General features: G+C 43.9%; 4 protein-coding genes across 4 annotated transcripts; all 4 read left to right on the forward strand.

The window, feature by feature from the left end:
* Positions 1-32,533: 32,533 nt before the first annotated feature.
* LOC124694440 (expansin-A12-like) lies at positions 32,534-33,400 on the forward strand. The gene is made up of 2 exons (XM_047227424.1): positions 32,534-32,666; positions 32,772-33,400. Exons 1-2 carry the CDS (start codon positions 32,534-32,536, stop codon positions 33,398-33,400), a joined length of 762 nt encoding a protein of 253 aa, XP_047083380.1.
* Positions 33,401-35,602: 2,202 nt separating this feature from the next.
* On the forward strand, positions 35,603-36,908 carry LOC124694442 (transcription termination factor MTERF4, chloroplastic-like). Its single transcript, XM_047227427.1, has one exon. It carries the CDS (start codon positions 35,611-35,613, stop codon positions 36,763-36,765), a length of 1,155 nt encoding a protein of 384 aa, XP_047083383.1. The 5' UTR covers positions 35,603-35,610; the 3' UTR covers positions 36,766-36,908.
* Positions 36,909-38,926: 2,018 nt separating this feature from the next.
* LOC124694298 (expansin-A15-like) lies at positions 38,927-41,007 on the forward strand. Its single transcript, XM_047227297.1, has 4 exons — positions 38,927-39,080; positions 40,028-40,204; positions 40,282-40,603; positions 40,680-41,007. The coding sequence occupies exons 1-4, from the start codon at positions 38,927-38,929 to the stop codon at positions 41,005-41,007; spliced, it is 981 nt and encodes a 326-aa protein (XP_047083253.1).
* A 23,296-nt stretch (positions 41,008-64,303) lies between these two features.
* Positions 64,304-65,270, forward strand: LOC124694444 (expansin-A25-like). Its single transcript, XM_047227429.1, has 3 exons — positions 64,304-64,427; positions 64,544-64,865; positions 64,958-65,270. Exons 1-3 carry the CDS (start codon positions 64,304-64,306, stop codon positions 65,268-65,270), a joined length of 759 nt encoding a protein of 252 aa, XP_047083385.1.
* Positions 65,271-72,089: the final 6,819 nt, after the last annotated feature.

Consider the following 72,089-nt stretch of genomic DNA (forward strand, 5'->3'; position numbering starts at 1 on the left):
ACAAGGATAGAGAATCAGGTATAATTTATGATTATAAATGCATTGAAGCTTTTATGGATACTGATTTATTTCGTAATATGAGTGCTACATATGGTCTTGATTCTCAAGTCGCTGTAAATCTTTATAAAGCTTTTGCCTCTCATTATGAATTGCCAAAGAAGAATTTTGATAAGTATCATGAACCGTATAAAGATAAAATTGATTCATCTATTAATAAATGTGCTTGTAGTTGAAACCGCCGAGCATGTTATTCCTGAAGTTTATATTGAAAAAACTCCTTTCCCCTGCTAAAATGAAGGAGTACTCTGTTATAAATAGTGCGGTTCATAAAAGTGAAAAGAAACCCGTAGAACCCGAAGAACAAATAAAAGTTGAACTTCGTTGTTGCAATAGTTAAAGATCTTGTGACTGAAAATGTGGAGGATGGTCATATTATTTTCTGTGAAGATGCTTCTAATATTGTTTCACATCCTAATAAACCCAAACAAGCTAGTGTTCCTATGATGTCTGTTAAAATTGGTGATCATTGCTATTATGGAATATGTGATATTGGTGCAAGTGTTAGTGCTATTCCGTATGAGCTTTACACGGAGATTATGCATGAAATTGATTCTTGTGAACTTGAAGATATTGATGTGGTCATTCAGCTGGCTAATAGAGAAACTATTTCACCAATTGGTATTGTTCGAGATGTGGAAGTCTTATGCGGTAAGATTAAATATCCCGCCGACTTTTTGGTACTTGGTTCTGCTCGCTAGTGATTATTGTCCTATTATTTTTGGTAGACCTTTTCTAAATACTTGTGGAGCTATTATAGATTGCAAGAAAGAGAAAATTTTGACTAAATTTGCTGGTGAATCTTATGAGTTTAACTTCTCTAAATTTACTAAAACTCCTTATAAAGCTGATTTGCCTAGTAATGATTTTAAAATGGAGCAAGTGTGCATCTATTGTTCTTGTTCCTAACAATCCTTTGCAGCAACATTTAGAGGATAGCGAGAGTGAAATTTTTAGGAAAGAAAGAGATGAACTTGAGGAAATTTTTCTTCGCCAACCTATTCTCAAGCATGATTTACCGATGGAAGATTTGGGTACAACACCGCCACCAAAGGAAGATCCTGTTTTTGATTTAAAGCCTTTACCTCGATAATCTTAAATATGCTCATATTGATGATAAGAAAATATATCCTGTTATTATTAGTTCTAAGCTTTCGAGTTTGAAGAAGAAAGGTTATTGGGAATATTGAAGAAACACCGAGGAGCTATTGGCTACACTCTTGATGATTTGAAGGGGATTTCTCCATCTATTTGCCAACATGCTATTAATATGGAAGATGATGCAAAGCCTCGTTGTTGAACCTCAGCGTCGTCTAATTCCGAAGATGAAGGAAGTGGTAAGGAATGAGGTATTACGACTTCTTGAAGTCTGGTATTATATATCCTATTGCCGATAGTAGATGGGTTAGTCCCGTGCATTGCGTTCCCAAGAAAGGAGGTATGACTCGTTGTGCCTAATGATAATGATGAGCTCATTCCTCAAAGAGTAGTTGTAGGGTATAGAATGTGCATTGATTTTCGAAAAGTTAATAAAGTTACTAAGAAAGATCATTACCCTTTACCATTTATTGATCAAATGCTAGAAAGATTGTCTAAAAATACTCATTTTTGCTTTCTTGATGGTTATTCTGGGTTTTCACAAATTGCCGTTAAAGCTAAAGATCAAGAGAAAACCACCTTTACTTGCCCCTATGGAACTTATGCTTATAGGCGTATGCCTTTTGGTTTATGTAATGCTCCTGCTACTTTTCAAAGATGCATGTCTCGCTATTTTTCATGGTTTTTGTGAAAGTATTGTAGAGGTATTCATGGATGATTTTTCCGTCTATGGGAATTCTTTTGATAGTTGTTTGCGAAACCTTGATAAAGTTTTGCGAGAGATGTGAAGAAACTAACCTTGTTCTTAATTGGGAGAAATGCCACTTTATGGTTAATGAAGGAATTGTATTGGGACATAAAATTTCGAGAGAGGTATTGAAGTTGATAGAGCTAAAGTTGAAGCAATTGAGAAGATGCCCTATCCGAGGGATGTTAAAGGTATTCGTAGTGTTCTTGGTCATCGTTGGGTTTTATAGGAGATTTATTAAAGATTTCTCCAAGATTTCAAAGCCTCGTACTAATCTTCTTCAAAAAGATGTACCATTTGTTTTTGATGATGATTGTAAGGAAGCTTTTGAAACTCTTAAGAAAGCCTTAACAACTGCTCCTATAGTTGAACCTCCTGATTGGAACTTACCCTTTGAAATTATGTGTGATGCTAGTGATTTCATCTGTAGGCGCTGTTCTTGGACAACGAGTAGATAAAAAACTGAATGTTATTCATTATGCTAGTAAAACCCTTGATGCTGCTCAAAGAAATTATGCTACAACTGAAAAAGAATTATTAGCTGTAGTCTTTGCTTGTGATAAATTCAGACCTTATATTGTTGATTCAAAAGTTACTATTCATACTGATCATGCTGCAATTAGATACCTTATGACAAAGAAAGATGCTAAGCCGAGGCTTATTAGATGGGTACTTCTTTGCAAGAATTTGATTTACATATTGTAGATAGGAAAGGTGCTGATAATCCTGTTGCTGATAATTTGTCTAGATTGGAAAATATTGCTTATGATCCCGTTCCTGTTAATGATAGTTTTCCAAATGAACAATTGGCTGTAATAAAGGTGAGCTCGCGAGACGAGTCCTTGGTATGCCGATTATGCTAACTTTATTGTTTCCAAGTACTTGCCTCCAACCTTTTCAGCTCAGCAAAGGAGGAAATTCTTTTATGATTTGAGGCATTATTTCGGGATGACCCACACTTATATAAAGAAGGAGTGGATGGTATTATGCGAAGATGTGTCCCCGAATATGAACAACAAGAGATATTGAGTAAATGTCATGGTAGTGCTTATGGAGGACATCACGCCGGAGAAAGAACCGCGCAAAAGGTTTTGCAATCAGGTTTTTATTGGCCAACTCTCTTCAAGGATGCGAGAAAGTTTATTTTATCTTGTGATGAATGCCAAAGGGTTGGTAATATCTCCGGACGCAATGAAATGCCAATGAATTATACTCTTGTTATTGAACCGTTTGATTGTTGGGGATTTGACTTCATGGGACCTTTTCCGTCTTCGAAGGTAACACTCATATACTTGTTGCTGTTGATTATGTTACTAAATGGGTGGAAGCTATACCTACAAAAAGTGCTGATGGTGAGACCTCTTTAAGAATGCTTTTAGATATTATTTTTCCTAGATTTGGAGTGCCTAGATATATTATGACTGATGGAGGTTCTCATTTTATTCATGGAGGTTTTAGAAAAACTCTTGCTAGGTATGGTATTAACCATAGAATTGCTTCCGCTTATCATCCTCAAACTAGTGGTCAAGTAGAATTATCAAATAGAGAGATTAAATCTATTTTGCAAAAGACCGTTAATAAAACCAGAAAGAATTGGGCTAGTAAATTGAAGGATGCACTTTGGGCTTATAGAACTGCTTATAAAAATCCCATGGGAATGTCACCTTATAAAATGGTTTATGGGAAAGCTTGTCATTTACCTTTAGAACTAGAGCACAAAGCTTATTGGGTCGTTAGAGAATTAAATAAAGATCCTAAACTTGCCTAGGTGATAAGAGGTTGTTGCAATTGAGTTCTCTAGATGAATGGAGAAGTGAAGCTTATGAAAATGCTAAACTCTTTAAAGAGAAAGTTAAAAAATGGCATGATAGGAGGATTATCAAAAGAGAATTTAATATTGGGGATAAAGTCCTATTGTATCGGTCTCGTCTCAGATTCTTTGCAGGAAAATTACTCTCGAAATGGGAAGGACCATATGTTGTCGAGGAGGTGTATCGTTCGAGAGCAATCAAAATTAGCTCTCTCCAAGGCAATGCTACGCAAGTGGTGAATGGACAAAGACTCAAGCATTATATCTCGGGTGATTCCTATAATGTTGATGTTGATATTATTCAAGTGGAAACACCGGAAGCTTTCATCAAAGGGCAAATTGACGAGTCCGCGTGAACTCGACTTTGAATAGGTAACAGTACTGGTAATGAAAAGTACGCAATTTACTTTCCGAACAATATTTTAGCTGTTTTTGGGAAATATGAGAAATTACGAGTTCGAAACGGAGTGGAAAGGACGCACGAGGGCGTGGCACCATAGGCCGGCGCGGCCTGACCTGGGCCCACGCCGACCTATGGTCTGGCCGCCCCGTCGCCCCTTTCCGACTCTGGTTCGATCTGGTACTTTCCTTTTGTCGAGAAAATTTTTGCTATATAATCCCCCGGACCCCCGGAGGTCCGTATATCGTGTTCTCGACGTGTTTTGTTTCGAGCTGTTTCTGCCAGGATCTGTTTTCAGTTTAGAAGCACCATGGTCTCCAAGAACAAGGGCAAGGAGTTTCCAGATGAAGAAGATCGAGATCTTGGGTGGAAAGAGGAAGACAAGGACGTCAAGGAAGAGGATGAAGAAGAGGTGGAGGAAGATTCGCGCGCACACCCGCGTGCTACCATTGCAAGCATCAAGGTGGTGGACAACACTTTCAGTGCAAACAAGAGCGCAAGAATTCGCACTTGGAGGAGCGGTTCCACGTCATTATCTAGCTTCGAAAACATCTCCATCAGGCACTCATCACCCCTTCCGCAATCTAATTTTCAATAATCAAATTGAAGGGACTCCCAAGGCAGCATTGCCTAGCCAGTGGGATATAGATCGCTCTAACACTGCAGGAGAGAAGGAGCCTGAGGCTGAAGAGTGGGGAAATAACTCCAAGAGCTGGGATTCGCCATTAAACAGACTCTTTAACCGCGTCGAGCACAATTCAGAGATGATTCGCAATCTCATATACAGGATTGACGAGCTTCAGGAGCTTATTGAGAAGCTTGTCGAGGAATTCATCACCACCATCGCCGAAGGAGTAATTCATCATCGGTATTGGCATCCCCTTGGTTTGTTCCAAGCTTGGGGAGTGCCGCGGTATCACATTATCACTACCTTTTACTTTTATTGTCAAGTAGTGTCATATCATGAGTAGGGAAGTTATCATATGAGATGGGTTGCGTTTGGAAGTATCTCTCCTTTAGTTGTCTATGTATCCCTTGGTGTGAGTTATCGATATGGAATATTAATGAGAAGTCTTATCATTTACATATTGCACATCTTATTTTAGTTTGCATTCTCTACTATATGATTCGTCTTGTTGTTAGTATAGGTATCACTCTGGGAGCATTGAATAAATCTATTTGGTTTTGGCAAACTTAGCATTGGTCAATAGCAACAACACTTTGAGGTTTAAATAGAAAAGAGAAATACATGTAGATGTTTCATTGTCTTTCTTGTTAGCTCATAGCTTATTATTCTGAAGTTAAAATTGTTTGTGCTTACAAGGAAGATGCATGATTGTTTCTATCATATGTATATTGGTTTGTTTCCCTCGACTCCTATGCTTGCTAATTAACCTTGCTAGCCAAAGACCTGTATTGAGAAGGAATACTTCTCGTGCATCCAAACCTTCAACCAAACCTATGTCATTTGTGTCCACCATACCTACCTATTACATGGTATTTTCTGCCATTCCAAGTAAATATTTCATGTGCTACCTTTAAACAATTCAAAACTTAGTATCTCTTATTTGTGTCAATGTTTCATAGCTCATGAGGAAGTATGTGGTGTTTTATCTTTCAATCTTGTTGGGCAACTTCCACCAATGGACTAGTGGCTTCATCCGCTTATCCAATAATTTTGCAAAAAGAGCTGGCAATGGGATTCCCGAGTCCCAAATTAACTAAACTAAATAGACACTCCTCCATGGTATGTGATTGATGGACGGCACCCGAAGGATTCGGTTAGCCATGGCTTGTGTAAGCAAAGGTTGGGGGGAGTGTCATCATCATCATAAAGCTAAAATAAAAAGGCACTCCTTCATGGTATGAGATTGTTGGCAGGCACCCGAGGACTCGGTTAGCCATGGTTTGTGAAAGAAAGGTTGGAAGGAGTGCCACACAAAATGAAAATAATATGGGAGCCGCTCTTAGGAGGTTGTCTGGCAAGGGGGTTAGAGTACCCGCTACCAATCGTTGACAACAACAAACACCTCTCAAAATGTTACTTTTATTCTCTTTATATGATTGCAAAACTGAAAAAGCTCTAGCACATGATTTAATCCCTGCTTCCCTCTACGAAGGGCCTGTCTTTTACTTTGTGATTGAGTCAGTAAACCTATTTCCCTCCATCTCAAGCAAGCATTTGAGTAGTTGTGATCAAACCATTATATTATGATTTGCTACATCATGTCTTTTATTCTTCCTTGTTTAATACAAGTTTTATCTGAATGAATATAGCTTTGCAAGTTATCAATGATTATGAAGAGACCATTATGATTGAGTATGCAAGTTGTGCCTTATAAACTTTAGTATGAGAGCGCTGCTCAATGAGATAAATATAATCGGTTAATTGTTCTCTGACCAAGAACGAAGTTTGCCATCACCAATGATGATTTCTTATGCACCTTTACTTGTGATTACCTTATACTTGTTTCAATATGAGTTATAAGAGATTGTTTACTATAATGTCCTGTGTGAATGAATATGATGCTTCTTGTCCGTATTTTATTTATCGACTCTTCACTCCATAAACATGTGGTCATGTCTATCGAGTTCGGTTTCGCTTGGGGACAAGCGAAGTCTAAGCTTGGGGGAGTTGATACGTCCAATTTGCATCACTATTTTATATCATAATTTGCTCGTTATTCATTGATATATTTCATATTGGGACACAATACTTATGTTATTTCATCTATTTTGCATGTTTCATCATTATTGGAGGATCAAGCACGGAGCCGGGATTCTGCTTGGAAAAAGCACCGTCGAGAAAGCAATATTTCGGAAGATCACTCGTGGAAGGAAATTATACCAAAAATCCTATTTTTCAAGATGACGAAGGAAGCCGGAAGGAGGAGCCAGGAGGAGCCGGGGTGGGCCCACACCCTAGGGCGGCGCGGCCCATGCCCCGGCCGCGCCGCCATGTGGTGTGGAGGGCCCACGACCCCTTTCGCCTCCTTTTCTTCGCGAAACTCTTCGTCCCGAAGACCTAAGCCGGAAGGGGTACCTCGCGAAGAGTTACAGCCGCCTCGCGGGGCGGAGAACACCGAGAGAAAAGAGCTCTCCGGCGGGCGAGGAATCCGCCGGGGAAATTCCCTCCGGGAGGGGAAATCGACGCCATCGTCACCGTCATCGAGCTGGACATCATCGCCATCACCATCATCATCATCTCCACCATCATCACCGCCATCATCACCGCTGGACACCGTCACCGCCGTAGCAATTTGGGTTTGATCTTGATTGTTTGATAGGGGAAACTCTCCCGGTATCGATCTCTACTTGTTGTTGATGCTATTGAGTGAAACCATTGAACCAAGTTTATGTTCAGATTGTTATTCATCATCATATCACCTCTGATCATGTTCCGTATGATGTCTCGTGAGTAGTTCGTTTAGTTCTTGAGGACATGGGTGAAGTCTAAATGTTAGTAGTGAACTATGGTTGAGTAATATTCAATGGTGTGATATTTAAGTTGTGGTGTTATTCTTCTAGTGGTGTCATGTGAACGTCGACTACATGACACTTCACCATTTATGGGCCTAGGGGAATGCATCTTGTATTCGTTTGCTAATTGCGGGGTTGCCGGAGTGACAGGATGCTTGCAAGGGGTATAATCACAAGTATGTATTAGTCCTAGGAAGGGCGGTACATTAGCATAGGTTCACCCACACAACACTTATCATAACAATGAAGATTATTTAGCCGTATGTAGCGAAAGCACTAGACTAAAATCCCGTGTGTCCTCGAGAACGTTTGGTCATTATAAGTAAACAAACCGGCTTGTCCTTTGTGCTAAAAAGGATTGGGCCACTCGCTGCAATTGTCACTCTCGCACTTTACATACTCGTACTTTATTCAACTGTTACATCAAAACCCCCTGAATACTTGTCTGTGAGCATTTACAGTGAATCCTTCATCGAAACTGCTTGTCAACAGTGCTCCACGCCGGAGTCCGCCGATACCAGTACTTTCTTGTCCTTTCTCAGCAATTCATCCAGAGTCGGTTCAAAGCAGAGAGACTTCGTTGCACCGCTCGGATCTCTTTTCTCTCCGGCCTCCGCCATGTCCGATCACCCCTATCCCCTAGGTCAGGGAACGCCAAGGTTGGGCAGCTGAATAGGTCAGCCCCTTGGTCAGCCCGAGCAAACCCTTTCCCCACAGGGAGGAGGAGGATCCGGATCAAGGAGTCAAAATCCCATCCACCAGAGATTGCAGATCGTCGGTGAGGTAGGGGAACCCTAGTCGCCTCCTTTGCAGTCGGGCGCTTCATTTGATAGCATGTACCTCCTTCAATGCAAGAAAGCAATAAGGCATGAGTATGATCTTGGATCACGACGCCCCATTGCTAGAATTTAGCCTTGGGCCTTAGCCCATGTCCCAATACAAATTTTAAAATTCTCTTGGCCCATGTGGAAATGGCAAGAGGTGAAACTAAAGTTTAGTCCCACATTGCTAGTTGAGAGAGAGTTAGAGTGGTATTAAGGTGGGCTGTTCTAGTCCTTGTAAGTGAGTGAGAAGAGAGAGAGCCCTTGCGCATTCCTCCTCCTCCGTCCGTCCCGTCCTGCCCTGGGTTGCGGGCATCTAGCCGAGCCGAGCTTACCTTTTTGTTGTTCAGTAAATTAATTGTGTGATTAATTACGAGCCAACACTAAACGCTATTTCGTTCCGGTCTTTCTGGATCGTGGACTCGGACGTGGGTTGTTCCCCACGACCTTCCCTAACTGCACTATATAAGCATGGACGTGAACCCTAGCCTGTACGAGACACCAAATGCGACAACATGTTTCCACTACATTGTGTCGCGGCCTTTGTATTCCTCATGCCGTCCTTCGGTGTGCACCGAGCGGTGGGACAGTAGGCCTCCGGAACCTTGCCTCTCATACACCTGTACGGGTGAGGGGCAATAAGTTTTTTGGGGAGCTCTTACGCGCGACTACTGGCAACATGACATCGTCTGACGGTGAGTTCCCGAATGACGACTTCTTCCCGGACATCGACAACCTCTTCGGCAACCTCAACATGGGCGACAACAATCAGGATCCTGCTGCTGCCAACAACATCGCTGATGTTGCTGCCGCCAACGTTGCATGGTACATATATTTGTCCTTCTCATTTCAGATCTTGCTACAATTTCTAGTACTCTATTTGGAGTAGATGCGATATGTTTATCTTGTCTAGATACTATCTGTTCATCTACTATGTTGATCTGCATGATTAGTTCATGTGTTGTTTATGTAGTCATGATTTGTCAAGTATTAGTTCGGATTAATTCATATGATAATTTTTTATATATTCAACAATACAAAAACCTGATTATAGGCAAATGAATTCAAGTGGCATTTCCGCTGCTACTAGGCCGCCTCTCTTTGATGGTTCGCACTATAAGAGGTGGCGCATGAGCGGACGAGGGCAGTTCTCTGGTTTCAAAACATGAACTGTGATATCGCCCTTCTTGGTAAACCTGAGGGTGATTTTTCTCCTGCTGGGAGGAAGCTTACAAGAAAATCGATGCCATGTTTAAGGCGGCTCTCTTTCGTATTCTTGTGGAAAACATTGTTGACCCGTAAATGACTTCTGAGCATGGTAAGGGTGCATGGGATTCAGTCGAGGCCAAATTTGGGGTCTCAGATGCTGGCACTGAGTTGTATGTCATGGAGCAATACTATGACTACAAGATGACTGGTGAGTGCTTCGTTGTTGAGCAAGCTCATGAGATACAGTCACTTGCCAAAGTACTTGAGCAGTTTAAGAGTACCTTACCGGACAAGTTTGTGGCCGGTGGCATTATTGCCAAGCTTCCTCCTTCATGGAGGAAATTTACTACTTCTCTAAAACATAAGAGACAGGAGTTTTCCGTTTCGGATCTCATTGGGTCTCTTCATGTGGAAGAAAAGACGAGAGAAAAGGACACACGTGCTCGAGGATTTGAGGGAGATTCTAGTGCCAATGTAGTATAGAAGAAAAACTTCCAATCCCACAAGTTCAAGAACAAGAACAAATCTTTGATGGCAAGAACAAGGCCTCACACTCAACCAAGTTCAAGAACAAGACTGATAAGAAGAAAGGGGTTTGCCACGTCTGTGGTGAGCCTGACCATCGGGATCCTAATTGCCCTAATCGCTATGATAAGCGTGGGTACGACGGCAAGACTACTAATGTGGTCATTGGTGGTGATACTGAGATGAAGGATGCTGGGTACGGTATTTTTCCTATTGTACTTTCAGTATGTAACTCTCCTGATTGGTGGATTGATACGGGTGTCAATATACATGTATGTTATGATGTTTCCATGTTATCTTCTTATCATGCCGCAAGGACTTTCATGTGAAGTAAATACATCATAGTCAGCAAGGACTTGCAGCTGTCCATGTGTTGTGCTACTACTTAAGGATGTTTGTGTGCCATGAGCAGATGATTCCGAGAAGGATCCTCGTCTTCCTCGGCATGAGGCACATGCGAATAATCTGATCACATGAATTCTACAGATTTGTGTTGCCTAAGTTCGAGAATTGTCTTGAAGATAGCCATCTGGTACGCCGTTGTGAGTGTTTTGGCTTCTCCATACGGCATAATGCGACTCATCTCCAGTTGCTTAGGTAGTTGGACTGAAACTCTGCACTTGGCAACTATCTCGCCATCATAGTAGATGTACTTGAGAACATGAATCCTCGTTTCGCAACGAAGTTCCTTCAGCATCCCTCGCAGGAGATCTGCAAGACTTCCCTCATAATCGCCAAGCCAGCCTTCAACCTTCCTTAAAGTCCTCTTTGGAAAACTGTACGCCATTTTGGCTGTATACATAAGTAGAATATTAGTAATGATGATGTAGTGATGATGCATCAAAATAGTTATAATGAAGAATTATCGCACTAAAAGATATGATTTTGCTATTCTCAAGTGAATAACCACCATATTTTTATAGAATTCTTCACTATTCCTACTTGACTCCTACAGGTTTTTCCCTTTATAGGTTTTTGCAACTAAGGTCGCAACATTTTCTCTGATACCAGCTGTGGTGACCCAGCATACCACTACATGTGGTAGTATACAAGTTGTTGATATGATCTTCATGAAGGGACTTCTTCACAAATATCACATCCCTCAGAGTGGTACAACAGAAACATTGCAGGTCATAACGCTCTAGATTAAATTACAACCATGGTCTTAACAAGTTGGTATTTTCACATGTCCGATGAGAACACCCTAAGATACTACTGAAGTCTTATTACAAACCGACATAAAGATTAAACTGAGCTCAACAACTTATTTAGGTAAGCTACTACACTGCTCGGCTCTAAGATAACTAAGGTAAGATACTACTCCTCCGCCTCATTGTTGTCAGCTCCGTAGACTATTCCGTAGTCCATGCCTTCCACTCCTCCGGACAGATCAGGTTCCTCGTAAACCAGCTCGTAATATCCTTCTGGTGCTCCGTCGGTGGCCTCCACTTCATTTTCACAGTATAGCAAGGGTGTCGAAAGAAAGTGAGTACAGAGGTACTCAGCAAGTTCAAAAGAGAAAAGGTGTTTGATGCACTAGCTACGACCATTGATCAGAAAATCTCAAGTCAATGCATGTTTCGAAAACATTTCTTCAAAAGGTTTATTTTATTCTGAAAACTATGCCCGCCAGTCTTCACAGGTTGAATAGAACTTCACGGAGTTCCTTTCCCTCCGCGTTCGTAGTTCCCTTCCCGGAACAGGGAGTGACAACCACAATTTGATACACTCTGCAGAGGTGCGTTACTTTTACCATAAGAGAACTTATCCTTGATACCAACTGAGACGCGTTTCTCGTCCACACTTCCTTGGTGTGGGGCCAGGTGTAAGATCCAAGCCAATCACTGCCTTCTCCGCGACCTTGCATACCCACCCTTTTGTCCATCCGTACATCCCCGGTAGACATCTCCCGATCATACGGCTTTACCCCCGATGTACTATGGACAATCCCTCATAGACGGTAGAGCCTCTCATCCACACGGATGGGGATTTTAAAGGATTTCCCAACCTACTGCAGTGTTATCCCAACACCCAGCCGAGCTCTATCAAGTTCGTTGATATGCAAGAGGGAAAAGATACTGCTGACTTACCCAGAGCCATTATAGATCTCATGGTTAACGCGAATTGTACGGCACTAGAATCACTAGACGACATTGGTGATTAGTCCTAGATTAATAGAACCCTTGCAATGGAACCTCCACCATATCAACACATACCATGGTTGCATTGCCCACCACATAGTCATATTCATAATTGGAAAAGTAATATTTTATTTTCAACACAGGAATGATAAGTTTAGTACTTTTGCGGGTAAATTGATATAAAATAATCAAGATGACATGAGCAAGGGTGAACTTGCCTGGTGACTGCGAGATAATGCAGTTCGATGTATTGGATGGAACCTGGACCTCGGGTTCTGTAAAGAAGCATCATTTTCTGGTAAGGACAATGTTATAAAATCCAAATGATGCATGCATGGGTGTAGTATTTCAGGTTGAATCCCTTACCCCGGATTTAAGATTTAGGTTTGAGTTAAGTATTTATGCCTTTGGCAGTAATTCATAAATTCTTTAAATCCCTTAACATTGTTTTGTTTTATAAAAAGAAAAGGACTTAAGAATAATAGAATTTTCCTTTGGAAAATATATTTATTTCAAATAAAGAATTTGAAATAATAGAGTTTTCCTCATTTTTGGAAATAAAAGGAATTTTGGAATATTGAGATATTTCCTTTTTGGAAAATCTTAAATATTTAAAAGAAAAGACTTGGAATAATAGAATTTATTTTGAACATATTTGAATCACAAATATTTGAATCTGTTTGGAATTTTCCTTGATTTTTACATCCAAGGAAAATTGCAAATTTGAAATTCCAAGCTTATATTTAAATTCAAAAATTCCAAAATTTGAATTTGTGTTGTTAATTCCATTTCTTATTATATTCTGGTTAAGATTAATTTTTAATACACTAATCCAATTTTTATTGGATTTTTAGAGGTATTTATTATTATTTAGAATTTGGTAGAATTCAAAGGTTATGCCAAAAAATAATACTAAAATACCCCTCTGGCCCAATTGGGCCAGCCCACTAAGGCAACCCATTTGGCCAGCCCATCTGGCCTGAACAAAACTGTTCGGTGGAACCGAACCTGTCGGCCCACCTCACTCACTCGCCTCTCTCTCTCACGCTCGCAAACCCTAACCCTACTGGCGATTCCCGTGGCGACTGTGTTGCCACCATGGTCGCCGCCGTGCTCCGACCGCCTCCGGTCATTCTAGGGCACGCCGTTGGTCGCAATCGACGCAGCGCGCGATGGCGTATCTTCTCATCTGCATCTATATGACTCCTTCCTCGATGGCTCGTGTGTGTGCTCGGCCCTCGTAGACGCCGACGGATCCTCGGAGATCTCCGCCGATCTGCACCTCCTGGGCACGCATGGACGCTCGCCGTCTCCCACGCTGGCATTACGTGGTCTGGTACTGGCCTAGCCGCGGTTTGGCGCTGCGGTGGCTGGCCTGTGCCACCGTGCCGCCATGTCTGCCTCCACGATATTCGCCAGGTAACCTCCTCCTCTGCTTTTGCTACCTCCTCTACTCCATCCTCCTTGTCTACTCAAGTTGTGCCTACTGCTCCCTATGCGTATGCTACCGATGTTGTGCTGCTGTGCTTGCTGCCTAAGCATACTGGTGCCATGATCTAGCCTATCCCTGCTTACTGGTGCTAGGCTATTACCTGTGTAGTTCTTGCTGGTTCCCTGCACTAGGCTTATCCTATTGGTTCATGTCCATGTGTTGTTCAGTTGCTTACTGGTCCTTATTCATATGCTTACTAGCTTGTTCATCCTATTCTATCCAGTGGTGCTCCTCTGCTATGCAACTACTTGCTAATGATCTTGCTATTGACCTAGGTTAGCACAGCTGACACTTATGGTGTCAGTGATGCTCACATATGCCTTGTATATGATTCAGATGATCCAATTCTTGGATCACTGCATGCTTATGATGCTCTGCTATGCTTTGGCTTGATATAATTGGTCCATTTGCTCAACCAGATGCTAGTGGCTAGCTACTGGTTTGATCCTTGGCTAATTAATTGGATTATCTAGCTACTGCTATGACTTATGCTGCTCTAGCTGATGCACAAGTGTGGGTGTGCTGTTGTTGCCTCACAATGATGCTATTGCATTGTTCATGCATGGATTACTGTGTATGTGTGCTTGGGTGGATTATTTATGGATGAATTGCTTATGCAGTGTTGATTAATATATTGATGTGCATGATTTGATATTTCCATGATCAATTTGGAAATAAATGGAGTCTGAATCCATTTCTGGATAGTGATCACTTATAGTTTTGATTTAAATGGATGGATCTGTGGTTGATGTGACCACAATAGCCTTTCTACTGCTTGGTTGCTCACACACTTGGCTAGTTTTTGTTGGCTACTCATCTCTGCTTGCACAGTAGGGTATCATACATGATATGAATGCCACTATGCTTGCCTGTGAAGAAATATAGGGTTTAACTGATGGTTTCCTTGACTAGGATCTTGCTAGGTAGTGTTTGGTAGCTTCTAGTACCTTTAGATCCTCTACTAGTGCTATCTGTGCATCTATGCTTGTTTATTTGCACTGGAATAGTATCTAGGTGGGTTTGGGTTCTAGCTGCTCCATTTCTGCCAGTGATCCTTGGTCAACACCAAGTGATGACAACCCCATGAGCATCTGCTCATCTTATGCCTTGTGTCATGCAATAGTATGGATTGGATCCACTGGATCCTCTCCAGGTACTTGGTATACCGTGTTCCAGCTCCTAGATGGTTATGCTCAGCTGCTGTTGAGTTGTTGTTTGATGTTTCTGGTTACTTGCCCTGCTCCTCCTAGCTCCTGGTGATCTTGTTTAAGTTCCCATCTTCCTACTGGTTTTGGTTGGTGGATTTTGGATGGATAAATGGTTTCAGTGGTTGGTTTTGTTGTTCTTGAGCAAGAACAGGGATGAACTATGCACTATTCATACTGGTTGCTAGATGGATGTTTATCTGGTCGACTTGTGAATTGTTTCTAGGGTTTCTACCCTTTTATACTGGCTGCTGGTTCACCATGGCTGTGACACACAAGCCTGACATGGCTTGGTGACTAAGCCATAGCCTTGGCTTGCTGTTGGATGCACAACAGCTCTATGAGTTGCGTGTGTCTTTGGTGAAACTTGAGCCCATGAATGGCTCAGGTTTTGTCTGCTGGTGCCTATCTCGGTTCTGACCAAGTTTTGGACATGGACAAGTGTCCTGGACACTTGGTTTTAACCCCCTGTCTAGTTTCTCACTTGGTTTAACCCCCTGTCTAGTTTCTTCTTTCTATTTTGCAGGTTTCAAAGCTTGAAATGATCCAGGGACAATTCCTTCAAGACACTTAGTGTAGGATCTAGGATAGAATCAAATCCTTGTAATCTTCTTTTACTTTGTTAATTATTCATCCAATTCTTGTATGATGAATATTGTAAAGACAATGTATTATGTGTGTATAATCTATAAAGCTCAAGTTTTGTTTATGAGCTTATTTGAAAATGTATCATTTACTTATGAATTATTTGTGTATGTATAATATGATTTGAAATATAAAGTGATTTGGAATTATGAATTCATAATTTATTTCTATATTGTTTATCAATTACTTCTTTTGTTTTAATTCAATTATTAATTGTCAATTCAAATAATCCCCAAAATCAACAAGTTACAAAAGAGATCATGTCGAAATTCTTAACCTCACATTGCCTAACCCTAATTGCAATGAGAGAGAACCTCGATCCCTCTTAGGTTTTTATGAAATAAGGCGCGAAAATTTCCCTCGTTTTGCGATGAAATGCACATCCCAATTCTAAATCTACCCTTCGGTGTTCCTATGTTATGGGTTATTACAAAGAACATCCAGTAGAAGAATGTGCAGCACGTTCCCTCCATCAATAAGAATCTCGTCACAGGATCGCTTTTAGGTTTTAAGTTGGTTTTTGAGTCCAAAAAAGTTGTAATCTCTAAGTATGGACAATTTGTTGGAAAAGGTTATGAGTGCGGAGGCTTGTTATGCTTATCTTTATCAGAGTTATGTACTCAAATTATTAATCATGTTTGCAATGATAGTGGGTCCAATATTTGGCATTCACGACTTCGTCATATTAATTTTGGGTGCATGATGCGGCTAGCCAATATGAATTTAATTCCTAAATTTATGACCGTCAAGAGTTCCAAGTGTCAAGTGTGTGTGCAAGCTACGCAACCTCGCAAGTCTCACAAGACTGTTGAGGTAAGAGATTTGTCACTGCTGGAACTCATACATTCAGATCTTTGTGAGATGAATGACGAGTTGACAAAAGGTGGAAAAAAGATACTTCATGACTTTAATTGATTACCCCACTCGATATTGTTATGTGTGCCTTCTGAACTCTAAAGATGAAGCTTTTAATCACTTCAAAATCCGTAAAGTTGAAGCAGAAAACCAACTGGATCGAAAGATCAAACGGCTTAGGTCTGATCGTGGTGGAGAGTATTTTCCAATGAGTTTGATTATTTTTCTGTGGAGCATGGTATTATCCACGCCTCCCTACTCATCTCAGTCTAATGGGGTGGCCGAAAAAAAGAACCGTACACTAACTGATTTGGTTAACGCCATGTTAGATACATCGGGTCTATCCAATGTATGGTGGGGGGAGGCAATAATGACCACGTGTCATGTCCTAAATCGTGTTCCCACAAAGAACAAAACCATTACTCCATTTGAGGAATGGGAAAGGAAAAAGGTTGAAACTCTCCTACTTACTTACTTGGGGTTGTTTGGTGAAAGTGAATGTGCCAATACCCAAGAAGCGCAAGCTTGGACCAAAAACCGTGGATTGTGTTTTTCTGGGATATGCATTTCATAGCATTGGCTATAAATTTTTGATAGTGAAATATGAGATACCCGACATGCATGTTGGTACAATTATGGATTCGAAAGATGCGACTTTCTTTGAGGACATCTTTCCCATGAAAGACACGTCTACCTCATCAAATCAGGAGATGCCTAGTTCATCAAGTCAGGAGTTAGTTACAATTCCTGAACCTACCATTGCGATAGAACACTATGATAATCCTGTGGAGGACGACAATGAAGCTCCCAAAAGGATCAAGAGACAGAGGACTGTAAAGTCCTTTGGTCGTGATTTTATTGTGTACCTCGTGGATGATACTCTCACTTCTATTTGAGAAGCCTATGCATCACAAGATGTTGGAAAGAAGCTGTCCATAGTGAGATGGATTCCATCTTCGCTAATGGAACTTGGGAGGTTACTGATCATCCTTATGGGTGAAAACCTGGGAAGTGGGTGTTCAAGAAAAATCTTAGGCCCGATGGTACTATTGAAAAGTACAAGTCCCAACTTGTGGCCAAGGGTTATACTCAGAAAGAAGGTGGAGACTTCTTTGATACATAATCACCTGTAGCTCTACTGACCACTATTCGAGTACTACTTTCCCTGGCTGCCTCACATGATCTTCTCGTTCATCAAATGGACGTTAGGACAACTTTCCTAAATGGAGAGCTCGATGAGGAAATTTATATGGAGCAGCCTGATGGATTTGTAGTAGATGGCCAGGAAGGAAAGGTGTGTAAGTTGTTGAAGTCTTTGTATGGTCTTAAGAAAGCACCTAAGCAGTGGCATGAGAAGTTCCAAATGACCTTAATGATATGTCGCAAACGTATCTATAATTTTTTATGCTCCATGCTTGTTTTACACCAATTCCAATTGCAATATGTTTTACTTACACTTTGTTGCACTTTTATACATTTTCCGGCACTAACATATTAACAAGATGCCACAGTGCTAGTTCCCTATTTTTTGCTGTTTTGTATTTCAGAAAAGTTGTACAGAAAATATTCTCGGAATTGGACGAAACAAAAGCCGAAGTCAATATTTTTCCGTAACGAAGACATAGTCTAGAGGGGGGGTCGAAGAAGCGCCACAGGGCGGCCAGACCACCCTATGGCGCGGCCTGGGTGTGGCCCATGCCAAGGGGTAGTGTGGGCCCCCTAGGTGGCCACCGACCTCGCCCTTCCGCCTATTTATTCACGATCTCAGAAAAAACCTAAATACCCGAGCCTCCATCCACGAAAAGTTTCATCGCGACCGCCATCGTAGACCCTAGCTCGGGAGGGTTTTGAACCTCTTCCCGGCACCCTGTCGAAGGGGGAGATCATCACCGGAGGCCTCTACATCGCCATGCGTGCCTTCGAAGTGATGTGTGAGTAGTTCATCCCTGGACTATGGGTCCATAGCAGTAGCTAGATGGTTGTCTTCTCCAATTTGTGCCTCATGTTTAGATCTTGTGAGCTGCCTATCATGATCAAGATCATCTTTATGTAATGCTACATGTTGTATTTGCTGGGATTCGATGAATACTGAATACTATGTTGAGATCGATTATATATTTGTCATATGTTATTTGTGATCTTTCATGTTCTCCGTTGCTAGTAGATACTCTGGCCAAGTAATTGCTTGTGACTCCAAGAGGGAGTATTTATGCTCGATAGTGGGTTCATGCCTCTAGTTTTCTGAAGAGTGACAATAACTTCTAAGATTGTAGATGTGCTGTTTCTACTAGGGAGAAAACAACAATATTTTATCCAAAGGTAATTCTATTGTTTACTTTACACACATTGCTTAATGCAATAATTTGTTGCTTGCAACTTAATACTGGAAGGGGTTCGGATGATAACCGGAAGGTCGATTATTAGTCATAGACGCAGTTGGATTACGGTCTATGTATTATGTTGTAATGCCCAAACGAATCTCATAGTAATCATCTTGTCATGTATGGTCTCTATTCTATCAATTGCCCAGCTGTAATTTGTTCACCCAACATGTTATTTATCTTTATGGAGAGACACCACTAGTGAACCGTGGACCCCAGTCCTTTTTTTTACACTGATACAATCATCCTGTTTTGTTTACTTTCTGTAAGCACTGTTCTCTTTAATTCCATTGCAAATATCTCTTTCCACGTGATACGTCTAATCCTTTGTGTTCAACAAAGCCGGTGAGATTAACAACCTCACTGTAAGTTGGGCAAAGTATTTTGGTTGTGTTGTGTGCAGGTTTCACGTTGTTGTTGATGCCGGTAGTGCGCCCTGCGAATAGTCAGCTAGCAACATCTTCAGAAGTCATGTCTTTCTCCTACTGGTCGATTAAACCTTGGTTTCTTACTGAGGGAAAACTTGTTGTTGTGCTCATCATACCTTCCTCTTGGGGTTCCCCAACGGTGTGAAGTCTACGCTATGAGCACCATCACTTAACCGCTGAAGGCTTTGTTGTAAACGAAGCTAACAAGTGTGTATACTATAGCCATGGTGGAGGCGAGGGAGTTATCCTTTGTCTCCATGTTGATGAAATATTGATATTTGGGACCAGCCTTACTGTTATTAAGGAGCTCAAAGAGTTTCTATCTCGCTGCTTTGAGATGAAGGACCTAGGAGTAGCTGATGTAATCTTAAACATCAAGCTTCTCAAGGATGACAGTGGTGGGATTACATTGCTTCAATCCCACTACGTGGAAAATATATTGAGTCGCTTTGGGTATAGCGACTGCAAGTCTTCTCCAACGCCTTATGATCCTAGTGTGCTAATTCGAAAGAACAAAAGAGCTGCTAGAGATCAATTGAGATATCCTCAAATCATTGGCTCGCTTATGTATTTAGCCAGCGCCACGAGGCCGAACATCTCTTTTTCTGTAAGAAAATTGGCTCGATTTGTATCAAGACCTGGAGATGTTCATTGACATGCTCTTGAGAGAGTGTTGCGCTATTTGAAAGGCCTGACGAGTTATGGTATTCACTATACTGGGTATCCAAGGGTACTTGAGGGTTATAGTGACTCAAAATGGATTTCTGATGCCGATGAGACTAAGGCCACGAGTGGTTATTTGTTTACACTTGGTGGTGGTGCTGTTTTCCTGGAAGTCTTGCAAGCATACCATATTAACAAGGTCAACAATGGAAGCAGAACTCACAGCATTAGACACAGCCACTGTTGAAGCAGAATGGCTTTGTGAGCTCTTGATGGACTTACCTGTGGTTGAGAAACCAATACCTGCTATTCCTATGAACTATGATAATAAAGCTATGATCATTAAAGTAAATAGTTCTAAGGATAATATGAAGTTACCAAGGCATGTGAAGAGGAGATTGAAAACTGTCAGAAAAATGAGAAACTCCGGAGTTATTGTGTTGGATTATATCCAAACGTCTAGAAACTTGGTAGATCCTTTCACAAAGGGTCTATCACGAAATGTGATAGAGAATGCATCGAGGGAGATGGACTTGAGACCCACACTATGAGTTTCCCAAAGTGGTAACCCACTCTATGTGATCGGAGATCCCGTGAATTATAGCTGGAAGATAAACTGTTGGTCAGCTGGGAGGAGAGTATCCTACATTTAATTTACCCTCTCCATGAAGATGCAATACTCTCCCGATCTGCATGGCAGATTGATATTTATCTTAATATGTTCTAAGTGGCTTACTCAAGCAAAGATGTTGTCCTACAGAACATCTTCTGAAGAACACACCTATATGAGTCTGATTGTTAAACGTCACAATCTATGAGAGTTAGGTGATCTCTGATACGTCTCCGACGTATCGATAATTTCTTATGTTCCATGCCACATTATTGATGTTATCTACATGTTTTATGCACACTTTATGTCATATTCGTGCATTTTCTGGAACTAACCTATTAACAAGATGCCGAAGTGCCGGCTCCCTGTTTTCTGCTGTTTTTGGTTTCAGAAATCCTAGTAACGAAATATTCTCGGAATCGGACGAAATCAACGCCCAGGTTCCTATTTTTCCCGGAACCATCCAGAACACCCGAGAGCCGCCAGAGGGGAGCCCTGGGGGCCCCACACCACACCCTGGCGCGGCCAGAGGGGGGGCCGCGCCGCCCTATGGTGTGGGCCCCCCAGAAGCCCTCCTGCGCCGCCTCTTCGCCTATATAAAGCCTCCGTCGCGAAAACCCTGATGCGTTCGACGAAAACCACAGAAACCTTCCAGAGCCGCCGCCATCGCGAAGCCAAGATCTGGGGGACAGGAGTCTCTGTTCCGGCACCCTGCCGGAGCGGGGAAGTGCCCCCGGAAGGCTTCTCCATCGACACCGCTGCCATCTCCACCGCCATCTTCATCACCGCCGCTGCTCCCATGAGGAGGGAGTAGTTCTCCATCGAGGCTCGGGGCTGTACCGGTAGCTATGTGGTTAATCTCTCTACTATGTACTTCAATACAATGATCTCATGAGCTGCTTTACATGATTGAGATTCATATGAGTTTGTATCACAATTTATCTATGTGCTACTCTAGCAAAGTTATTAAAGTAGTTCTATTCCTCCCGCACGTGTGTAAAGGTGACAGTGTGTGCACCGTGTTAGTACTTGGTTTATGCTATGATCATGATCTCTTGTAGATTGCGAAGTTAACTATTGCTATGATAATATTGATGTGATCTATTCCTCCTACATATGCATGAAGGTGACGAGTGTGCATGCTATGTTAGTACTTGGTTTAGTCCTTTGATCTATCTTACACTATAAGGTTACTTAAACACGAGCATTATTGTGGAGCTTGTTAACTCCGGCATTGAGGGTTCGTGTAATCCTACGCAATGTGTTCATCATCCAACAAAAGTGTAGAGTATGCATTTATCTATTCCGTTATGTGATCAATGTTGAGAGTGTCCACTAGTGAAAGTGTAATCCCTAGGCCTTGTTCCTAAATATCGCTATCGCTGCTTGTTTATTGTTTTACTCGCGTTACTATCGCTGCAATACTACCACCATCAACTACACGCCGACAAGCTATTTTCACGGCACCGTTGCTACCTGCTCATACTTATTCATACCACCTGTATTTCACTATCTCTTCGCCGAACTAGTGCACCTATTTGGTGTGTTGGGGACACAAGAGACTTCTTGCTTTGTGGTTGCGGGGTTGCATGAGAGGGATATCTTTGACCTCTTCCTCCACGAGTTCGATAAACCTTGGGTGATCCACTTAAGGGAAAACTTGCTGTCTGTTCTACAAACCTCTCGCTCTTGGAGGCCCAACACCGTCTACGAGGAAAGGAGGGGAAAGTAGACATCAAGCACTTTTACGGCGCCGTTGCCGGGGAGGAAAGGTAAAAGGCACTCATACTTCGGTTCCAGGTAAAGTACTTTTCTGGCGCCATTGTGTTTGTGCTCAAAGCTATTTCCTTTAGATCCTGCAATTGCATCTTTTTGTTTCTTGTTTTACACTAGTAAGGCATAATGGAAAACATCTGTGAGCTTTTTACACTATTTCCTGAGTCAAGACATGAATGGTTTAATGCGAAAATTAAAAAACCTATGGAACCTTATTTGCATGCTAGTAGCAATGATATTAGTATGAACGCTTTGAACACCATTGTTGCTAATGATATGGAAAATTCTAAGCTTGGGGAAGCTGGCTTTGATGAGCATGATCTTTTTAGTCCCCCAAGAATTGAGGAGAAAATTTTCTTTGATGATACTTTGCCTCCTATTTATGATGATTATAATGATAGTGGTCTTTTGGTACCACCTACTATGGAGAGTAAATTTTGTTGTGATTATACTACGCCACCTACACTTGATGAGAATAATAATGATAGCTACTTTGTTGAATTTGCTCCCACTACAACTAATAAAATTGATTATGCTTATGTTGGGAGTAGTAATAATTTTATGCATGAGACTCATGATAAGAATGCTTTATGTGATGGTTATATTGTTGAGTTTGCTCATGTTGCTACTGAAAGTTATTATGAGAGAGGAAAATATGGTTGTAGAAATTTTCATGTTACTAAAACACCTCTCTATGTGCTGAAATTTTTCAAGCTACACTTGTTTTATCTTCCTATGCTTGTTACTTTGCTCTTCATGAACTTGTTTATTTACAAGATTCCTATGCATAGGAAGCATGTTAGACTTAAATGTGTTTTGAATTTGCCTCTTGATGCTCTCTTTTGCTTCAACTACTATTTCTTGCGAGTGCATCATTAAAACTGCTGAGCCCATCTTAATGGCTATAAAGAAAAGAACTTCTTGGGAGATAACCCATGTGTTATTTTGCTACAGTACTTTGTTTTATATTTGTGTCTTGGAAGTTGTTTACTACTGTAGCAACCTCTCCTTATCTTAGTTTTGTGTTTTGTTGTGCCAAGTTAAGCCGTTGATAGAAAAGTAAGTACTAGATTTGGATTACTGCACAGTTCCAGATTTCTTTGCTGTCACGAATCTGGGTCCACCTCCCTGTAGGTAACTCAGAAAATTAAGCCAATTTACGTGCATGATCCTCAGATATGTACGCAACTTTCATTCAATTTGACCATTTTCATTTGAGCAAGTCTGGTGCCATTTTAAAATTCGTCAATACGAACTGTTCTGTTTTGACAGATTCTGCCTTTTATTTCGCATTGCCTCTTTTGCTATGTTGGATGAATTTCTTTGATCCACTAATGTCCAGTAGTATTATGCAATGTCCAGAAGTGTTAAGAATGATTGTGTCACCTCTGAATATGTTAATTTTTATTGTGCACTAACCCTCTAATGAGTTGTTTCGAGTTTGGTGTGGAGGAAGTTTTCAAGGATCAAGAGAGGAGTATGATGCAACATGATCAAGGAGAGTGAAAGCTCTAAGCTTGGGGATGCCCCGGTGGTTCACCCCTGCATATATCAAGAAGACTCAAGCGTCTAAGCTTGGGGATGCCCAAGGCATCCCCTTCTTCATCGACAACATTATCGGGTTCCTCCCCTGAAACTATATTTTTATTCCATCACATCTTATGTGCTTTTTCTTGGAGCGTCGGTTTGTTTTTGTTTTTTGTTTTGTTTGAATAAAATGGATCCTAGCATTCACTTTATGGGAGAGAGACACGCTCCGCTGTAGCATATGGACAAGTATGTCCTTGGTTTCTACTCATAGTATTCATGGCGAAGTTCTCCTTCGTTAAATTGTTATATGGTTGGAATTGGAAAATGATACATGTAGTAATTGCTATAAATGTCTTGGGTAATGTGATACTTGGCAATTGTTGTGCTCATGTTTAAGCTCTTGCATCATATGCTTTGCACCCATTAATGAAGAAATACATAGAGCATGCTAAAATTTGGTTTGCATATTTGGTTTCTCTAAGGTCTAGATAATTTCTAGTATTGAGTTTGAACAACAAGGAAGACGGTGTAGAGTCTTATAATGTTTTCAATATGTCTTTTATGTGAGTTTTGCTGCACCGGTTCATCCTTGTGTTTGTTTCAAATAAGCCTTGCTAGCCTAAACCTTGTATCGAGAGGGAATACTTCTCATGCATCCAAAATACTTGAGCCAACCACTATGCCATTTGTGTCCACCATACCTACCTACTACATGGTATTTTCCGCCATTCCAAAGTAAATTGCTTGAGTGCTACCTTTAAAATTCCATCATTCACCTTTGCAATGTATAGCTCATGGGACAAATAGCTTAAAAACTATTGTGGTATTGAATATGTAATTATGCACTTTATCTCTTATCAAGTTGCTTGTTGTGCGATAACCATGTTTACTGGGGACGCCATCAACTATTCATTGTTGAATTTCATGTGAGTTGCTATGCATGTTCGTCTTGTCTGAAGTAAGGGCGATCTACACTGAGTTGAATGGTTTGAGCATGCATATTGTTAGAGAAGAACATTGGGCCGCTAACTAAAGCCATGATCCATGGTGAAAGTTTCGAGTTTTGGACAAACATCCTCAAATCTCTAATGAGAAAAGAATTAATTGTTGTTGAATGCTTAAAGCATTAAAAGAGGAGTCCATTATCCGTTGTCTATGTTGTCCCGGTATGGATGTCTAAGTTGAGAATAATCAAAAGCGAGAAATCCAAATGCGAGCTTTCTCCTTAGACCTTTGTACAGGCGGCATAGAGGTACCCCTTTGTGAAACTTGGTTAAAGCATATGTATTGCGGTGATAATCCGGGTAGTCCAAGCTAATTAGGACAAGGTGCGGGCACTATTGGTACACTATGCATGAGGCTTGCAACTTATAAGATATAATTTACATGATGCATATGCTTTATTACTACCGTTGACAAAATTGTTTCATGTTTTCAAAATCAAAGCTCTAGCACAAATATAGCAATCGATGCTTTTCCTCTATGAGGACCATTCTTTTACTTTCAATGTTGAGTCAGTTCACCTATTTCTCTCCACCTCAAGAAACAAACACTTGTGTGAACTGTGCATTAATTCTTACATACTTGCTTATTGCATTTGTTATATTGCTTTGCATTGACAACTATCCATGAGATATACATGTTACAAGTTGAAAGCAACCGCTGAAACTTCATCTTCCATTGTGTTGCTTCAATACCTTTACTTTGAATTATTGCTTTATGAGTTAACTCTTATGCAAGACTTATTGATGCTTGTCTTGAAGTGCTATTCATGAAAAGTCTTTGCTATATGATTCACTTGTTTACTTATGTCATATACATTGTTTTGATCGCTGCATTCACTACATATGCTTTACAAATAGTATGATCAAGATTATGATGGCATGTCACTCCGGAAATTATCTTTGTTATCGTTTTACACCTGCTCGGGACGAGCGAGAACTAAGCTTAGGGATGCTGATACGTCTCCGACGTATCGATAATTTCTTATGTTCCATGCCACATTATTGATGTTATCTACATGTTTTATGCACACTTTATGTCATATTTGTGCATTTTACGGAACTAACCTATTAACAAGATGCCGAAGTGCCGGTTCCTGTTTTCTGCTGTTTTTGGTTTCGAAATCCTAGTAACGAAATATTCTCGGAATCGGACGAAATCAACGCCCGGGTTCCTATTTTTCCCGGAACCATCCAGAACACCCGAGAGCCGCCAGAGGGGAGCCCTGGGGGCCCCACACCACACCCTGGCGCGGCCAGAGGGGGGGCCACGCCGCCCTATGGTGTGGGCCCCCCAGAAGCCCTCCTGCGCCGCCTCTTCGCCTATATAAAACCTCCGTCGCGAAAACCCTGATGCGTTCGACGAAAACCACAGAAACCTTCCAGAGCCGCCGCCATCGCGAAGCCAAGATCTGGGGGACAGGAGTCTCTGTTCCGGCACCCTGCCGGAGCGGGGAAGTGCCCCGGAAGGCTTCTCCATCGACACCGCTGCCATCTCCACCGCCATCTTCATCACCGCTGTCTGCTCCCATGAGGAGGGAGTAGTTCTCCATCGAGGCTCGGGGCTGTACCGGTAGCTATGTGGTTAATCTCTCTACTATGTACTTCAATACAATGATCTCATGAGCTGCTTTACATGATTGAGATTCATATGAGTTTGTATCACAATTTATCTATGTGCTACTCTAGCAAAGTTATTAAAGTAGTTCTATTCCTCCCGCACGTGTGTAAAGGTGACGAGTGTGTGCACCGTGTTAGTACTTGGTTTATGCTATGATCATGATCTCTTGTAGATTGCGAAGTTAACTATTGCTATGATAATATTGATGTGATCTATTCCTCCTACATATGCATGAAGGTGACAAGTGTGCATGCTATGTTAGTACTTGGTTTAGTCCTTTGATCTATCTTACACTATAAGGTTACTTAAACATGAGCATTATTGTGGAGCTTGTTAACTCCGGCATTGAGGGTTCGTGTAATCCTACGCAATGTGTTCATCATCCAACAAAAGTGTAGAGTATGCATTTATCTATTACTGTTATGTGATCAATGTTGAGAGTGTCCACTAGTGAAAGTGTAATCCCTAGGCCTTGTTCCTAAATATCGCTATCGTCTGCTTGTTTACTTGTTTCTACTGCGTTACTCTGCTTGCAATACTACCACCATCAACTACACGCCAGACAAGCTATTTTCCGGCACCGTTGCTACTTGCTCATACTTATTCATACCACCTGTATTTCACTATCTCTTCGCCGAACTAGTGCACCTATTTGGTGTGTTGGGGACACAAGAGACTTCTTGCTTTGTGGTTGCAGGGTTGCATGAGAGGGATATCTTTGACCTCTTCCTCCCTGAGTTCGATAAACCTTGGGTGATCCACTTAAGGGAAAACTTGCTGCTGTTCTACAAACCTCTGCTCTTGGAGGCCCAACACTGTCTACAGGAAAGGAGGGGGAAAGTAGACATCAATCTCTAATAAACTCATGAAAGGCCCTGGAGTATAACGTTCATGCATGTAAGATGCATACATGAACTTCCTTTGTCATATTGAATTCCCACATATTTGCAACATATATGATGATAATACGATGTTTTATATTTATTTACGGGATTTACCAATGATCCCCTTTATTTGGTTTATAACTCTGCAGAACAGGAAAACCCAGCTTTGTGTATTTTTCACTTTCAGAGACCTATATGGAGTCAAATTGACCTGAAATTTTTGAAACGTTATTTTTTCATCAAGAGAAGCACCCTGGGACCTGGAAACACACCTGGATGGGCCTGTGGCCCAAAAGACCTCAGGTCGCACGCCACACACTTAGGGCGTATCACATGTGCTCTTTCGGCCATCGATCGTCCAAATCGCATGATCTTTTTGCCCACCGACGTATTTTGACCAAGAAATCACTATATATATGGCCCCGAAGAGTTCTCGGGAGGATAACACCACAGAAAGACAGAAGCACGAAAACGGAGGCTGCAACAGAGAATATTGGAGGGGGGAACTCTGCCGGGATCACCGCCGGAGGGATATCCACCTTCTCCAACGTCTTCATCATCATGATCAAGGGAGAGTAGTTCACCTCTGGACTACGGGTTTGTGGCAGTAGCTTGATCTATTTCTCTCGTGTTCTTCATAGTTCTTAGTGCCATATGAGCTACCTCACATGATTATGGTCATATTTGTAATACCTATGTGGTGGATCCTTATTCTATGATATTGATCTGGTCGTATTATGTGTAAGATGTATTGATAGATGCATATTATGTACCCCGTTTTAAGTATTTGTTCTGATCCAACATCTATGCAAGAGCGTGTGTGGTGTGATGTGTGTATTAGATGGAGTAGCATGGTTTTAGCGATTGAATAGTGACAATAAATTCATGATCTATTATGGCTTTTCCCTTTCTTTTGCTACCTCACTAGGGATAAAGTGAACGCATGTGCTATGTTCGTCACATGACAATAGTGATGATTTTGTTGGTTCAAGGTAGCATATTTGAAATTCAAACATCATGTCAAAGTATTTATTGATATGCTCTGTTAATTCTTAATACAAGATTGCATGAAGTTTTCCCTTTCTTGTGGAGTATAAGAGAGATGTGTTGCATCATCTATATCTTAAGACGTGATGCCCATATGAATGCTTATCTTACTCATATTATTATTTTGCATCCTCATATCTCATTGATGAATTACTATTTATCAACTACAACATAAACGGGAGAATAGTCAAGTGAACCCACGAACCCCGGTCCACTTTTTATCATAAGAAACACCTTTATATTGCTTTTATCTTGTTTTCTGTTTGCTGCACTATTTTAATCCGAAAATACAAAAATATTTACTTTTCTTATTTGCATCCAAAACACCAAAAACAATCAACCCCGACACATGGCTTTTATTTTACTTGCGGGATTGCTAGAAGAAGGGAGACGAGAATACTCTTTTTTCAGTTCCTCGAGAGTTTGATATAAACCCTCGAGTCACCCTTGTGTGAAAGATACTCTGCAGATACAACACTCTGCACTTGGAGACCCAACGTATCAAGATATTTTTGGCGTTGTTATTAGCTGTCATCAGACGTATAAGCTCCACACCGCGAGGAAGCCTCGCGGCAGCCCTGTATCGGTCTAGGCTTTGTGTGAAGCTAGTTCACAGAAAACTTGTAGTTTAAGGTGTAGTCCACTATTCAAGTTGCAAACTAGTGTAATATGAAGCTCTTAGTGAAAGTTCAACTTAACAGTCTTCACCGCGCACCGGTATATAAAACAATGTTATAGAATTATGGTATTAAATGTGCCAATGAGACTTTGTGGAGGGATTGCTGGAATTTGGCCTTAACCTTAGCCCATGTACCAATACAAATTCTGAAATTCTCTTGGCCCATGTGGGAATGGAAATGGGTGGGACTAAAGTTTGGTTCCACATTGCTAGTTGAGAGAGAGTTGGAGTGGTATATAAGGTGGATTGTTCTAGTCCTTGTAAGTGAGTGAGACGATAGAGAGCCCTCACGCACTCCTCCACCTCCGCCACCCGCCTTGCCACGCCTCGTCGCGCACGCACGTCACGATGCGCCGCAGCTTGCGGGAATCTCGCCGAGCCGAGCTTATCTTTTTGTTGTTTCGAAAATTAATTGTGTGATTAATTACGAGACAACGCTGGACGCCATTTCGTTCCGGTCGACCTTCCCAAACCGCACTATATAGTGAATCCTAGCATGTACGAGACACCATATGCGATCCCCTCTTTCCAGTACATTGCGCCGCCGTCTTCGTCTTCTTCATCCCGTCCTTCGGCGTGCGCCGAGCGGCGGGATAGTAGGCCTCCAGAACCCTGCCTCTCGTAGACCTATACGGGTGAGGAGCAATCAGGTTTTTGGGGAGCGCTTACGCGCAACTACTGGCAATACGATGTCGTCCGACGACGAGTTCCCGAACAACGACTTCTTCCTAGACATCGACAACCTCTTCGGCAACCTCAACATGGGCGACAACAACCAGGATCCTGCTACTGCCGCCAACATCGCTGCTGCTGCCACTGCTGCCGCAAACGCTAGACGATACATATATTTGTTCTTCTCGTTTCAGATCTTGCTACAGTTTCTAGTACTATTGTTTGGAGTAGATGCGATAGGTTTATCTTGTCTAGATGCTATCTGTTCATCTACTCTGTTGATCTGCATGATTAGTTCATCTGCTATTTATGTAGTCATAATTTGGCAAATATTAGTTCGAATTAATTCATATGATAATTTGATTATAAATTCAACACCCCATCCCATATGACGTTCGTCGGGGAAGAGTGCAACATCATCACATACCGATCCTATAGGTGGCGGAGGTCCATCGAGGCAGGGACGATTATGACTTGCACATGTTAACAATCGATGCCGCTGAACATCCACTTCCCTATAATATTTTTGCTAGGATTAAAGAGGAGGCAGCTACTTAGGTTATCACCGGGGTTATCCATAAACCGATGAAGTTTTCGCCATTGTTAAAAAATACATATAGTCACTCTAATATGCCCTAGGAGGCAATTACTTTTGTTGGCCAGCTCTTATCTTCACTCGTGTTGCTTGCATCCTCCAAATCCACAAGCGCAAAATATGGAAGCAAACGGGAATGCACCCAGTACTGGATGCTGACTTCGTCCTATATAGGAGACAAAGTTTTGCATAGTGATCAGCTGATTCTCATCTGGTTCATCAAAGTCAGACATTTCCTAACCGAAAACGAGGAAATTCTGAACCAGTCAGCACATTTTGCCCCCTTAAATACTGCCTCATTCAAATCCAGAGGTTTGACCATGTAATCTACTAGTAGCTACTAGCAGGGATGACCAGCACTGTATAATTTGGATACCAGTCTTACCACTAACCGCTCAAACTAAAAAATTACCACTACTCCACTTGTAACATGTACAAACAGTTGCCCTAATAGTCCAACAGTGGAGTGGAGGCCTAGATCAGTCCCTAACTAGCTAGTTTAGAACAGTTGACTTGCCGCAAAGCAAATCAGTTTCTTTTTCTTTCCGTAGATTCCAATCCACCACACAGGACAAGGAGAGCTCTAAGCATCAGCTAATTAACCTGAGATTACCTACCTATTACCCTGCTAAATTCCCTAGCCCTCACCCCTACTATAACTGTTACCTACCTCTGGCTGTGGGCCGGGACCAGCTGGGAGTGCCACTAGCTAGTGGTAATTTTTTTCCATCTGTTGGCGGGTATCGATCGGTTCAGCAATCAGCAGCGCGTCAAGCGGCTCAATCCAAGGGCAGCATCATGACTTGAGGGGGTAAGTTGCTTATCGATCCAATGACCCTCGGTAATCACGCATGTGATCCAGGGCAGCCGAGCATCGTGAGCCCACGTGATCAAGGGGTTTTGATTTTGATCAACAGTGCTGGTTATGAGTTTGTAGTCCTACTGTACCTCTACGTACGTATGCCAAATGATTAAGACCTGCACGGACCTGCTACGGTGCAGGTGGCCGGCTCTGCCGTTTGCCAGAAAGGAAACTGAAAATGGAAGGGTCGGCGGCCCCGCAGCCTGCACACATCACGAGAATCTTTTCGGACTTCCTTAACCTAAATGAGCCTTTGTGCAAATTTTCAACCGGCCTCTTAAAATTTTAAAACTCCTATCATTCTTTTTTTCTTTTGCGAAACACGATACAAATGCAAATGCTCACATATATGTACATATACTCACACGTATGAACACATGTACGCACACCCTATTTCTACGAGCTCCAAGAGACTGAATTAAACAAACTGATTCAACGGGTTTTAAGATTGACGAAGACACTATATGCTATCAACAAAAACGTTCCAACATGTCCAACCTGATGTTTGATCCCTGGCCGGGCTAGCTAGGGATGACACTGCCATCCTAATCATCCAACCACACGTTGGTTCGATCCTATGATCATCATTAGTAACGCAGTTTCGTTTGCGTAAACTTAAAATTTGGTTTGGCAAGTTTTTGTTGAGTCCAGCCACCCAAAATAGCGTGACCTAAATGATTTTTTGACCTACATCGCTTAGTCGAGTCATCTTCCTTTACATGACCTACCTAAGTAGCCAAATAAATGGGACGTGTCTTTCCTATTTTTTTGACCTATCCTAGGCTAAAAATGGTTAAGTCTAGTGATTCAAACAAGTCAACCAAAGTGGCGTCATAAAATGGGGCCATAATAAGAGTTCATAAGTTTCCAAAAGTTTACGAGTACAGTAGTAGTTAAAACTTGAGCCAAGGACATTTAGGTAAAAGAAGTATAATTTTTTTGGAGGAGTAAAAGAAGTATAATTCGTTTTGTTCGAAAACGTAGAGGATGAGCAGAGCACGTAGACACTTTAATTTCTTTGGACGGGAAAAAGGAATCAGGAGCCGTCGTGGGCTCGTGGCGCCGTGAGTGGCATTTAAGGCGCACGGCGCATCGTCTGAGCGCAACACAGGGGCATCGCCCGATCGTCGTCGGCACGTGACGCCTCGCCGGGGTTCCCGCGCGCCGATCTCGTGGCCTCAATCACCGCACTTGCTATTTAAACACCCCCGCTCCGGTTGCTTTCCACCTCCTCTCTTCACTCCCACTCGCCGATCGATCTCGCCTATCAGCTGCACTTGGAGAAGCCACTTGGAGAAATGGCGCGCAGCAGAGCCTTGTTGCACCTGGCGGCCTTCGCCGCCGCGGCGTGCCTCCTCGCCACGGCGACCGCCGACTGGGTCACCGGCTCGGCCACATTCTACGGCGGGAGCGACGCCTCCGGCACCATGGGTACGCAAACAGCAACTCATCTCCGCTTGTCTTTTCAGCATGTACACTAGTTTTAATTCCATGCAATGCAATTGCCTGACGTTTTACGTGATGCAACCAATTCAGGCGGCGCGTGCGGCTACGGCAACCTGTACTCGACGGGGTACGGGACGAACACGGCGGCGCTGAGCCCGGCGCTCTTCAACGACGGCGCGGCGTGCGGGGAGTGCTACCAGGTGACGTGCGACCAGTCGAGCTCGTCGTCGTGCAAGCAGGGGGTGATCGTGACCGTCACCGCCACCAACCTCTGCCCGGCGGACTACTCCAAGCCCAACAACAACGGCGGCTGGTGCAACCCGCCGCGGAGGCACATGGACATGGCGCAGCCGGCGTGGGAGAAGATCGGGGTCTACCGCGCGGGCATCATCCCCATGAAGTACCAGCGTGTGCCCTGCTCCAGGTCGGGCGGCGTGCGGTTCACCATCAACGGCAACAGCTACTTCGAGCTTGTGCTGATCACGAACGTCGGCGGCGCCGGCTCGATCTCATCGGTGCAGATCAAGGGGTCCAAAACCGGGTGGATGTCCATGGCCAGGAACTGGGGCGCAAACTGGCAGTCGGGGAGCTACCTCAACGGCCAGGCCATCTCCTTCACCGTCACCCTCACCAATGGCCAGAAGCTCACCTTCCAGGACTGCGCGCCCTCCAACTGGGGGTTCGGACAGACGTTCACCACCGGCGCGCAGTTCTACTAGCGACGACCGCCGCCGGCGCACGCCGGCCGGCGTCGGGTCGCCTCTACTATTTCAGTCTTCTCTTTCATTTCACATTTGGGATATATAGCTTCATTCTGATGCATGGTAGGACTAGGGATTGGCTAGGTGCCGTAGTAGGGTGGTTTGCATGGCTGAGGTGGGTGCTTGGACGGGTTCGCCTCGCCCGCCCGGCCGGACTGATCTATTGCCCGCCGTGCCTGCCGCCTTGCGATGTTCCACCATCGATCCGATCTAATGCCGCATGCGATCGAGCAAGTGTACTGCATGTTGACCGAATCACCATCTTATTAATAGAATGAGCTCTAGTAGAATGAAAATGGCTATGCATATGGCTCTGTCCTGTGCACATTTGTGGACTTTGACTGCCCTGAAATCGATGCAATGCTTTGAGTAGAAATTAAGTACTGTGGGTGGTGGAGTATATGTGTGTTTTTGATTGTGTGTACCGGGTAATTTGACAATGTAGCCATGTGGAACACACGAATAGTTTAGGTAATGCAGCCATGTGCCAATGTAAAGTTCCATCGATCCAAGATAGAAGAGTGAAGATCGAAGCGTGGTATGGAAGGCGAAAAAGAAGGTTGACAAGCGATTACGCCTTTGGAGTGCCAAGTGCCAACGCTACATGCATGCCTTGATGGAGTGTACAACCCCATTCAAAATTAAGTGACTCAACTTTATCTAGTAGATACAAATGCGTCTAGATACATCAATATCTTGATAAATTCGAGTCATTTATTTCAGAACGGAGGGAGTAGCAACCAAGAGAATCTTGCACGCATATTAGAGGAGAGGTCACTTGAGATTTGATGATAACCTACTAATTCAGATACGCCCCATGCCATCCCATCTCACTAAAACCTTCCCCGTCCAATGCAATATCATCCAGACACACATGCAACATCGTATGACATTTTGTTCCCTTTGTTATATCGAAAACATGCAAACACACTACTCTATGTTAAACACACCCCATTACTCCATTAGCAGTGAAAGAACCAAATTAGCTGCAACATATATGCAAACCAAACTACGTAACACTACAACAAAACCTTGTAGTCTTAACATAATCTTTACAACACATGCATCCAGTCGCAACACAGCCACCTAATCCGTGTGGTGAAAATGATAAAGTGTGATGCCTCATTAAATAATTGCCTACAACACACAACAATGTGACACCCTTCGATAATGAACTCGACCAACAAAAAAAAATTGATGGATATAATGATTTCCATTGGGAAATGACGCCTTTTTAAATTCTTATTAATACAAGAATTAAGGTGGAAGGGTCTCCAAATCTTTTGGGTGGTTCAAAAGCTCAAAACCTACGAAAGGATCCAAGGTCTAATACTTTTCTTCTCATATTAATTCTAACCCTAGGCATCTTTATGGATGCCAATTATTCAAGGTTAAGATATGTTCATGTATCGGTTCTTCGCAGGGTGGGCCTCGTAGCGGGGAAGAAGCCCCCCCCCCCAAATTCTTTTTACTTTGATATGGATTATCTTTTTTTTAAAGCATCCAACAAGTAATCACCTTTGATATGGATCCATCTTTTGGTTGCTTTACGTGCTTTGTGGCATGTTCTCGGCGTTGAGCACTAATCGCGCAAGGCAAGATGCCAAGATGGCCGCAATGTCTCATATCTACAAGTACATAGGGTTGGGATATGGTAGTAGTATAACAATTTGTCCTCGAATATCCTCCGAGTCCATCGTGATCCCAACCGCATACTATGCTTGGTTTATCGAAATTTCAAAAATTTACCAAAACATCTGTAAAATTCTTTTGACTTCACCAAAAGGTACACCATAGGGGAAAAAAATCCATGCACGTATATGTGCACGTTCTACGTACGTTGGGATGTCTGTTGTTTTCTTGTTCTCGTTCATGGTACGGTCATCATCTTTGCTCCCTGAAAAATTCAGCGAGATCAAAACTCGTTTCTAACAGTCCATACGATTAGTTGGGTCCTGCAAGAAACTAGCCCATCAGATTCCAGTTACCTATTCCCACTTTCCCAGCCCATCAGGGTAAAATGGATTGTCCTTTAGCAGTCGGAACGTTCCGCCAAAACCCAAAGAAAAAAGAGAGCAGACGACACGGAGTTGCAGAGCCCACCAGAAATCTCTCTAGGGCCGCCGCCGCCGCCGCACCATTGCCGTCGCCGCGCCGGCGCTGGCGCCATGCTCCGCCTGCGGAGCTGCATCGCTTCCCATATTCTCTCCCCTCCCTCCACCTCTCCAATTTTTCATCTCCGCCGCCTCCTCTCCGCCACCGCGCCGCCCATTCCCTCGAATCCCGGATTCGTCGTCGAGGACTACCTCGTCGACACCTGCGGCCTCACCCGACCTCAAGCCCTCAAGGCCTCGAGGAGGATCCCCCAACTCAAATCCTCCTCCAAGCCCGACGCCGTGCTCGCCTTCCTCGGCGGCCTCGGCCTCACCAGCGCCGAGGTCGCCGCCACCGTCGCCAAGGATCCGAAGCTACTCTGCTCCGACGTGGAGAAGACGCTGGCCCCTAAAGTCGTCGGGCTAACCGGCCTCGGCTTGTCGCGCTCTGAGATCGTGCGCCTCGTCACACTCGCCGGCACGCATTTTCGCTGCGCTCCCATCGCCTCCAGGCTGCAGTACTACCTGCCCTTCTTCGGCTCCTTCGAGAACTTCCTCCGGCCGGTCAAGCGCAGCTCCTATCTCCTCGGCTTCGACCTAGAGAGAACAGTCAAGCCCAACGTCGCCTTCCTACAGGAATGCGGGCTAGGTGACTGCGATATTGTCAAGCTGTGTGCGGTCGTGCCCAGGATGCTCACTGCCAATCCGAAGCGCGTCCGGGAAATCGTGGCATGTGCCCAAGGTATAGGGGTGCCCTGTGGCTCTGGGATGTTCAGGGAAGCATTGCAGGCTGTCTCGCTCCTTAACGAGGAGAAGATCACCACCAAACTGGAGTTCTTGAAGAGCATGTTCGGGTGGTCTGATGCCGAACTGAGCCATGCTGTATCTAAGGCTCCAGTTTTACTGAGGAGGCCAGAGGAAGCGCTCCGGCGCAGGTCCGAGTTTCTCATCTCTGAGGTGGGGTTGAAACCGGCCTACATTGCTCATCGCCCGGTAATTATCTCTTATAGCATGGAGGGCCGGCTCAGACCCCGGTACTACGTTCTCAGGTTTCTTAAGGCAAATGGATTGCTAGATCAGAACCAGGACTACTATAATACAATCGTACTGAGCGAGAAGGCATTCGTGGAGAAGTTCATATGCCCTCACAAGGAATCTGCACCAGAACTTGCTGAAGACTATGCAACCATTTGCAAAGGGGAAATGCCAACTAATTTCAGGTCTACATGAACTGAGAATGTGCTCTGAAGATTGGCAACTTCACTCTGCGTAGTAAGCTGGTAACTCCTGTTTTGGTGGTCTTTACTCTTGTTTCGGTGGTCTTTCTGTAACTGGATGTTGGTTATTTTCTATAGATAGTCTGTTACACGCCAGTTTGGAAATATATTTGTGGTTCCACCCACACCGTTGAAGATAATTGAAATTAGATGTGTGGCTGGACCACCTCCACCTGCCTGATGAAATCATATGCGTCTTTCTACTAAAAGTAGCAGTGTGATCTGCTTTCATGGCAAAGTTATCTAGCATGTTGCACTTTCATTTCATCGCCTTTTCGGTTCCATCATATGTCATTTAGTACCAAGTTTGCAGTTCGATGGTTAGTATTTAGATTTTGCTTACAAATAATATACCAGTTAGTTCCAAGTTTGCCGTTCAACGTTCAAAATTTAGATTACCTAGAAATATACTTCTGCTGGGCGTCCATTTGTTGTTTGCCTTTTAATTTCTTTCCCCTTGTTCTTCTAAGGATTTATCATCTTTGTTCCAAAATACCACAGTTGACCTAACTTAAAGTTGGTATATATTCAAAGTTGAAAAAATAACGTACTTCAGATGAAAGCATGATCAACAAATGAGTTATCATTTACATTTGCTATTAACCGTCAGAACAAACCAGTGGTGGTGCCATGAATAACAAGATAATCCGATGAAGGTTCAACTTAAATTTGTTGAGGGTGCCGGAAGTAGGGACATCTGAAGAAGAATTGGACATGAGGATTGTCCACTATTCAGTGATTGCATATGTGAAATGTTATTCACAAAACCACATATACATGTTTTGCCAGCAAACCTAGCCAATGTGAAATTGTAGATTGAGGAATCAATTTCGCAAAGCCTCAAAATTCAGCCCAATCTGGTTGCTTTGAGCTGAGCTATAGTAAGTCATTACACGACACTGACATAAAGAGTGTCATATTGCTGGGTCTAGTGGTGTAATTATATGTTCGGATTTTAATGATGCAACAGAAGTAACGGCACCCTCTACTGTTACCATGCCATTGTATCTCTCTCAAGATCCTGACCGTGTGGATCTGATGAAAAAGAAGAGAAAACTACAGCAGTTACTTGTTTTTATGATAAATGCAAATCGCAATTGCAACTGATGATGAACGAGGAGTTCACCTCATGGTTTGAAACAGCAGCTTCCAATGCTCAACCTGCAGTTCAAAAAGGAGCCAGATCAATCATCATCCTGATCCTATGGAGGCTATGGAAAGCTCGCAATGATACAGTTTTCAGAGAAGCTACCCCTAATCGTCGAGAGCTTGTGCTCTCAATTCTTGAAGAGGCCAAACTCTGGTTCCTTGCTGGTGCTAAGGCCCTGCGCCAGCTGCCCTTACACGCGGAGTCCAAGATGCTGCCTAGTGCGAGAGAGTTGACCGGCAAAGTCGGTCATGTACAGCTTCAGTTTTAGGTTCTCTGTTTTTCTTCCTCTTTCTTTCTTGCCTTTTCTGCACCTTCTGCTCTCTTTTGGTAGCCTTGCTACACTCTTGTTTGCTCCTGTCTTCTCGACGGCTTTCGTCTAATATACCAAGAGACACGCTTAGGCGTGTGTTCGAGAAAAAAACTGATGATGAACATGAGGAGAGATAGTATATATATTTAGTGAAAACAAAAATACGAATTTATGTACTAGTAAAGTGTTATACCTTGGTGAAGAAGTGCCCACCTGCGCGGCGACTACAACTCGTGTTTTGGTACTGACATCTGCCTTGTACACTGTATTTTCTGTTAGTAGAAATGTGACTTTTTTCTCTTTCTGCATGTCATTCTGTAATCTGTTTTGTACAACTGCTGATATCCGCTTCTCTGTGCAGTGCCTTCCCCCTCGTCACATGAGTTAGTGCCGCAGTCACTAGCTCATTTTGTCCAGGCAGTATGAGAGCAGCTACCAAAGCCCTGCAATGAGGTTCCGAGGGCCATGTCTGATGTCTATGCTGTTACATATGTCTTTGATGTGGAGTTTACTGTTCGATTACATGTAAACTAACTCGTCTACATGTTCTCTGGATAACTTTAGGTCGACCACATAGTTTATAATAGCATACCGTCATTTCTTTATGTCCCCATGTTACAAGTGATGGACGAACATTTTATTAGGCGATTTCGCATGGATAGAGGCGAGGTAGAGTTTGGGAGTGTACCTGATTCTGCAGCAAAAGGACTAGGGGCTCAGGGATTTGGCCCAATGAACTACCATATGACAAGGAAGAACAGCACCGTGGCAGTTGCGGGTTTCGCTGGGGCATTGTACAAGATTCATGGTATTTGTAGAACTACTTTGGTTTTAATTTTTCAGCGGCGAGGAAGCAGAAGTGAGATCCTGTTCGGAAGGCCTCCGGTACCTGGAAGGCTGGAACACATTCACATAGATTCCGTTGTTGCTTGAGTCTGACTGTGCATTGAGTCTGAGTCTGAATCTGACCATAGCAGCGCACCTGGCCGTCCCTGTGGGCTGTGGCCGTCCTCATGTGAGCTGCCGGTTCACTTACCAACAGTGTCAGGAAGGATTCCTCTTATCACCAGCCCGGCTGGCGGGCTGACCCCTCTTGTGTGGCATGTCAACTTTGGTGAGGATACTAGCAACTCAGGAGATGACACTTGTTTGTCGTGAGAAGTATGGTAGACAAGCCTGTTCAGTTAACCATTCCCTTGTTAATCGAGTACTGTACTTTTTTTCCCTGGAAAAGAAAAAGGGCAGCATGTACAGAAGATGCGCAAGTGTCAGTGATCGTACACAGCTCAAGGAATAGAAGACACGTCGATGATGATCGGGATTTTTTTTTTCTTGCTTTACAATCTGTCGATGCATGTGCATGGCAGAAGCTAAGGTGAAAGAAATGAGACGATGGAGAGCAGCAAAACTACTAAATCATCATGTTTTATTGCGAATCAATCTAACTTAGATTTCCAGAACACAGTGAAACTGATTGATTTAGTGCAGCACAAATCTTAAAACAGAAAACAATTTGAATCCGACGGACCAAATCGTGCACGAAGGTCCGTGTATACGGTAGAATCCCATTCCTGATGGATCACCGACCTGCTGCTACAAGCGCAATTGTAGCTGAGCGATGCAGTGCGTGCATGCGCCGGCCTGCAGGGTTAATTCCACTCGATCGATCGCTCACTCACTCCCGATAGTATTTAAGAACCGTGCGTACGCGTGTACAGTTGATTGCTTCAGATTAATTTTCACTACTTATCACAGTCTCACTGTCACTGACGCTCACTGCCAAGTCAGAAATGGAGATCACGCGGAGTAGTAAACCGTGGAGCTTTCTGCTGTTCGTCGTCACCGCGGCGTCTCGCTTCCCGGCAACCACGGCGGGCTGGTCGAAGGGCTCCGCCACGTTCTACGGCGGCAGCGACGCCTCCGGCACCATGGGTAAGTTCGCCACAGCCAGCAGCTCTATATTTTAGCTGTGGAGCGGTTAAGCAAGCAGTGCGTGCGTGCGTGCGCAGGTGGGGCGTGCGGGTACGGGAACCTGTACTGGTCGGGGTACGGGACGCGCACGGCGGCGCTGAGCTCGGCGCTGTTCAACGACGGCGCGTCGTGCGGGGAGTGCTACCAGGTGGCGTGCGACCACGAGTCGGAGGCGCGGTGGTGCCTGCCGGGGAAGTCGGTCACCGTCACGGCCACCAACTTCTGCCCGCCCAACTACGAGCTCTCCGGCGACGACGGCGGCTGGTGCAACCCGCCGCGCGCGCACTTCGACATGGCCCAGCCCGCCTGGCTCCGCATCGGCATCTACAAGGGCGGCATCGTGCCGGTGCTCTACCAAAGGTACATAATCACATGCCTCCATTGGGCGGTGGTTTGACTTTGATAAACTAATGGCGTTCGATCTCCATGAATGTAGGGTGGCGTGCGTGAAGCAGGGAGGGGTGCGGTTCACGATGGGGGGCTTCGAGCGCTTCCTGCTGGTGCTCATCTCCAACGTGGCCGGGACCGGGTCGGTCAAGGCGGTGTGGGTGAAGGGGACGGGCACGGAGAGGATGCCGATGAGCAGGAACTGGGGCGCACACTGGCAGTCCCCCGCCGCGCTCGTCGGCCAGGCGATCACCTTCGGGGTCACCGACACCGCCGGCCAGACCGTCGTCTTCCAGAACGTCGTGCCGGCGTGGTGGAGGTTTGGCCAGGCCTTCACCTCCAACATTCAGTTCTCCACTTCTGCTCAATCGCTCTAGGTAGCACGGTCGGACAGGGATAGCTAGCTGCAGTCTGGAGATCGAGTTCTTTGTTGGTTTCCTGTTGTATTGGGTTGAATAATTCTTCAGACTGATCAGAAATTCAGGAAGGATACAAGAGTAGTCGAGTAATGTTGAGGGAGAACCTGGAGAGGAACTGGTTTAGTCTCGGATGTGAACAGAGAGGCTAGAATCTATTCATGAAGGAGTTTGCACTCCCTTTTTTTTTGAAAAGAACGGAGGAGTTTGTATTCTTGCCCCATTATAGGCAGCCTGTCTCATTTTCGTCTGTGCGGATTTTTATTTGCTAATAAATATAAGTGAGTAAGTGACCAAAATTAGGTATAACCACACTAAACTTGCAGTATTGATACAAGAAAATCTAGCAAATAAACATAAATAGCTTGGGCATGTGTGTAACATCTGGTTAGTTTCCCCTCCGGATTTTGTTGTAGAACTCTTGGCATCTAAGTGTGCCGGTTGATTAATACGTACGCAGCAAGTTTTCTCAAAAAAGAATAAGTAGTCCTTAAGTATTCTAGCTAATCCTAGCTGACTGTAAATCTGTTGCAGTCCTTGTAACTAGGGATCCTCTAATAAATTTGAATGGAAACATGTCGAAGAGAGATCACGGAAGAGATTAAGTAGTTCGAAAGAAAAATTATTATTTCTTAGCGGAAGATTAGATCTCATCAATTTGGTACTAAATAATAGTGTACTTTATATGATTCCTTACTTCAAAAGACTCTCTTGGCAATGAGATAGAAATAAAATAAATATCCATTAGCTAAATGAAGTGTAGTTTTTTTTTAAGGAATGCAGTAGGGGAAACTCTACAACAATTGTTTCTAAAAAAATAATAGAAACGCAAATCTGCGTCTGCGAGGAATTAAACCTAGGTGGCTAGGTTATACATCCATTTCCTTAACCAAATGAAATGTGGTTTGCCCAACCAAGGATCAAGAAAGGCTTGGGATTAATGACCTTGAGGTATAGAATAGACCTCTTCTACCTAAATGACTTTTAGGCTTCCTACCGAAGATGGCGTATGTCAAACCCTTTTAAAAAGAAAGTACACAGGCTCAGGTACAATGTCCCAAGCTTATTGAAAACTAGGGTGACCAAGAAATACTTCATTCCATATGGTTCGTTCCTAATTAAGGATGACATGGAAATTAGGTTATGCGAGGATAAATAGTTGGACAACGCTACACTTTGGAAACTATATCCAACTCTATATACATTGTTCGTCACAAGGGTGATACAAACACCAATGTGTTGGAGTCATCCTAATCAAATGTGACGTTCTAAAGAGATTTTGTTGGTCCTAGTTTTTCATTGTGGAATTTTGTTTTACCAAATGTGCACCCTGGAAATAAAGTTCTTTTCTCTTCTGTGGCACCTTTTCTTACGGCATGGCACCCCGGTTACTTGTGTTCTAGCTCCGCCACTGTCTGTCATCATGATGATACTAATAAACACTTATTCATTTAGTGAATATTTGCTACATCCATATGGTCGGTCATCTACATAGGTTCTACCGTGTACCCGTCACGTAGTGTTGCTAATATTTTTGGCAACAGACATGCCAAATGGTGTGGATCGTATGTTTAAATTACTTATTATTGTGGGTTCGCTAGCCGTTATTTTCTTGCTTTGGCTATGTAGAAATAACAAGATTTTAAATGAATTTTTTTTCTCTTATGCAAATCATCTACAGGCGCATAGCTTTGCTCCGTTCATAACCATCTCTACAACGTGTGGAAAATCGTGATATGTTTATGCAGGTGTTTACATGGTTGGTGGACACAATGAGCAGTATTATTATCCAACATGGATGACGATATTGTCTTTGAATTGTTTCTCCGTGACCTTAGGCATCTATACAGTTTCTCTTTTGTTACCTGTATTGCGTCTCTTTTTTATTTTACGCTCGTCTGTATTTAAGCAGGTGTGTGCATTCTAGTTATGTAAAAAACGGATATAATATTTAAACTTTTTAAATAATAAAACATCTTTTATAAAATAGAATACAAATACAAAGGATGTCACACGGTTCAGGTTTTGAACGGTCTCTTCCTCAAACCCTATTGTCTTACACCTTCACTCAAGTCAGATGACTTTAGATCACTGACATGCAGGGTCACTGGATGGAGGGCCCACATGTTAGCCACTCAAAGTTGGACTTATGTTAGAGAATCTGGTTCGTAATTTCTATCCTACCGATTATATATGGAGTGAAGTTGGGACCATGAAAGTTAGATGTTGATCATCCATTATCTTAGAAACGTGAGCAAGATTAAGAAAAAAAAAATCAAACAACTTATACCCATACTGACATACACTACATTTTCCCCTGGTGTATATTGATTAGATTGGGTAATCTTGCAAATCTCTTCGTGTTTACAAATATTGTCCTTAGAACTCGTCGACGAGCAAGTAAAAAATACTGAAACGGGGCAAACAAAGAGAATTATTCTCCGACTAATTATGATTAAAAAGCGTCAATTACTAATTTTTAAAATGAGGCAATAACTTTGTGTGTGTTGACTGCCAAAACCCACCGGCGGGCAGCGGCCTTGTCAACACCGTAGAGCCGGGAAGAGCCTAGAGCTGCGGCTGGCTGAGACCCCTCCGAGCGACGGCCCGCAATGCTCTTCTGGTCACACGCGGCGATGCGAAGTGCAAGGGCGTGCCACCTGACCTATACCTGGTCAGGAAGGTGATGGGGATGCCTCGCTTAGTTTCCTGCAGGGCATACATGTAAACATTAAATACGAGCCTCGATCGGCTCTCAGGTTGTCCTGTGAATCGGCTGAAAGAGCCGATCCACCCATGATTCGTACGGGGTGCACGAATACTTGGTGGTCCTGCTTGATCAAGATGGAGCTAATGAGATCTACGACGATTTAGGGTTTTCACCGCATAATCGGATCATCCTACTCCAGGTTGGGCCTCGCGGCCACGCACGGTGCTCGTAAGCCGATCCTAAACAAGGCCTAAAAACCAACATGAAGTTGATCCTCGGAACATCCCGTTTAGGACTTGCGAACGCCACCCTACGTGCCCACTGGATCCTCCCCCTTTGTAAGGCCTAACTATTGCAGATATTAAACTAATCCTTGTAGAACAAGGAGCAATCGTAACGGATCAGATCTACTAAATAATGATCAAGCGGGGTGCCGCCCCCACACTGAGATAGGCGTGAGGGCGGCTAGATATGCAAGGGTTGCACTACGTAAGCATGCTTAAACGAAGAACAATGCTAACCCTAACACATCTAATGATAACTACGTTGCTCGCCATCAAAAGCGCTTCGGTACGAGCAACGCATGAACAACGTAGGGCTTGTGCTGCCTAGATCGCAAGATGCGATCTAGGCAGCATGTCGCTTACGATAGAAACCCTCGAGACGAAGGAGTTGGCGATGCGCCGAGATTGGTTTGTTTTGGGGTTGAACGTGAGTTGTTGTTTATTCCATAAACCCTAGATACATATTTATAGTCCGGCGGACTCTCTAATGCGGGCGTGCACCAAACCGTGCACGAGTAAGATTCTATCCCTAAACTAAGATACGATCTAATATGTTACAGATACGCGGGCAATTAAGCCCAACTTGGTATGAAAGGCCGATCCACATACTTCTTCTATATATATATTTCTTCACGTCTATCTTCGATCGCGGCCCACCTCTGACTTGGTCAAATTCTGGTGATAACACATGCCCCCCTGGTTTTGGAAATGATATTTCCAAAATCATTACGTTTTTCTTTCGTCGGGTCATGTCATGGCAGAGCAGAACCATTGCTCCGCGCGATTTGACCGTTGTCTTTGGGTACTGCCTCCTCGAAAACTGCTGTGTCATTGAATTTTTTCACCGTGGCCCCCTTTTATTTAACCGCTCTGAGCGGTTCGCCATTTCACCATCCTGCTCTGTTCTGGCCATCGGCACCAAAAACCCCCAAACTCCCACGGCCATGTCTTCCTCTTCTTCTTCTTCCTCGTCGGTCTTCCACGACTCCTCCTCCGAGCTTTCCTACGGGTCCTCCTCCTCCCGCGAGACGCCACCGGACATCCGCGCCCCGAAGCATGGGACACGGAAGACCATGCCTCCTCTGTCCGGTCCGAAGACGACCGGTCCACGACCAGCGGGGACGAAGATCTTCGGTTCCTCGCCGTCGGGGAAGCTGGAGTCGGAGAGCGAGGACGACCCGGTTCCCACGGGACGGCTGCCCCACCTCGAAGAAGAGGAAGAGGAAGACGATGACGACGACGACGACTCCCTCGAGGGTTACCCGCCGGCGAGCGCCTCCGCATGTGGTGGGACGACGACGGCGGCGACGATGAAGACGAAGACGAAGCTCCCGTAGAGGGCTACGGGAGCGGCGACGAGGAACCCATCGGCGGTAGTGCCGATGAGAGTTCCGAGGACGACGACGAAGGAAGCGACGGCCCGTAGATTAAGATCTACTAGTATAGGCCTAGCAATAGTAGATTGGTCAATAGACCCTTCTTTTGTTCTCCCTTCCCGAGCAATCGGCTCTTTCTTTGTAAGAAATCCCCTTATCAATGAAGAAAATCCCTCAACTAATTTCGCTCCCTTGTCGATTGTCGAATGGAGTTGTCGTACAGGGAGCCGATGGCAAAATATCGGCTCATCTTGCTGTCTGAGGCCAAGCTGTTGTATAAACTTATTTCGCTAAAGTCGATATCAGCGTATCGGCTCTGTTCTCTGAAGTCGATGCCCGTGCATCGGCTGTACTTGCATACTGTTAATCTCCATACGTTTTCTCAAGTCGATGCCTGTGCATCGGCTCTGATATATATATATGTTTTTTTTTTTACTGGCCGATTCTGAAATCGGCCCCCACATCTTACTGTCCATCATCCCACATGCTTGGGAAATATTTCTTGAGGTGTTGACCATTAACGGCCACGGGGAACTTTTCGCCGCTCAATTCCTCCAGCATGTACGCATTACCCTTCAAGGCCTGGACCACTTTGTACGGGCCGTGCCAATTAGGAGACCATTTGCCATATGCCTTATCCCTGGTTCCCAATGGCAACACGGCTTCCCACACAAGATCACCAACTTGGAACTCCTTTGGCCTAACCTTTTTGTTGTAAGCACGAGCCACCCTGGCTTTGTTCTCCTTAATCTTCTCCAACGACCAAAGCTTCGAGTTACGTTGCGTCCTCAATAGTGTCGCTCATCAAAGCTGCATACTCTTCGGCTGTCGGATCATTCTGAAACGTGACGCGTCTTGATCCAGCACGTAATTTCCCAAGGCAATACGGCCTCCTGTCCATAGACAAGCTGGTACGGCGAGGTCTTTATAGCTCCATGGCACGACATGCGGTAGGCCCATAACGCTTCTGATAGCTTCTCGTGCCAATCCCGAGGGTTCTCGTCAATTTTCCTCTTGATCAGCTTGATCGGGCTTTGATTGGACGCCTCGGCACTGTCCGTTAGCTTGAGCATAGTATGGGGATGATCGGATCGGTTTAATCCCTACGTCATCACGAGAACTTCTGAATTCTTTAGAAGTGAAGACCGAACCTCCATCGGTCGTGATAGTACGGGGATTCCAAACCTATGAATGACGTGTTCTTTCACAAACTTGATCACGTCCTCGATGTTACCTTTTTCATAGGGACGGCCTCCACCCACTTGGTGAAGTAATGCTGTGATGACCAAAATCCATTCATGTTTTTTACACGATGCCGGATGGATTTTGCCGATCATATCCATGCCCCACCCCGAAACGGCCAAGGCTTGATGATGGGGTTCATCGCTGATCTTGGCACCATCTGAATTTTTCCAAACATCGACATGCTTGGCACCCCTGTAATAATTGAAGCAATCTTCAAGCATAGTGGGCCAATAAAACCACGATCGCTCGATCAACCACTTCATCTTATGAGCCGGCTGATGTGTTCCACGGGCGCCTTCATGCACCTCATGTAAGAGCCGATTGGACTCAGTCGGTCCTAGGCACTTGAGTAGCAACCCTTCTAATGTCCTGTAGAACATATCGTCTCCTATAAGGACATACTTCATGGCTCTGTATCTCACCCGTTTAGGTGCCCCCCGAGCCGAATCTTTCAAATAATCGAAGATCTCGGCTCTCCAATCATTCGTTCCGGGAATTGTATACGAACTTCCGCTCCGTCGGCTATATCTATGTAGCTGACGCCATTTGTGCGAGATTGTTGGCATCGGTATTCGGGACCTTGGGATCCAATTGAAGTTGATGTCCGGAGCTGTGTCATCAACTCACGGCATTCCACCCAATATGGGAACATCGATTCACTTTCGCAATTATATTCCTCCGTGAGCTGGTTAATCACCAACTTTGAGTCTCCGAAGAGCTCTACCGCTTCAGCTCCAGCTTCCAATAACAATTCCATTCCTTTACGTATTGCCTCATATTCTGCTACGTTGTTGGTGCAAGGGGTAGATAATCGATGGAGAAGGAGTATTCGCCCCCGAGGCGATACGAGCGGAATGCCGATGCCGCAACCATCGTCACAAACCGATCCATCGAAGAACATAGCCCATGCACGAATGGATAGTGCTGCTATATTGGTGCTGATCCGTTCGGCGATGAGATCGGCTAACGCTGGCCCTTAAGCGCCTTCGCGGGCTGGTACCGGAGATCAAATTCCGACAGCGCAAGCATCCATTTACCGAGTCGGCCTTTCAAAACGAGGGCCGACAACATGTGTTTGACGACGTCTGATTTACGGATGACGATGATCTCCGCCGTCGGAAGGATGTGATGAAGCTTGGTGCGGGTGAAGAATAAGCGGAGGCAAAGTTTTTCGACCTCGGGGTATCTTGTCTCCGCGTCCGGCATCCTTCTGCTGAGGTAGAAAACGACTCTTTCAACGCCATCGTAAAGTTGCACCACCACGAAGCGATGGACGTATCAGCTCGCGACGAGGTAGATGTAGAATGGCTCAGTCTTCTTCGGGGCGGAACTAGCACGGGCGGCGTTGTCGGATATCGCTTAATTTCATCAAACGCTCATTGCTGTTACTGCCCCTGAGTGAAACTCGTCGTCGGACTTGATCTTCACCGAGCGCCATGAACGGCTCGATTCGTCCTGACAGATTAGAGATGAACCGCCGGACGAAATTGATCTTGCCGATGAGGCGTTGAAGCTCTTTTTTCGTGGTCGGCGGCTGCATGGTACGCACCGCCTCCCGACTTTTCAGGCCGATCTCAATTCCCCGTTCATGAACCAGAAAACCTAGGAATTGACCAGCCGTCACGCCAAAGGCACACTTCTTCGGATTCATTCTCAGCCCGAATTTCCGAGTCCGTTCTAGGACGCGCCGTAGATCGTCCAAGTGCCCCTCCATGGATACCGATTTGACCACCACGTCGTCGATATAGATCTCCACCAACTTGCCGATCAGATCATGAAATATATAATTCATGGCTCGGCTGGTACGTTGCACCGGCATTCTTCAACCCAAAGGTCATGACCACGTACTCGAACAAGCCTACTGCCCCTGGTACTCTGAATGCGGTCTTGTGTATGTCTTCCGGAGCCATGAAAATCTGATTATAACCGGCGTTGCCATCCATGAAGCTCAACACCTCGTGGCCAGCAGCGGCGTTTATCAATGTTTCCGCCACGGGCATCGGATATTCGTCCTTTGGGGTAGCTCTGTTAAGATCTCGGAAATCGATGGCCACGCGCCATCGGCCGTCCTTCTTCTCCACCGGAACTATACTGGAGATCCACTCGGCATACCTGCATGGTCTGATGAATCCGGCGGCCAACATTTTCTCAATCTCCTTCTTGACTTCTTCCAGAATCTCGGCCCTCATCTGACGTGCTCGTTGTTGGAACGGCCGAAATCCTTTCTTCAGGGGAAGCGATGCTCAATGATGCTCCTGTCTAAACCAGGCATCTCTGTGTAATCCCATGCAAAGCAATCCGGGTATTCCTTCAACGGGGCTATCATCTGTCCCCGAGCTGCGGATCTAACTTCTTGGCGATAAAAGTAGGTCGAGGCTTATCCCCCGGACCGATGTCAACTTCCTCCTAGCTCATCGGCTGATGTGAACCCGTACCCCGGCTTCCCGTCACCTGTGAGGTCGACGCCGCATCTTCGGGAGAGCGGGCGATACGGATACGGCGGGCCGATTACTAGCGTCGGCTTCTACCTTGATCATCACCAGGATGTTTTGGCGGTGTCGGGGCCGATCACATGGAGCAGCCTCTTCCTTGTCTTTGCCACGAGAGCAGTTGCCCTCGTCTTTATCTTCATCAAGGGGGTGCCCCAGTTCTATCATGCTGATGTTGAACGGATGTCCTGGTTGGCACCTCCCGGGGTGAGTACCGTTAATCCTGTCAACGGCACGCGCCGGTGAATTATGCGCTCCTGGTGTCGCCGATGTGCGCAACAACGGCAGACGGGGCTGGAGTGGCACTTTTCCTTGGTAGGTTCTGAGAGCTGGCTCTAACAAAGAGTGCTGATTCTTCATGACCTCCCTGATCATCCGAACGGCGACATGCTCCAAAGTATTCACCAGGCTCTCGGAATGGAGGCGCAACGAGTGAGCCACCATGCCACCAATCTCATGGCGTACGGCCCTGGTACGTTCTTCTGATGGGACAGATAGGTCCACTTCATCGAGTGCGCCTTCCGGTGAGAACTCCTTCCGCCTGACGCCATGCGAACGGGTTCTGCGATATGAGCCGATGAGGTCGGCTTCGAGGGTAGCCTTGGTCTCGTTGTATTGCTTCTTGAGGTCGTCAGGCAGATCCTCGTAGGTGACTGGCGTGCCGTCCGCCATCTCAGATGTAGATGGCGATGTGGTTGATGTAGACGACGTGTCCCACCGGGCGTGCCAGAATGTGTTGGCCTCAGAAACCCACCGGCGGGCAGCGGCCTTGTCAGCACCGTAGAGCCGGGAAGAGCCTAGGGCTGCGGCTGGCTGAGACCCCTCCGAGCGACGGCCCGCAATGCTCTTCTGGTCACACGCGGCGATGCGAAGTGCAAGGGCGTGCCACCTGACCTATACCTGGTCAGGAAGGTGATGGGGATGCCTCGCTTAGTTTCTGCAGGGCATACATGTAAACATTAAATACGAGCCTCGATCGGCTCTCGAGGTTGTCTCGTGAATCGGCTGAAAGAGCCGATCCACCCATGATTCGTACGGGGTGCACAAATACTTGGTGGTCCTGCTTGATCAAGATGGAGCTAATGAGATCTACGACGATTTAGGGTTTTCACCGCATAATCGGATCATCCTACTCCAGGTTGGGCCTCGCGGCCACGCACGGTGCTCGTAAGCCGATCCTAAACAAGGCCTAAAAACCAACATGAAGTTGATCCTCGGAACATCCCGTTTAGGACTTGCGAACGCCACCCTACGTGCCCTTGGATCCTCCCCCTTTGTAAGGCCTAACTATTGCGAGATATTAAACTAATCCTTGTAGAACAAGGAGCAATCGTAACGGATCAGATCTACTAAATAATGATCAAGCGGGGTGCCGCCCCCACACCTGAGATAGGCGTGAGGGCGGCTAGATATGCAAGGGTTGCACTACGTAAGCATGCTTAAACGAAGAACAATGCTAACCCTAACACATCTAATGATAACTACGTTGCTCGCCATCAAAAGCGCTTCGATACGAGCAACGCATGAACAACGTAGGGCTTGTGCTGCCTAGATCGCAAGATGCGATCTAGGCGACATGTCGCTTACCGATAGAAACCCTCGAGACGAAGGAGTTGGCGATGCGCCGAGATTGGTTTGTTTTGGGGTTGAACGTGAGTTGTTGTTTATTCCATAAACCCTAGATACATATTTATAGTCCGGCGGACTCTCTAATGCGGGCGTGCACCAAACCGTGCACGAGTAAGATTCTATCCCTAAACTAAGATACGATCTAATATGTTACAGATACGCGGGCAATTAAGCCCAACTTGGTATGAAAGGCCGATCCACATACTTCTTCTATATATATATTTCTTCACGTCTATCTTCGATCGCGGCCCACCTCTGACTTGGTCAAATTCTGGTGATAACAGTGTGTCCGATTACTTCTTACCAAGAACATTGTTGTCAATGTAATTATGAAAATCTAGCAATACATCTAGGGCCAAGCACACTCTAGTAATGGCGTGCCGAACACAAGAAGCTACACCAACTACCAATAGAGTCACTCGGTAAAACTAGCAGACTGACAACTAGTGTAGGAGAGAAGAAGTCATGTTAGATTACTTATAATGAGAGTAACATAGGTAGTAACATACACCTATAAGAAATATCAACTAAGTATTTAGATGGCATGTCATGTCATAAAATAAGGAGATGCTTGTGGTACCATAACATCACACTTTCCAATATAAGATGAGTCTACAACCTACTCTAATAAATATGACTTTGCATGATACCACACATATGTTACTAACTGCTATGAAGGTAGTAACATCGATTAGAAACATGTGCATGTTCTTATCCCATGTTACTCCTCACTATGACTAGTCTTAGGCGATGACTCGTTTCCAGAGGCGAAGCAAACAATACACAAGATTATGCGCTCATTACTTCATCCGGCAAGGGACAACAAACATTGATGTCAACCGCATCACCCACATGGCACGAGATCAATATCGCCAACGCTGAAAAACACTTGGTGTCTCCGTCACAACATCCTACCGCTCCACCGCACCCTGCGCGGACCCACGTTCTGATGCCTCTACCCGATGTACCACCCTCCTCCGTCGAGTTTCAACGTGGCACATGATTTGGAACTCGTAAAATCAAGTTGCACATCACAACCACTAGCAGATCACTACTTCCCCACTACCTGGGCAGCTTGCCCCACATATAAGAAATTGTCGCCTCTCAGATGCATCAATTGAGATAATGACCTTGTAGAACCCGCGACCCGAGATCACCACAACCGCTGAGATCATCTCTAAAGACTTGTGCAACGCGGTTCTCCGAGTACCTTCTTGTTTTGAGTTGAGGGTGATGGACCGGCCATTCTTAGGCTAGTGGATGACGAGACGTTGTTGCGTGAAAGCCTTCACTATTCGATGGACAAAGCCACGCATGTAAAGCTAGTGGGTGTTGTTACCTTCTTGATGGTGTCCTGGGTGCGCCGTGATGTTCTCCTTTATCAAGGTACCACCAGCGAAACTCTAGATCCTCAGGGATCAAAAGGTGGTGTCTCTTTAGCGCCACTTCCCTTTTGAGGGCATCATGTTTTCGGATTTACCTCATATCCGTATCGGTTTACACGATCTGGCACATTTGGAAGGAACGTGGCGAAGATTTTTTCTGGACAAGTCAATGCCAACCACAACTATGGCAAGCTTGATCACATTTGACACAGAGTTGCTTAGTAAAGTGAAGTGTAGATCATTGTCTTAGCCTGAGCACGTTCATTCTCTCTTTTTTTTTTCTTAGCCTGCGGGTGAGTTGTTTTCATATAGATGCACTTGTGTTCCATCTTCTTTAACTATTGGGGTTTTCCTTTCCTTTTATTTAATGCAAAAGTACAAATCCTACTTTTTCGGAGGGGTAAAGCTCTCTTTATTACTCAATAATCATAGATACAATAGAAGTATATGGGGTTTGCAGGAACCACAAGCGACGACCATTCAGTAAATCTAAGAGAACTAAGAGAGCTATGAGCTAAGTCATGCGCATGGACATTCGATGATCATCTTTCATGAGTGAAGATAACCTCCATGAAAGCTTGTTTTCCACTACTGATTTCACTAAGGATAGTAGCATATTTAGCGAACACTAATTTCTCAAGCATTTGTCACCTCCAGACAGCCCAATGATATCAAAAACCTTGATAACTGGAGACCAATAGCCAACGCAAGGCCTTCACCATAGGCAATAGCTTCAAATGTTGCTGGGTTGGATATACTAGGGCAACCTAGGGAGGATGACCCAAACAAGATCCATCATGTCTCCTACATATATATTTCAGCCATAACCCCATGTTGGCCATTCCGAGACACTAATTCAACCACGCTGATCTTTGCATAGTCCCCTAAAGGTGAAATCCATCTCGTTGCCCTAGGTTGAACATGTCGATCAGCCGGCCTTGCCCGTGGTGGTGTGAAGCACTGATATTCCGGTTTGCCATGAATTTCTCAATGATTTTGAAATTCGAGAACGGACTCTGGACGAATTCTTCATGGATGTCCTTGTGATGAGCAGACCAAACAACCCCTAAATGCAACAACGATGTAAACTAAGTAAGCTTAAGATAAGGATTCAATCAAAAATAAGATCCACTCCTTAGCACCTCGCATTGGTTAATGGATATGTGACCTACAAATATACCATGAATTAAAGCCCAAACACCGCGTGTCATTGCGCAATACAACAGAGAATGCCTCCAATCATCATCAACAACATGGCAGAAGCTGCACTCAACAATGACAACCATGTTTTGATGGTTCCTAATTTGAATTTATGGGTATACTCGGATGAGCCAGTCACCAAAGTAAAACATGGACTTTGCTAGATACTTTGACCTTCCACATCTTGCACCATAACTTTTGTTGACTAGTAGAGGAAGAGCTAGATTGTCTCCCCTCTAACCAATCTGGTCAAACCTTCATTTTATGAACCAATGCTTGATAAGCAGAGCATAGAGTAAATAAACCCGTCTTCTTAAAATGCCAAACCCAAAAATCCTCTTGTGGTGTTGTACAAACTAGAATGGATTTAATTGCCTCAATATCCATACCTATAAAATGTTGCTCCAAGATCTCAGCGGTGTGCGGTGCATGCAACGATCGGTAACATCCTGGCACCCCCTGGGATCAAGTTGTCCCGCCATATCCTGGTTATAGCTCCATTGCGATACGTTTAATGAAGCCAAGCTTCAAGGCACCAGTTCCTTCTAAGACAGCTCTCCAAATCTGACTAGGCCGACCACCCAAATTGTTGGAGATATGCCCAAGAGGCAATAATAAAATGGTTATTATAATATATCTTTGTGTTTATGATAATGTTTACATACCATGCTATAATTGTATTAACCGAAACATTGATACATGTGTGTTATGTGAACAACAAGGAGTCCCTAGTAAGCCTCTTGTATAACTAGCTTGTTGATTAATAGATGATCATAGTTTCACGATCATGAACATTGGATGTTATTAATAACAAGGTTATGTCATTATGTGAATGATGTAATGGACACACCCAATTAAGCATAGCATAAGATCACGTCATTAAGTTATTTTCTATAAGCTTTTTGATACATAGTTACCTAGTCCTTTCGACCATGAGATCATGTAAATCACTTATACCGGAAAGGTACTTTGATTACATCAAACGCCACTGCGTAAATGGGTGGTTATAAAGGTGGGATTAAGTATCCGGAAAGTATGAGTTGAGGCATATGGATCAACGATGGGATTTGTCCATCCCGATGACGGATAGATATACTCTGGGCCCTCTCGGTGGAATATCGTCTAAATAGCTTGCAAGCATATGAATGGTTCATAAGAGACCACATACCACGGTACGAGTAAAGAATACTTGTTAGGAGACGAGGTTGAACAAGGTATAGAGATACCGATGATCAAACCTCGGACAAGTAAAATATCGCGTGACAAAGGGAATTGGTATCGTATGTGAATGGTTCATTCGATCACTAAGTCATCGTTGAATATGTGGGAGCCATTATGGATCTCCAGATCCCGCTATAGGTTATTGGTCGGAGAGAGGTCTCAACCATGTCTACATAGTTCGCGAACCGTAGGGTGACACACTTAAGGTTTGATGTCGTTTAAGTAGATATGGAATAAGGAATGGAGTTTGAAGTTTTGTTCGGAGTCTCGGATGGGATCCAGGACATCACGAGGAGGTCCGGAATGGTCCGGAGAATAAGATTCATATATAGGAAGTCATATTCCAAGTTTGGAAATGATCCGGTGCATTTATGGCAGGTTCTAGAAAGTTCTAGAAAAGTCCAGAAGAAATCATCATGGAAAGTGGAGTCCCGGAGGGACTCCACCTTGCATGGCCAGCCAAACCCTAAAGGGTGGAGTCCCAGGTGGACTCCACCATAGGTGGCCGGCCACCCCACCCAAAGGAAAGGTGGGAGTCCCACCTTGGGTAGGACTCCCTCCTTGAGTAGGTTTCCCACCTATGGGAGGTTTTGTTGTTGGGGTCTTATTCGAAGACTTGGACTACAACTCTTGGGGATTTCCACCTATATAATGAGGAGAAGAGGGAGGGGGCAGCCACTCTTGGCTGCACCACCTAGGGCTGCCCATGGCCGGCGCCCTAGCCACCCCCTCTCCCCAAACCCTAGCCTCTCCTCCTCCACCACTTCTCCCGCATACGCTTAGGCGAAGCCCTGCCGGAGTTCTCCACCACCACCGCCACCACGCCGTCGTGCTGTCGGGATTCCGAGGAGGATCTACTACTTCCGCTGCCCGCTGGAACGGGGAGAAGGACGTTGTCATCAACACCGAACGTGTGACCGAGTACGGAGGTGCTGCCCGATTGTGGCACCGTCAAGATCTTCTACGCGCTTTTGAAAGCGGCAAGTGATCTTCTACCGCAGCAACGAGAGCCTCCTCTTGTAGGCTTTGGAAATCTTCAAGGGTTAGTCTCGTTCATCCCCTCGTTGCTCCCCGTCTTCTAGATTGCATCTTGGCTTGGATTGCGTTCTCGCGGTAGGAAATTTTTTGTTTTCTATGCTACGAATCCCAACAGTGGTATCAGAGCCGTGTCTATGCATAGATGGTTGCACGAGTAGAACACAATTGTTTTGTAGGCGTTGATGCTTTGTTGTCTTTAGTTCGAGTACTTTGCATCTTTGTGGCATGATGGGATGAAGCGGCTCGGGCTAACTTTACATGACCGCGTTCATGAGACTTGCTCCACGTTCGACATGCAACTTGTATTGCATAAGTGGCTTTGCGGGTGTCTGTCTCTCCCACCATAGTGAAGATTCAATTTACTCTTTCTATTGACAACACTAGTATCACCGTTGTGGTTCATGTTCGTAGGTAGATTGGATCTTACTCGAAAACCCTAAACCACGTAAAATATGCAAACCAAATTAGAGACGTCTAACTTGTTTTTGCAGGGTTTGGTGATGTGATATGGCCATGATATGATGATGAATATGTATGAGATGATCATTATTGTATTGTGGCAACCGGCAGGAGCCTTATGGTTGTCTTTAAATTTCATGTTGAGTAGTATTTCAAAGTAGTTGTAATAGTTGCTACATGAGGTGAAAAACCATGAAGACGGCGCCATGGACCTTGGCGCTACGCCGACAATGATGGAGATCATGCCCGTTGATGATGGAGATCATGTCCGTACTTTGGAGATGAAGATCGAAGGCGCAAAGACTAAAGGGCCATATCATATCACATATGAATTGCATGTGATGTTAATCCTTTATGCATCTTATTTTGCTTAGAACGCGACGGTAGCATTATAAGATGATCCCTCACATTAATATCAAGATAATAAAGTGTTCTCCCCTCGTATGCACCGTTGCACAGTTCGTCGTTTCGAAGCATCTCGTGATGATCGGATGTGATAGACTCAACGTTCACATACAACGGGTGTAAGCCATGTTGCACACGCGGAATACTTGGGTTTGCTTGACGAGCGTAGCATGTACAAACATGGCCTCGGGACAACGAAAACCAAAAGGTTGAACACGTGTGTTATGGATGATATGATCAACATGTTGATGTTCACTATTGAAGCTACATCATCTCACGTGATGATCGGTTTTGGTGTAGTGGATTTGGATCGTGTACCACTTAACAACTATGAGGGATGTTGTATTAAGTGGGAGTTCATTAGTAATTAGATTAAAACATGAACTAATTATCATAAACATAGTCTGAGTAGTATTTTGAATTAATTTTGTAGTATTGGCATCCGTTTTCTACCATGCGCTAGTCTTGTAATTGAGATAGAAATACTTGTTAAGTCTGACAAGAAACTTTACGGACTGGTACCGTATTGTTAAAGAATCAAGAAATGATTAAGTCCTATTGCGAACTTTTAGTAAACCTCACATTGTTGATTCAAAGAGTTGTGGTTTCAATTAATACCTAAAGTTATCTTGTCTCCATGAAACTTGAAGTTCAAATCTGTTTGAAAAAGTAAGGAGCTGAAAATTTAGTTTTCAGAAATAAGCAAGGTATGAGATATATGTGATATCTAAGACCTTATTACAAGATGATAGAATATAATCTAGTGAGACTACATAAACTCATAAGTTTTATGGGAATGTATGAAGGTTGAAGACGCCAAGGCGTCACAATCCTCCAACTATTGGGGCACTAACAATATTCGCATATCCATGAAGTGATCGTCCTTAGTATGCACTGTTGCTAAGACTCGTCGTTTCGAAGCATCACGTGATGATCGGGTGTGATAGATTCTACGTGTGCATACAATGGGTGCAAGCCATATTTGCACATACGAATACTGAGGTTAAACTTTACGAGCCTAGCATGTACAGACATGGTCTCGAAAAGTCGTCATGATATGATGGATAAAATTCTGAGTGAAATTGTTCATCATATTAAAAGGTTACTAATAGTGAAATCCGGAACACTTGTCATATGATGATCAACTTCAAAGTTAGAACCTCAAGGTTATTGGTATTTGACCAACAAACCTAGAAGTTATTGATGTTGAAGTGTTTTTCTGAATAATGAGGAAAGCTAAAGAGAAACTACAAAAGATTATTGGCAGAAAGAAAGAAAAGACTAGAAAATCTAGCTCAGGTGTATATAAATGATATACATGTTATGGATATATTCCTTGTTTGGTCACATAATGAAATTCTTGGGTATTTGTACCAGGTTGGTTGATATGAGATGTCATACAATACAACGCAATACAAGAATACGATGGCCTAAGTGACTAATAAGGAATATGGTAATAATGCACGTCTGAACATAATAAAGTGTTATCATGTTTGTCGTTGACATTCTACCTAGCCCTTAGAATTTATAATAAAGAACTTAATAATTGTTATTTTGCTCTGGTGAAATGAAAACAATGAGTTGTTCAAATTATGACATTACTCCATGTACGATGGATAATTATTATAAATCTTAATGGTGAAACACACACACATAATACTGACGCTAAAAAGTAATAAAGGCAAATGATTTGAATTCCACTTATTTGTGGAACCGCCATTTAGGTCATGTTAGAAAGGAACGCATGAAGGAACTCCATGCAAATGGATTTTTGGAGTCATTTGATTTTTTGAATCGTTTGGCGCTTGCAAATCTTTTCTAAAAGAAAATAACTAAAATACCGTTCATAGGCCAAGAGTTGAACGGGCAACTAACTTAGTGAAAACATACATGATGATATATGTGGTTCACTCGGGCATAGTTGTGTGCGGGAGATTCTTCTATTTCATGAAAACTTCCAACAATGAATTGAGTATATATATGTGGATATATTCGATAAGGAAGAAGTTTGAAACATTTGAATGGATTCAAATAAATTTCAGCATGAAGTGGAAATCATCGTAATAGAAAAGTCAAATATCTATGATTGGATCATTGGAAAAATATTTGAATTACGAGTTTTAGCAAACATCTAAGAGAGTTATGAAATTGTTCTACAATTAACATTTCTTGGGGTATCATAGTGATTATATAGTATCCGAGAGATGTATCCAAACCATGTTGGATTAATGATGAGATAAAAATAAAATGATACCATTATATTTTTTGTGGATTATGCTCTAGTGACTACCGCTTTTTACACTAAATAGAGCATCATCATGATCCGTTGAAATGACACCATACGAGTTATGGCATGGGTATAAACCCTAATAGTCCTTTCTTTAAATTTTGGTCTAAGAGTTTACAACCAAAATCAGATGAATATCTTTGTTGGTTATCCCAAAGTATTGATTGGGAATTCTTTCCACTATGAATACACAGAACAAAGTGTTTGTCGATGTTTCTTATTTATTTCCAAGAAATTGTTTCTAGCGAAGTATTTGAGTGGGAGGACAATAGAATTTGATAAGGTTTATGAACCCGAGCATAATGATCAGAGTAGCGCAGCATCGGAATTGGTTCTGGAAGCGGCCACGACGATCATGGCTCCCATGACTACAAAGTGTTTTAGCCATGGAGATCGAAGTACATATTGAACCTTGTAGGTATGGTTTACTTTGTGATCAAATAAATGATTTGTGGACAAAGGATTGATTTGGAACAATGATAAACCAACTACAAACAAAGAAGTTATGATGGGCCCTGACTCCGTTAAAATGGCTATACGCCATAAAATCCAAGATAGATGAATACTTTTTGAAAGTAAATGGATCTATAAAATTGATGGACTTGGATGAAATATCCTTGAAGAAGCTCGACTTGTCGAAAAGTTGTTTACGACAAAGTTCAAAGAGTTGACTACGATAAGATTAGATCTTCCGTAGCAATGCTTATAGTCTATGTGGATTATTCTAGTAATCACTACATATTTTTTTTATGAGATATGCTAGTAGGATGGCAAAATACATTACTTATCAGAAGTGCGTATTAAAGGTGTATACAAGATACAACCAAGAGTTTTGTCTGGTCCAGTGGAATACTAAGATAGGTATACAAACTTCAATTGGATGAAGTGAGTATCGCGGAGTTGGAATCTTCACCGGATGAAATAGTCAAAGAGTTTTTTGATTTCATCAGAAACGATGAAGATGCTTGCATTTGCAAGAAATTAAGTGGGAGCGCTGAGACATATTTATAATACTTATGTAGATGACATATAGTTGGTTATAAATGATGTAATTATATACTTGATTAAAATATTTCATTGAGAAATTAACTTCAATGAAAGGATATGGACTGAAACAAATTTATGTCAAGATCTATGAAGATAGATTGAAACACATAATAAGTTTAAATCAAAGTACATAGAATGGATATTGAAGTAATTCAATATAGAAATATTAAGAAAATGTTCTTGTCATGTGAAGGTTTGACAAGACTTGAGTGTATCTGACACTCAATGAGTAAAAACACATGAGTGATTATAGATCACGAATAATATGTACACAATCAGATGTCTTGTGCTCTAAAAGTGTTATGAGCATGTACCAGAATGATTCATGTGATGATCATTGAAAAACAGTAAGAATATTCTTGAGTACTTAAGAAGAACCAAGGATATATATATATAGTTTTGTATGGAGAAATGACAAACAAATCGTTGTAAGATGTTGCACCGATATTTTTTTTGTCACATATAAAAATAAAATTTCAATCTCAAATTAGACTAAGTGTTGTTTAAAAGGTAGCACAATGAGCTAGAAGTTGTCTATTCTAGATTTAGAAGAGTTCTAAATATTATGACGGATTCTACAAACGAAGGTAGAGTATGTCATTGTTTTGACAATGACTGAGGATATTAAGTCAAGAGGTTCTTTGAGAACTTGGTGTAGTTCCGATAGTGTCAGAACTTTGAAGCTATATTGTGTATGACAATATTAGTGACATATTTCAGACCGCGGAATTAAGGTTCCACCAGAAGACCAAACATATTTAATGCCGACTCATTTAGAAAATGAGTGATGCGTTGAGACGCAAATAAATTGCAAAATACATACGTTTCTAAGCATATCAGATCCGTTGACTAAAACTTCTCCCGTGAGCAAAACATGATAAAGCACCGGAAGACCAAGGTGTTATATCTTTACATAGGTAAACTAGATTATTGACTCTAGTGCAAGTGGGAGACTGTTGGAGATATGCCCAAGAGGCAATAATAAAATGGTTATTATAATATATCTTTGTGTTTATGATAATGTTTACATACCATGCTATAATTGTATTAACCGAAACATTGATACATGTGTGTTATGTGAACAACAAGGAGTCCCTAGTAAGCCTCTTGTATAACTAGCTTGTTGATTAATAGATGATCATAGTTTCATGATCATGAACGTCGGATGTTATTAATAACAAGGTTATGTCATTATGTGAATGATGTAATGGACACACCCAATTAAGCGTAGCATAAGATCACGTCATTAAGTTATTTGCTATAAGCTTTTCGATACATAGTTACCTAGTCCTTTCGACCATGAGATCATGTAAATCACTTATACCAGAAAGGTACTTTGATTAGATCAAACGCCACTACGTAAATGGGTGGTTATAAATGTGGGATTAAGTATCCGGAAAGTATGAGTTGAGGCATATGGATCAACAGTGGGATTTGTCCATCCCGATGACGGATAGATATACTCTGGGCCCTCTCGGTGGAATGTCGTCTAAATAGCTTGCAAGCATATGAATGGTTCATAAGAGACCACATACCACGGTACGAGTAAGGAATACTTGTCAGGAGACGAGGTTGAACAAGGTATAGAGATACCGATGATCAAAACTCGGACAAGTAAAATATCGCGTGACAAAGGGAATTGGTATCGTATGTGAATGGTTCATTCGATCACTAAGTCATCGTTGAATATGTGGGAGCCATTATGGATCTCCAGATCCCGCTATTGGTTATTGGTCGGAGAGAGGTCTCAACCATGTCTACATAGTTCGCGAACCGTAGGGTGACACACTTAAGGTTTGATGTCATTTAAGTAGATATGGAATAAGGAATGGAGTTCGAAGTTTTGATCGGAGTCTCGGATGGGATCCAGGACATCACGAGGAGGTCCGGAATGGTCCGGAGAATAAGATTCATATATAGGAAGTCATATTCCAAGTTTGGAAATGATCCGGTGCATTTATGGTAGGTTCTAGAAAGTTCTAGAAAAGTCCGGAAGAAATCATCATGGAAAGTGGAGTCCCGGAGGGACTTCACCTTGCATGGCCAGCCAAACCCTAAAGGGTGGAGTCCCAGGTGGACTCCACCATAGGTGGCCGGCCACCCCACCCAAAGGAAAGGTGGGAGTCCCACCTTGGGTAGGACTCCCTCCTTGAGTAGGTTTCCCACCTATGGGAGGTTTTGTTGTTGGAGTCTTATTCGAAGACTTGGACTACAACTCTTGGGGATTTCCACCTATATAATGAGGAGAAGAGGGAGGGGGGCAGCCACTCTTGGCCGCACCACCTAGGGCTGCCCATGGCCGGCGCCCTAGCCACCCCCTCTCCCCAAACCCTAGCCTCTCCTCCTCCACCACTTCTCCCGCATACGCTTAGGCGAATCCCTGCCGGAGTTCTCCACCACCACCGCCACCACGCCGTCGTGCTGTCGGGATTCCGAGGAGGATCTACTACTTCCGCTGCCCGCTGGAACGGGGAGAAGAACGTTGTCATCAACACCGAACGTGTGACCGAGTACGGAGCTGCTGCCCGATTGTGGCACCGTCAAGATCTTCTACGCGCTTTTGAAAGCGGCAAGTGATCGTCTACCGCAGCAACGAGAGCCTCCTCTTGTAGGTTTTGGAAATCTTCAAGGGTTAGTCTCGTTCATCCCCTTGTTGCTCCCGTCTTCTAGATTGCATCTTGGCTTGGATTGCGTTCTCGCGGTAGGAAATTTTTTGTTTTCTATGCTACGAATCCCAACACAAATATGGGTGCATAATGTCACCATTCGGAAGGTAAGCTCCTTTAGTATCCTAGCTCCGAGTGAATTTGGATCAGCTATAATTCTCCTGGCTTGTTTGGCTAATAGGGCCAAGTTAAATAGTTCAGTATCTCTAAATCCAAGGCGTCCCATAAACTCGGGAATTGTCATAGTATCCCAAGATATCCAAGAAGGTTTTCGCTGTCCATGTTTGCTTCCTCACTGGAAATCTCGCAAAAGAGTAATTTTTTTTTGCTTAAACCCCTAGGCATTTTTTAGAATAAAATTTGAAACACGCATGGAAAAACAAAAAAAAGAGCAATTTACGGTCAAAAGATGAGCAATTATCTGCTTGTGCCTTTAAATGTTCTTTGAGAAGACATGTATTGTACCACCCTCTAAATGATAGCATGATACCATTCCTCAAAATCCAGATGTTTAAGTTTATAAAAAAAGTCAACATTATGAGTTTTCACAATATGCATATGTTCACACATCCCTAGAATTTTTAGAACTAAATTTGGAACACAAAAAAAAAGACAAATTGATATGTGAATAGTGTCATTTATGCTTTTATCCTTTTGTGACACTATTTATGTGGGATTTATCTTTTTTTCTTTGTCTGTGTTTCTAATCTGGTTCATGAAAATTCTGGGAGCTGTGAATACACACCTTGTGAACACTCACATTTTTTTCATTTTTTCTAGAAACTTGAAATTTTGAATTTTGTGGACTGGTGTCATGATATTAATTAGACGGTGGTATAGTACTTCTTCCGTCCCGTGAAATTTGTCTTAGATTTGTTAAAATTTAAATATATGTATGGACTATCTAAATATCTAGTGTGTAGAGACATCCAAATTTAGACAAATCTAAGAAAAGTTTTGTGGGATGGAGGGAGCATAGGTATAGATATATTCTCATGTTCTTTATCATTTAAAAAGAGATGCTGTCAACTAGACGAAGAAGTACGGGCACTAAACCTCTGACTCTTTCTTCCAGCTTTGCGAATGATTAGGCATCTCCTGTCCGTACGTACGCGGTGAGGTAACCAAATTAGCACGTACTTGCATGCTTGTTTATCCACCTCCCAGTCCATGGTGCATGTGATGACATCGCTGGCGCTCATGGCCTCATGTTCATCGGAATTTCCTTCGTAGCATTCGAATCCTCACCCTTAATTAATCTGCCAACCCCACATACGAGAGACGTAAGGAATGCCAAATCACTCCCAAAATACAGTTAACTATGCAATTAACTAGCATCATTTCGGAGTACACAGATCCATTTCTAGCCTGCAAGTTACTACTGCAGATTATGGAACATGCAGCTAGCGTCCATGAAAGATGTTATCTTGTCACTCCATGCTAAATTAATTTTCAGGGGAAACGTAGGAGATGCCACGCGATCGAAAATGCACCAATGAGCTTTTGATCTAGCTAGCTCGCAATTCCGTGCTCGCCAAGTCCTTATCATCAATTTTCTTTGCTTGTATGTGAGCTTCGTAGAAGCCAGGATATGGATCTCGATGCCATGTTCTCTGTCATTCCCTGACAATTCTCGTCCCTTTGGTTCTCCTATACATACTGTACCGCCCTACCTTCACTGGAAACTCACCAGTACGGCAGTACACTTCGCCTGAATTGACTTCGCTCCGACTTTGCACAGTTCTGTGCCTCCCTCGATCTCCCGTACGTAGCTGTAGCCTGTAGCCTGGAGTGTTCACTGCCCTTCTCAACTGAGATGGACAGATTGCTCGCACTGTTCGTCGTCGTCCTAGTTGCTGCCTGCTTTGCGCCGGCGCGGGCGGGCTGGAGCCAAGGATCGGCCACGTTCTACGGCGGAGCCGACGCCTCTGGGACAATGGGTAAGCAACGCATGCAGCTTAACTGTGTCGCCATTTTGATTCTGCTAGTTCTAGTTCTTGATAGACTTGGTCATAGTTCTTGATGTTTGTACGTGTGCGTAACTGCGTATATGCAGGTGGCGCGTGTGGGTACGGGAACCTGTACGAGACGGGGCACGGGACGAGCACGGCGGCGCTGAGCTCGGTGCTGTTCAACGACGGCGCGTCGTGCGGGGAGTGCTACCAGATCGCGTGCGACGCCTCCAAGTCCACGTCGTGCAAGCCGGGCGCCGGCGCGGTGACCATCACGGCCACCAACGTCTGCCCGCCCAACTGGGCGCTCGCCAGCAACAACGGCGGCTGGTGCAACCCGCCGCGCGCCCACTTCGACATGTCGCAGCCGGCATGGCTCAACATCGGCGTATACAAGGCCGGCATCATCCCAATCCTCTACCAGAAGTAAGTGGCCGGAGTGCACCTACCTACGCCAACTAACATGCATCATTACTTTTACTAGCATTGTACTGATGCTGTTGCTGACGACGATGCAGGGTGAGGTGTTCGAAGCAGGGAGGGATCAGGTTCACCATCGGGGGTTTCAACAACTTCGAGCTGGTGATGATCTCGAACGTGGGAGGTCCCGGGTCCATCCAGTCGGTGTCGATCAAGGGGGAGAAGACGGAGTGGATCCAGCTGACCCGGAACTGGGGAGCCAACTGGCAGTGCAACGCGGCACTGGTCGGCCAGCCGCTCTCATTCGCCGTCACCTCCACTAACGGCCAGACGATCTACATTAACGACATCGTGCCGTCCTGGTGGAAGTTCACCATGTCATTCACCAGCAACCAACAGTTTACCTACTAGTAGTGTAGCTAATTAGCCGTGGAATCGTGGATACACATTTTAGTCGACGAATCATTGAGGATTCAAGGTTGCTTTCCATGGGATTAATTAATTCGTCTGCATTCTAAATTTATAATCTAAAGATGGGGATATGTAGAGCATCTCCACTCCCCCCACCCCCCACCCAAAGCCGCGGCAACATTTCTGCCCAGCCAGCCGCTTAGGAGGCCGTTTTCTCGCCCCCCAGCCCTAACCCAACCTATGGCAGGGGGAACCTTCGGAAAAGGCCGGGCCCCCGAGCAAACACACCCCGAACCCCCGACCTACCTCGCAGTCCACCGTCCTAGCTCTGCCGCCCAAACGTGCCCGCCAACAGTTCGGAGGCCATTCCTAGCCATCCTGCCCATGAGTTGTTCGGCTTTTTTCTGGCATGGATTTCGATATCGAGGGGATGGTCGTGGCTCTAATGGAGGAAGAGGCCAAAGATGCTTCTACTGCGGCTGACGATGACGAGCATATGAAGATTCTCTCTTGCCTCCTAGCCATGCACCCCCGGGATTTGAAGCCACGACGTGGAGGTTCGAGGCCAGGGCGGCGCATAAGCAAACCGGGGCAAAGGCTAAAGGGCTACTGCATGTTGTACGTCGACTACTTAACCGGTGATACATTGCACGGGGAAATGACAATTTGGCGTCGTTTCAGGATGAACATGAAGCTGTTTCTAGACATTGCGTTGGCCGTCAGGGAGTACGACACCTGCTTCATTGCAAGCAAAATTATGTTGGCACGGTTGGTTTTTCCTCGATTGAGAATGCTTGCCTATGGAGTGATATGCAGGATGACTACATGCGCATGGCAGAGTCAACTGCCATTGGCTGCATGTATCGCTTTTGCAGGAAAAATAGCTTGGTTTTCTCAGTGCCAGCGGCTTGCAGGAAGAATGTCGAGCGAGTATTTGGTGTGCTTCAAGCCCGATTTTCTATTTCCCGGTACCCTGCTCTACCTGCTCGAAAGATCAGATGAAGAATATGATGACTAGTTGCGTGATCTTGCACAACATGTTCATTGAGAGTGAGCGGGAATATTGTAATGTCCCAGGTTTATAGACGATCGAGGGGTAGATTTTAGAAAGGGATGTGCATTGCATCGTAAATTACGGGGAAATTTTGCGCTTTTAAAACAAAACTGCATCAAAGGGGGACAAGTTTCTCTCTCGACATCTTACAGGGTTAGGGTTTCGAGAGTGCGACAAACTTGTTCCTACTTAACTAGATTAGGGTTTTGAGAAGAGAGAAGAGAGATTACATTGCAATCTTAAGTTGCATGGTTGAATTCAAAATTAAGTTGCATGATTGAATTCAAACCAAATTTGAATTTGAATTTCAAATTCAAACAACAAATTGACATCACATAATTCAAACTTGAGATAATTCATTAAATAATTAAAAGTAATCAAGAATATAAATAATATAGCACTTAGACAAAGCTCATTAAGGAAAACTTGAGCTTTATTGATAATCACATATGATACATTGTCAATTACAATATCCGTAAATGCAATGTGAAATATTACAACATATTACATGAATTGGAATAAATAGAAATAAGCAAAATAAAGAAGATTACAATTCAAATGGAATTCCTAAACTACAACTTGATCTTCACTTGATCATCATCCTGATTCCCTGCACTCAACAAAGCAAAGAACTAGTTATGCCAAGTGGTATTACCACTTGGCAGATTAGAAGAAAAATGAGAAGTGAGAGGATATTCTCAAAGATCAGCCGAGCTGATCCACCAAATGGACCAAGTCCCAAGCTTGGTACACTCACACACACAGGCTGCACACACAGCATGTGTGCATGCAGTACACACACACAGCAAGAGAAGAGTCACCAACACATGCCAGGCTCAGCTGTCGACCAGGGAAGCAATGGCTGATCATATATAAGCTTTTCACAGCCAAAACCCTAGCCATTTGCTTCATCCATCGACAGGCAGCAGGGTAAGTCATCAGAAACCAAGCACAGCTCAAGAACACCAAGAACAGGTGAACAGCTAGAGCTGTTTCATCTATTCCCAAGTTACCAGAAAATAAACCAAGCATATCAAGCTTGCAAGGAGGAGCAGGGCAAGCCAAGAACTCAACCAGCAGCTGAACCTCTACACCAACACCCATTTCTAGGAGCTGGAGTGAGGTATACACAAAGCATCATGAGCAAGCATCTGTCTTGCTCATAAATAAGCATTTGCATAAATCACACACAAGCAAAAGGGTGAGGGTACCCTGTTGTATCATCATTTGGCTACCAGCCATATGATGCAAGCAAAATAAGGGTACAACCATTAGGAATGGATCCAAGGGAACACTGATCAAGCCAATAGAATTAAAAGTGACTTAACCAGGGAAATCCAGCAAGGAACTAATCCCTATCTAGCTACCCAGATTCACCCAGCAACACACAACTAGCTAAGCCATCAGATCACTGGACAGTTATCTGTCCAGTATGATTTCAACATCAAATAACCTAGCAGCCTATGTAAAACTACCAGGATTAGTGCACAGAAGCATCCAACAGGGGCAGGAGCAACCATTTCTAGCAGACACTGACTCGCTAGGGTCACAACAGACTACCTAGCCACACAAGAAAGTCACCAAAGCAGTATATCATTACCCAGATGGGTTCAAATGGAGCTAGGGTTCCCAACAGATGTTGGCATCCCTCTAGCTCAATCAAATTAACTGTAAGATGATCACAACTGCAAGCAGTTCACATCATTTATCCAATTAGCCAAGCAAGACAACACAGATAAATGAATATACAAGTAATCAATACACCAGAGCTTTGCAATGGATCCAATGGATCACTGCAAGCAACAGCAATTGCTTAAGCCAACAACAGCACACACCAGTACTTATATGTCACCCACACACAGCTCAAATTAAGCACCAGCAAGGCACAAGATGAAGCACCACAGCTTTTAACAAGCAACTGATGATCACCAGATCATCAGAAGCTTGCTAGAGCATGGCAGAGCATGTAGAGCATCACTGGCATCACACGGGATTTATATAAATTAAACAGCCATAGTTAAGCAACAATTGAATCACAGACAAGTACATAAACCATTTTTATGATTGTATCCAGAGGCATATCATCAAGGAATTGATGTATATGGACAACAATTAAGCAAGGTCAAGCCTACCATGAGCCAGAGTCCAATAAGCATCACACAAATAGCACTGGCACTTGCAAATATGCAAGGATTCATCCCAGAAATCAAGCCAGGGGCAACTAACTAGATACACAGCATAGGTATAGTACCAGTAGCATCTCAAAATCAACCTAGCATGACAGGAACATCATAGAATGATCATGAGCAAGTGTTCATGAATCACAACAATACAGAAGATGAGCACAGATGCTTAGCTCAGAAAGAGGAGTATACCAGCATAAGCACAAGAATAGAACCACGTCATGGCAGTAGAGCAATAGCAGCAGCTAGCCAAAAGAGCAGCAGTAGCACACACGCATGCATAGCAAGCACAAGCAGTAGAGCATGGCAGAGAAGAAAGAAGCAGGGGAGAAGATGGTGGCGCGCGTACCTGGAGCGGAGCACCACGGCGTGCCATGGCGGCACGGGCCAACCACGACAGCGCCAAGCCGCGGCCAGGCCTGGCGTCGCCGAGCGTGAGCACCCCATCACCACCACGCCCAGCAACACCACGGCCAGGCACGGCAACACCGCAGCATCAGGGGCGCCGGCAGGCGGCGCATCGCCATGAATTCTTGCGGCCAGGGTTGCAGGCGAGTTGGGGCCGCGTGGTGGCGAGGACGAATCCCAGATCGACGCGGACCACCGCGTCCGCCGTCGAAAGGCGGATCAGATCCACCTGATCTCGCCGGCGGCGACGGCCTGAGTTGGCCGAAGAAATTCCGAGAAGGGGGCGGCGACGAGGAAATCGCCAGAGAGGAGAAGGGGATTAGGGTTTCTGCGCGAGGAGAGAGGAGATGACGAGTGGGCCGACCGAGCCGAAAGAGTGGCTCGGGTGCGACCTAACCCGTTGGGCCACCCTGACAGGTGGGGCCCAGGGGCATTTTGGTCATTTCACAAAATCACTTAAATACAGAAACTTTGAATTTTTAGAAGAAATTTTTAAAAGCTCTAAAAAAATAATTAAAAATATGAAAATTGATCAGCATAAAATTCTCTATCTAAGTAAAATATCAAAGAGAATTTTTGAAGACAACTAAGAATAAGTCTTAATATGATGATTTAAATAAATGATTTAAACACACATATTATTTTCAATAATGAAAATAAGTCCATTAATGCAATTGGACTTTAAAAACACCTTGACAATATTTCAAGGTTGTATTTACCCTAAATAGAGTATCTCCAAATCAATCTTAGCATTAACCTCTTACATGAAATAATAATGTCATAGGAAGGGGGGAACAAACCCTAAAACTGGAATCATGCATAATTGCTTCTTTAACCATTGCCCTTATCGGACAATGATGCTATTTTTCAGAAACAGAGGACAAAGGTCAGTCCACACCATCCAACTGCAAAACTTTGCAGTGTTCATGCAAGTTCATCACTTTCTCATGTCATTTGAGTATCTTTATCAAATTACTTGCAAAGTACTATGATTATCACTATTGCATAAAAACCAAAACCACTATTTTCATAACTATGAATATGACTATGTGGTTGGCAATGGAACCATGGATTGTGTTGATATGGTGGAGGTTCCATTGCAAGGGTTTATATCCATCTAGGATTAAACAACAAATGTCGTACAATGATTCTTGTGCCGTAATACCCGTGTTAACCATAAGATCCGGAGTGGGACGGAGTAGTCAAAAGTGTTTCCACCTCTCGTTCATCAACGGATGCGCTTTACCGTAGTACACTTGTAATCCAAGGGGCAAGCGGTGAGGCTGGGGAGTCCTAAGTTCCCACGGCATTGTCCGTAGTACACTTGTCGCCCGAAGGAGCAAGCGGTGAGGTCGGGGAGTCCTAAGTCCCCACGGTATTGCGGTCTATGATGGGTTGCAGCTACCGGCGTAGGAATGTATGGTAGAGCCCCGCATTGACATCGTGGTCGGGGTCCACCCTGAAATCTACGGGAATAATGGGACCGGCGTGGACCCGTGGTCGGGGCATGCAACAAAGGGTGGGTGTTCGAGGTAGCGGAGGAACATGATTGGCTAGACCTTATACCGGGCCTCACACCATAGGAAGTGTGGACGGAAAGCTGCCCGGTTGGCACCAAGGTTAAGATCTCTTATGGGTAAAGCAACACACCTCTCGCGAGTGTAAAGAACCGTGACCTGTCACTCCCCGTTCCGGGATATGGAACTGCGAACGCGGCCGGAAAGGAGCTCCATGAAGTTCTAGTAAACCGGTGAAGGCCGACGGACATAGCTCTTTAAAATAAAAGCAATCTCTTGAAGAAATGTTTATCAAAACCTGCATTGGTATTAGACTTTCTCGGTCTAATATCGTAGCTAGTGCATTAAACACCTCTTATCTATAATGAACTTGTTGAGTACGCTCGTACTCATCCCACTCTTAAATCCCTTGCTTAGATTGTCCGAATCGTCCGGAGGAGGACTACGACAACCCTGAAGGAGCCGAGATCATCGTCTATGAAGAACCAGACCTCTCTGGAGGTATTGAAGGCGTAGACTACCTCATAGTCTACGGAACCGGGGAGGCTTCCGGAGGAGATTAAGCTTAGAAGCACCGATTAGTAGTAGTAGCCGAGCAGTGTGAACTCTTAGTATTTAGCTGCTCGAGGTAATAAATGTATAACCTAGTGAAACTTCTATATTGTAAGTTAAGTTGGGTTCGCCTTGAACCCAGGAGTATCCCACTTAGGACCCAAGAGGAGCTCCGAGACGATATGTGTATTATGCTTGTAATAATAAATGAATGAGTTATGGACCTGCTATGTTCTGTTGTACTACTCTGAGGGATGTAATATTTGCGGAATGGTACTTCGTGAATGTTATATCAACGACTGGCATACTACAACATGCATTGGTATGCCGGGTCACCACAAATATCAAGTGCATGACAATAAACCATCACCGGTAGAGTTCTCTTGCGGATGTTGATCACCAGGTTTCATTTGCTACCTTCCTCGCCATGCATCAAGAAATCCAAGACTCGGATACTCATCATCAACTCCAAGACGATCTAGTGGATCATTTGTGGGTGATCAAAGGAGGGGCCTAGTGGATTATTTATGAGCTTGTTTTATTGAACTTTTTAATTTGAGATTTATGTTAAAACTTTTTTTATTTTTATTTTATGTGAGGCTATTTGTGGGTGGGAACAAATTTAATTCAAATATGTGGACCGCATCGCCGTTTTGAGAGGCCGATTGGGAACCGCGTCTGGAAAAACTGCCGCCATCATACAAATCTCCACCCTACCAACCATTTCACCGGAAAACAGGCTCTGGGCGGTAGGACGAACGGGGAAGTGGAGATGCTCTTATCTTTTTTTTGTAATATGTATGAATGCACCTAACTCTCTTTTTGGCCAATATATATTAATTACTAGTTCACTGAACTCGGGCATATTGGGTTCCTTGGTTGACAGCTAAGGTTTCTGCAAAGATCTATACTAAGGAATGCATGATTATTCGAAGTCAATATGCTATGAACCAATTAATTATCCTGTTTCTGACGCACCCTACAGTACTGCTATGTCTAACTTTGGCACTCAATCAACATGAAAGATCCATAGTACATCCTTTAATTTTTTTCTTGGAGCGGGGTTTTTAAATAAGCGAGTCGTTTGTTATTTTTTTTCTAAGCA

This window comes from Lolium rigidum, chromosome 3, assembly GCF_022539505.1.
Source record: "Lolium rigidum isolate FL_2022 chromosome 3, APGP_CSIRO_Lrig_0.1, whole genome shotgun sequence".
In the NCBI taxonomy this organism is placed as follows: Eukaryota; Viridiplantae; Streptophyta; class Magnoliopsida; order Poales; family Poaceae; genus Lolium; species Lolium rigidum.

What these genes read in the sequence shown, in the direction of transcription:
- LOC124694440 (XM_047227424.1), top strand. Translation starts at nt 32,534, where the DNA reads ATGGCGCGCAGCAGAGCCTTGTTGCACCTGGCGGCCTTCGCCGCCGCG. An exon ending in CGACGCCTCCGGCACCATGG is followed by an intron (nt 32,667 to 32,771) that starts GTACGCAAACAG and finishes CAACCAATTCAG; the next exon opens with GCGGCGCGTGCGGCTACGGC.
- LOC124694442 (XM_047227427.1), top strand. Translation starts at nt 35,611, where the DNA reads ATGCTCCGCCTGCGGAGCTGCATCGCTTCCCATATTCTCTCCCCTCCC.
- LOC124694298 (XM_047227297.1), top strand. Translation starts at nt 38,927, where the DNA reads ATGGATAGAGGCGAGGTAGAGTTTGGGAGTGTACCTGATTCTGCAGCA. An exon ending in CGACGCCTCCGGCACCATGG is followed by an intron (nt 40,205 to 40,281) that starts GTAAGTTCGCCA and finishes GTGCGTGCGCAG; the next exon opens with GTGGGGCGTGCGGGTACGGG. An exon ending in GTGCCGGTGCTCTACCAAAG is followed by an intron (nt 40,604 to 40,679) that starts GTACATAATCAC and finishes CCATGAATGTAG; the next exon opens with GGTGGCGTGCGTGAAGCAGG.
- LOC124694444 (XM_047227429.1), top strand. Translation starts at nt 64,304, where the DNA reads ATGGACAGATTGCTCGCACTGTTCGTCGTCGTCCTAGTTGCTGCCTGC. An exon ending in CGACGCCTCTGGGACAATGG is followed by an intron (nt 64,428 to 64,543) that starts GTAAGCAACGCA and finishes GCGTATATGCAG; the next exon opens with GTGGCGCGTGTGGGTACGGG. An exon ending in ATCCCAATCCTCTACCAGAA is followed by an intron (nt 64,866 to 64,957) that starts GTAAGTGGCCGG and finishes ACGACGATGCAG; the next exon opens with GGTGAGGTGTTCGAAGCAGG.